This window comes from Pezoporus wallicus, unplaced genomic scaffold (assembly GCF_028554395.1).
Source record: "Pezoporus wallicus isolate ANWC-B61680 ecotype Strahan unplaced genomic scaffold, APGP_CSIRO_Pwel_v1 contig_3817, whole genome shotgun sequence".
Classification (NCBI taxonomy): domain Eukaryota; kingdom Metazoa; phylum Chordata; class Aves; order Psittaciformes; family Psittacidae; genus Pezoporus; species Pezoporus wallicus.
Window position 1 is genome coordinate 11,708,116 of NW_026635157.1, and position 71,684 is coordinate 11,779,799.

The window sequence follows — 71,684 nt, forward strand, 5'->3', positions numbered from 1 at the left end:
AGGAAAGAAAGCTTTTTCCTCCACTTTTCTTTGTCAGTGATCGGGAAAGACTTCAAGAGTGAAATCTTATGAGTCCTCTGAGATGCTTCAGAGCAAAGGTGAATTCACCTCGTGATAAAATAAGCAGGTGAAAGAGATGATCACCTCTGGGATTTGCCCGTGGTAGGGTCAATGGCCCTGTAGTTCCCGTATTCAAGCGAATAAATAACACCAGGTAGTGATCCCCACCAGAGCAGTCTTTGTCTCTATTCCTCCTGGCTGCTGCTCTCCCACCGCGGGTGGAGAGAACGAACAAAGGAAAATCCCGTTACTGTCCCGGTGGCGCCCCGACGGGACAGAGCAGGCTCCCTGGGAGGGGGCACTGAATAATTGATCGGCATCGATTGCCTGCATGCGTTGGGAAGGGAAGCCGGGAGCATCCCCTGCATACAGCTCGGTCCTTCCCCCATTTGCTCTGTAATCCTATTCCATCATGTGCAGCTAGAGAAGGGGACGCAACTCAGCCTTCAGGCCTGGGCGGGGTTCTTGCGTTTAATCTTCTCTTTTCTCTTCTCTTCGCTGCTTTCCTTTCTCCCCCCTCTTTCCGTCTCCCAGGCCCAGTGAGGTCAGCTCATGAATATTACTTCATTTTCCTGAGCGGCTTTGGCAGCGCCGGGTACCTCGTGTGCGGGTGCCCGTCTCTCCGTTGCATGCATTTCGCTAGCCCGGAGGCAGACAAAGTGGTGGTGAGTAATGCGGAATCTGTAGACCCAAGCCTTTTATTTATTTATTTATTTATTTATTTATTTATTTCCATCTAGAAGGGAACGTTAGTCGGTATTCGGATGCAACAAACCTGCCAGGTATGAAGGGGACCTGCGAAAATCCTTCCGCGCCTTTTAAACCCTGACAAAAGGCAGCAGCTCTCCCAAAGCTTAAGCCCATCTCGACCTCAAAGGGATCTGGGAGAGCGAGAGGCGGGGGAAAGGGGCTGGCGGCGGGGAAAGCCCTGCCTGGAGCCACAGGCACGGGAGACCCTCACGCTGGCGGGTGGAGCCTCCGGACTTTTCCCTTTTGTTGCTGCTGCGTTTTATTTATGCGTTTTTCCTCCTGGACAGCTGTTCCCGACGGGAAAACCTGCGGAGACGCTGCATCCTGGCGCCACGTGGGTTTGCATGCCGGGGGGGGGTGGGGGGGGGGGGGAAGGCTGTCTGGCTGAGTTCTGTGAGGACCGAGATTTCGGACTTAAGCTTAAACGGGCCTTTCGTTGTACCAGTTAGAAGGAAAAAAAGCTAAAAATAACACCACTCAAACAGCAGGCAGTGGCCGGTCTAGAACTGGGACAGGCGCGGTGCGGGTTGTGCTCCCGGCACATCACGGCGGAGCCGGATGACTTTGCTGCGGTGAAACTTCCCGAAAAGATCCAGTTATAGTGCAGGGTTCCTGATTTCATTTCAATTTTGAACATTAAGTAAAAGGCATAATAATGAGTACGGTGCAGGACCTAAGCTGAGTCATGGCTTTTTACAGTTTCTTTAGGTTTGGATTTAGAAAAGTGGTATTTTGTGCCTGCATAGCTCTAACAATATTGCAGGGATTCTGTTTGTGGTGGTTGATAGAGATACAAAGAAAATCTCTTATAAAGTATGAATTTTGATAGGTTTACACTCCCATGCTACCTTTTTACTAATTAATGTCTGTGAATTTTCTGCCAAATTGTGTTGTTCTGAGTATTTCCAGTATGTTGGTTAAAAAAAAAAAAAAATAAGGATGGTAATGACAGTGCATTTGGGAGGAAACCCTGTGCTCCTGCCAGTGAGAGCAGAGCAAACACAGCCTCATTGTTTGGTGTGTTCCAGGGAGTGAAGCAATTGTCAGGGTATGGTATAGTGTCTGCAAGTACTTTGCTCAGCTGTGTTTCTTTATTCCCTGTTCTAGTCAGGACTACTTAAGCTGCTTTCTAGAAGGGAATCATTAGGCCCTGTTAGGAATGCTTTCATTTCTACTTCTGCCCTCATTGTCCCTTTAGGGATAGCTGAATAAAGCCTGTGTGAAAACAGTTTGTGGATCATAGCTATTATTTCCAGAATATACTAAGGAACATTAGCAACATGATATGGCTTTTAACAGCCCTTTTAAATCTGTTGTGGCCATGAAAACTCGGGGTTTGTCACTAAGAAGGAAAAATGCCATGTGAGCGCCCTTTGGCAAATACCCCACATCTCATGCTGGGTGAGGATATACTCCTTGCTTCCTCAGTTTGGAAAATCTCCTGGAGTGATTATACTTCAGTCCTATGTCAGCACAACCAGTTACGAAGTCTTAATTCCTGACAATGCTTCTGGAGGACAAACTGGGATGAATCGGAATCACGGAATGGTTTGGGTTGGAAGTGACCTTAAAAATCAAACTATTCCAACCCCCCCTGCTACTGGCAGGGACACCTTCCACTAGACCAGGTTGCTCAAAGCGCCATCAACCTGGCCTAAGCCTGGGTTTAGAAGCTGACTGAATGGTCCTTTTCCTTTATGGCGCTCAATTTCTGACACTTTTGGAGGCCTAACCTTGTCCTGGAAGAGCACCTCTCAAAAATGAAGCGGGTCTGTGGTCGCTTCCACGTGTGCAGCCCTTTGTACAGCAGCCCTTCCCCACTTGGCTGTGCTAGATGCCTGGAAGAGATGTTTCAGGTGGCAAACAGGAGTGGCAGCAACCCAGACCGGTACTTTGCTTGGTAGTGAAGTCAAGTGAGAGGGAAGGTTGTGAGTGGATGGAGATTCAGCTCGGATCCGGCAGCCCATGGCGTGGGGCACCGGGAACCAAATGCCCCTAGATGCGAGGGGAGCGGGAGCTGATCACAGACTGGGCCGTGCAGTGTGGCCTCCCTCCCCAGAGCCTCCCCGCATTGACGCTGGGCTTCAGCCTCGGCCGGCTCGTCCCTGGCCACCTCTCAGCCCGCAGATGCCCGCGGCTCCGGGATCGGATGCAGGCGGGGCGCAGCGGCGGCAGGGCGATGGCAGGCTGTTCGCCCGTGTCCCCGCCGCCCCGGGGCTCCCCTCTCCGTCCCCACCCCGACCGTCTTCTCCGCTTCTCCTCCCGCAGCTCTCAGGGCGGCGGCGGCGGAGAAGGCGGAGGACGCCGCTGGTGATGGACGTCTTCCCGAGATAGCCGCCGCCATGAGCCAGCCGCCTGCAGGGGGCGCCGCCGCCGAGCCTCGCCTCCACCCCGAGGGCAGCAGCGGCAGGAAGCAGCCGCGAGCCTCCTCTCCGGCCAGGGCCCGCGACACCCCTCCGCGCCCGCCGCCCGCCGCCGCCACCGCCGCCTCCCGCGTTCCGGCCGCCGCCGCCGCCAAGGCCACTTCAGGGCGGCCACCCCTGGGCCAGGCCCCCCGAGCCGCCCGCGGGCGCGCCGCCGACAAGCAGCCGCGCGGGGCCGCGCCGCCGGGAGCTGTCCACGCCTGCGCCGGTGCTGAATCGGCGTCCGCCGCCGGCGGGAAAGCCGCTGCCGAGGAGCCGCCGCGCACCGCCGAGCCCGCCGCCCCACGGGCTGCCGAGGAGGCGCCCCCTGCAGGAGGCGGCGGCGGCGGAGAGGAGCGGGAGGGGGCGGTGGCGCCGCAGCCGCCGCCGCCGCCCAAGCAGTGGCGGGTGAAAGCGGGGCGGTCTCCGCTGAAGGGCGCGGGGGAGGCGGCCCCGGCACCTCCATCTTCCTCGGGTGTGGGGAAGGGCCGCGGGGCGGCGGGCGGCGGCGGCGGGTACTGGAAGGAGGGATGCCTGCAGAGTGAGCTCATCCAGTTCCACCTCAGGAAAGGGCTGGCGGCGGCCGCCCAGATGCAAACCAAGGGCAGTAACCACAGCAGCAGCGGCAGCGCTTCCTCCGCCTCCTCCTCCGCGGCTGCCGCCCCGGCCGAGCCTCCCCCGGCCGCCTCCGCCTCCCCGCCTTCTGCCATGGCGGCGGCCGGCGCGGAGGGGCTGCGGCAGAGCGAGGCGGGTGGCGGCGGCAGGAGCGGAGCCCCCGAGGGCGCCCTCAGCCCGCAGCTGCAGGAGGAGATGCAGGAAGAGATGGAGAAGCTGCGGGAAGAGAACGAGAGCCTTAAGGTGAGGGGCTGGGGGTAACCGGGGCCGGGTGAGGGCCGGGCGGCATCCGTTTCCCCCGCGGAGAAGGGTTTCCCGGCCGCCCGCTCCCCCCGCACTAGCGCTGGAGGCAGGGTTAAGATGGCCCTGTTGCGGTCAGTGGCGCTTCTCTGCAGTGTTTTTAATGAGCCGGGTTGTATTTAGTTGGCGTCCCTGCGAGGAGGAGCTCCATTTTGGACGCCTTCTCCTATACGTGGTAACATTTGTGCTTATGACCCACCTGTTGCGTCCCTGTCCCCTTGTCGCCCCGGTGCCAGAACGAGATAGATGAGCTGAGGACAGAGATGGACGAGATGAGGGACAGTTTCTTCGAGGAGGATGCCTGCCAGCTTCAGGAAATGCGCCACGAACTGGAGCGAGCCAACAAGAACTGCCGGATCCTTCAGTACCGGCTGCGCAAGGCTGAGCGCAAGAGGCTCCGCTACGCCCAGACCGGCGAGATTGATGGCGAGCTCCTGCGCAGCATGGAGCAGGACCTCAAGGTAGATGTTGAGCAGGTGTCGAGGGGAGGGAGCATCTCAAAAGGAGACATGACCATGCTCGTGGTCCTCATGAATCAGGCATTTCCATCTGTTCTGTTGTACACCAGGTACCTAAACCAGCTTGCAGGATAGCAATGGCCAAGTGTACCTTGGTATTAAACACCCTTCAGTACATAGATGGTCCATTTTCAGCTTCAGTCCAATCATTTTTTGTGAAGTTAATGTGCAAGAAATGACTCAAATACAAATTAGGATCTAGTGGTTTGGTTTCTTTTAGGATGAACATGAAACATACCCTACGACTGCAAAATTAAACCAACCTCACTGAATAGTCCCCCTGACTTTGAGGGGATTACAGCACTCTTTAGTAAAGATTTCTTGGGACCATCAGATTGAATGCTTGCAGAGTCACCACATGAAATCCTGACATTGCTGGTGTCAGTGGAAAAGCTGCTGATACCTTCAGTGAAGCCAGGATTTTCCACATCCACAAGAAAGCATAGACACAACCCATCAAATTTCAGTGTGTAATCAACTGTATTTCATCTGTAACATCAGAATGGACCACAACCCATTGTTGAGGAAAAGTTTCAGTCCTTGTTTAAGGCTTGATGTTGGTAAAGTATCAGTCATCTTAATTCTACATCTGAATGGTCCAATTACAGAAAAAATACATTCTTTCTTGCACTAGTTGGAAGTTGTTTAATTTCTGTTTTCATCTACTAGACTTTGTTAAAGGCTCCTGCTGAATTCCAACTTTTTTTTCAGTTGACTGGTCTTCTGCCATTTCTCATGGAGAACCTGTGGGAGGAGAATTAGATATTTTGGACATTCTGAATGATGCTTAGCTGAATAATGGAGACATGCACCTTTGTAGGCAGAACTTGAATGTGAGACTTCATGTCCCAAGTGAATGTTGTGAGTCCATCTTACAGAGCTGAATTCTTTGTTGGCTCAGTGTTACTTTGTAGCAGCAATTCATACACTTGCAGGGCCAGGGAGGAAAATGGTGAGGGCACCTTTGCTTAGGTGCTCGCCTGCCATATAGAGATGCCAGTTAAGGCTTTAGGTTGAGCTGGGCAAAGGGCTCACTTGAATTAGGATTTCTCCCATGTCTTTCTCAATAACCATATAACTGATTCTTTGGAAAGGAATAGTGTTTTTGCAAAGTGTTCCCACAGATCATGAATGTGTTCTGCTTTGGAGCAGGGATGAATGCCTAGTTGAATTTGGGTGCTGGCTAACCATCGTAACTCATTCGCAGTTTTCTGTAATGTTCCCAAGCCCTCTTCTGAAGAATTTATATCCAAAGTAATGCTGTTCATTTTGCATAGGTAGTACATTAGGGGACATAACCCTTCATAGATACAATTTTGCACATAGCTGTATTAAAATGCATCTTGCAAGTTAGTCCCGTTTCCCATGTGATCTAGAATGCTCTGTAGGATTTCCCTGCATTAATTGCTACCCCACCAAATTTTGTGTCAAAAATCACTACCAGTAATGACTTTGTTATTTGGTAGTATTTACTTACCCAGCCTGTATCTATGGACTGAAGACAGATTCTGACAGGATGCTGTTAAAAATGTCCCCCATGATTTTCCATTTACTTTGGTTGGGCAACCAGATGAGCAGTTTAATACTGAGCGTAGGAAAAAAAAACATCAAGATATAGCCCTGTGGTGTGATTCTCAGCTCACCCTGCAGTCTCTTTGGAGTATGATTATAACTGAAATTCCCCTCCACTCAACCCTTTCTGTTAGGCATTATGGGTCTTGACTGCATGTATAGTGGGGGAGACTGTTGAATGATGTTTTGCTACACTGCAGTGTTGTATCTGTAATTTGCACACACTGGGTTTCTTGTCAGGGGAGGCTGAGTCACTAGCTGCTGCTGTTTCCTGATAGATCGGATTCTTCTTGACTGCTTGCTTACAATTATAATTTTGTTTAGAGTTTTAGTATGTTAAAGAGAATTCTTTGACACATAAAGATCATTCTAATGAAAGCCATAAAGATAGCTCTCTGAGCTCCCCTAGCTAATGGTAAGAAGGATTAATTATACTTTCTAATGTTCTAAAAAAAGCAGGAAATTAGGCTTTTCAAGTATGTGTCTAAATCACCATCATAACAGTGATTAGTATATATTTAAATATTTTTGGTGCATGATTATAGTTTCTGGTGGTTTCACAAAATACAAGGCAAGTGGTCTGAATGGCAAAACTCTCATTACTTTGTGTGAAGAAGAGGAATTAGGTTATGACAATGTGACTTTTAACTCCATTCTTGGGAAAATGTGTTAAAAAGATCCCAAACCAAGCAAAAAAAAAACATTAGTTTTCATTTTCATTTAAAATATTTGGCATCGTTTGAGTGACCACAAGGTCAGTAAAGATGTTTTTTGTGCATATTTTACTCTTTAAATGAACCAATAGCAGTTAATGCCAGATATTTAAGATAACTGTCCATGAAGAAGAGAGAAACTAACAGGGTCAAAATCAAGATGTGTCTGTTTGTTCTGTGCAAGTTACAGGTAAGGAAGGCTTGGAGAAGGTGGACCTGCTTTTAGATGCTTCTGCACATCAACTATTTGAAGACCATATACCTTTGTGCATTGCAAAACGTAAGCTAACAGTGGCTGAGAGAAAGTAGATTCTGCACTGTCTCCAGGAATAATGAAGGTCCTGTTTCACCATCAGCATAACAGAATCTAAGAGGGAGTTAGAGTTTAATGTCTAATGTGATTTACAGTAAAGTCCTCAGGAATTATGTACCATTTCTTGAAGCAGTTGACTTGAATTTGGAACCTTTTAGAATTCTTCCTGTGAGCATATTTATGTACCTGTTTCCTTACACATTGCTTCCATCACAACATCCAGAATTGATCTCTAAATAGTTACACTGCAGTAGTAATTTTTTTGTTATCTTTCTTTTGACATAACGTTTAATTTAGGTTGCAAAAGATGTGTCAGTGAGACTTCATCATGAGTTAGAAAATGTGGAAGAAAAGCGTACTGTAACAGAAGATGAAAATGAAAAATTAAGACAGCAACTTATAGAAGTTGAAATTGCCAAACAAGCACTACAGAATGAACTGGAAAAAATGAAAGAGGTTAGTGTTGCTATTTACTTCTACACAAAGTATTCGAAATTCTGAAATTCTTATTGCTGAACTAACTGGTTTTCTTCATATAACTTGTTTCGGGGTCACCAAATATGGCAGCCAAAAGTTGAAAGTTATAGAGTGCTGAAGTACACCTTAGTGATCGGGAGCTGAGAACAAACTAAAATATTTGATGTTTCCTATGCAAAACAGAAACCAAACTGTGGCTTTGCTTTTCCTATGCAAGGTGGGAAATGTGGAACTTATGGTAACAGAGTTCAGAGATGTTGAGACAATATACTTATGTTAATATACGTGCAGGAAGGGTGCTGAAGGGAGTCGGAGGCACCTAACTTTGCAGATCACGTTCCCCACGTTTTTACAAAGACCAGTGTTTTTGCCTTGCTAACTACTACTAGGGACTAACAGGCACAATGAGACTGGGGATCCGGCCACCTCCCCATCTTGTTCAGTCATGTTTGGAGTACTGTGAAGTGAAAGACTCTACCTGGCCTTTTAGTCTAAGCATATTTTTATGTTATATCTAATTAAACTTAAAAATTATGCCATTTGCCACTATATGGATGCAAGGTCCTGTGCAATTAAGTAAGGAGAAAATTGTATTACAGCAGAAATAGCCTGGTCAACAGAGATAACAAAGCACACAATAAAAATAAACTGTTAACTAAGAATGACTTCTCAGAACAAATTTTAGAAACAGCTCTCCAGTTCAGTGTTTTAAATTCAATGAATGCCACTCATTTTCACTTTTAGTAATATTCCCCAGTAGGAATGCCAGTGTCTACTTTGATCTTGTATGAAGCAGAAGAGATGTGTTTCAGTTGTCAAGAAAGGCAGGAATTTTTTGGTTGTATGATAAGTTACACAATTTTTAGGAACTGCAAATGCTTACTTTAAGAGATATACTATTAAAAATATTCACGTTTTCTTTACAGGAACTGAATTTCAAACATGTTAGTAGAGGATAAACAGGTATTTTTGTTCCACCTTCTTCTGCTTTTTCAGATAATTACAGATTTGAAAAGGGCATGAAATCTGAGCCTTATTCAGCTTCTCTCTCCTCTGCCTGAGACTTTCTTCTTCTGTTTTCATTCTGGTTTCTGCCATCAAATGCATCTGTTTCCAGGACTATCTTCTGTATGAGAACATGATCTTTCTGTAATTATCCTTGCTTGGCTTTACTCCAAGTTTTTCTTGCCCATCCAGACTCTACCTTTTTGTAGACTCCCATTTCTGAATCCTTTCTTCCTGCCCTCTGATAGTTCTTACCACTGTAAGTTTCTTTTGTCTTGCGTCTTCAGATTAAAGTGAAGTATAGTAGCAGTTTAATAGCTTGTGTTCTTTGGGTGCTGTGTACCTGCAGGAAATTAACCCAGTAAATAGGCTTCTGTCATCAGTCTCATTCTCCTTATCCTGATTCTTCCCTGTGTCCCACTGTGCTCAACTATGGTTCTGTTGCTTTCATACAGCTCTCTGCTTCTTTCTTTTGCTAATATGTCTGCCTCTTTCTGTTTTTGCTGTTGGTATCAATGGAAGGATACTGGAGACTCCAGAAGAGGGTGTCATGTTTGAGCTAGGGGCTCTTCTACACAAGTTAATGAAGCTGAAACAGATGGACAATTACTACTGGCATAGAATAGGGCACTGAGCTAGAATGGAAAAATGCAGTAAGACTTTACACCAGAGTAGAAATGGAGTGGACAAAGAGTCAGAAATACATCCTTATGCTGAACTGGAGAGGAGAACTGCCATGCCCCGTCTTTACATGCATTATGATCACTAGGCAGGAGTTTTCATTTATGTGTTCCAAACAGGCTGCTGAGTCCCTTCTAGTAGAAAGCTGGTTTTCAGGCTAGGACTTTCAGCACAGCATGGGGGAAGCTGGAGGATGGTTGAGGAGGTGCAAGTCAGAAAAATGCAAGTTTGAAGTGAAGCCAAATTATTATGCATTTTGCAAGCATGCTATGACTTGGGGGACTAATGTAAGAATGCTGATAAAGAATACTAATTCTTACAGATTTGAATTGCAGAATCTGTGAATAAGCAACCCAATAAAACCAACCCAAAGCAATCTGAAGTGCATTAGAATTTTTCTATGACAAATGCCTTTTCTTCTTTGACAATTGAAGGGTTAGAGCATCTTAAATATAATTTTCAGATAGTCATAATGTTGATTTTCTGTTTGCTTGTGAGTTATTTCTTCTAGTTTCATGGGTTTACAATCCTTTCTCATTTCGGTGCAGCCATTATAACCAATGGAACCTCCTGCTTAAGGAAATTCTCTACTCAGCACATATGAAAATACAGAGTCAAGACCTTTTGTCTGGATTGTGATCTTCACCTTATTGAGCTTAGAATTAATGAGAGGGTTAATCTCCAAAGACAATGAAACATTTTTATTTTACAGCATAACAATGCTCAGAGTGTGTAATGACTGATTTCTGTGTTTTTGCGTCATCAAATGTACTGCTAAACCAAAAAACTTTTCAATTCTTCTTAAAACCTACTTATGTATAACTGCCATGGGAAATTTCATCTCCCTTCATAATGCACAATGTGAGATAGCAGAGAATGGTTAAAAGACCTAGTAGAAAATGTTCGAGGCAGAAGTATAATTTTTTGTTAGGCAGTCTCCAGAACAGAACCAAAGTCAAAGTTCTCTTTGTGTAGATTCTTTATTGTTTTAAAAAACATGGCAGACTTAACTGGAAAATTATATAAAACATAAACGCTAGCAGATGTGTTTGTGTAGAGATAAATCTAGAGTTCTCCAGTGAACATTTGGGTGAATATAGACTTGTGACTGTATTTGTCCATTAATAGAGATATAGTTGACGTTTGCTTTCTTGGTTTGGAGCTTTTGGAAAAAATATTTATAATATATTCCATTTCAACTAGAAGTTGTGGATGGTAGCAGAAGCTTGTAAGCATCCAGGATTTGGAAGGTGTTCCAGCAAAGCATACATTTCTATAAGCTACTTTTCGGTCTCCCAACCCAAGTTGTTTCAGTTAATGTTATTCTTGTTTACATCCACACAGAAACATAATTTTTTTAATTGGCATTACCAGTTCTCAGAATTCATTTGTAGCAACTGCTGTTGATTTCCTCTTTATTATTTGTTATTATTAATTGGAATGCTTTTTGTGAAGCTGAAAATGAAGTAGAGAAACCCGCCTGGACGCATTCCTGTGTAACCTGCTCTAGGTGGCCCTGCCTTGGCAGAGGGGTTGGACTAGGTGATCTCCAGAGGTCCCTTCCAACCCTAATGATTCTCTGGTCCTGTGAAATGTTTCCTAGAAGAAAGAGAAGTCAACTATAGCTAGATGTATTTTTTTCAGATATAAAAAAATTAATGAGTTGTAAATTAATTCATTAGTATTAGTTAAGTAAAGTTCATTACTTCGTTGGTAACTACTTGTTAAAGCCTAGCTAACTCTCTTGTAGAGCTGATCATAGTGTGAACTAAGAATTCATTCATTTGCTGTAACTATGTAGGAAATGCTCCGTCAGCCATGCTGTAGATGGTTTGTTGTGAGACAAAGTAGGGGGGAAAATATGACAGATGTACTGGACCTTGGGCTTTACAAATCCTCATTGCAATGTGGATATGTAACTGCAAGAGGCACCATGTTTTTCAGAGGCATATGTCTTTCTAGAGAGAGATAGATTGCTCTGTTAGAGCTGTAACCTGGGTGGATAAAAGACAGCTCAGTTCTTCCAGCCACGTTAGGGTGATGTTGTCAATCTACCATTTGCTTCTTCTAAACCTAAGTTATTAGCTCAGGCACAGAACTTGTGACAACTGTAGCTACATGGAACGTGAACCAGAGATGTGTTTTGTTCCTTCAGTTCACGCTGTAGGCAGAGGAGTTTATGCCTCCCTGCATGGGTCTGTGTTTTGTTGGAGTGGTGCCTGTCTGTTAGTCAGTCTGTTTTATATGCTGCATAGAAATGGAAGAAGTCAGCAGGGTCTGGGGAACTGGGCACTGGACCTGGGAGGAGGAATCCGAATTCTATTCCTCATTTTGGTACTATCCTGCTGTGGGACCACAGGAAAGTAATTACACTTTTCTGCTTACTCTTTCAACCTTTGCTGCTCTGTTTATGCACAGGTTTGCTCTCTATATCTCTGAGTGCTCAGGCTGAACAGAGATAAGGAGAGTAGCCGGAAATTTTGCAACAAAAGGTGCTCTAAAAAAAAACCCCACGAACCCCCAAAACACCCCTCTCCAAAACCAAAAACCGGAGACCCATGAAAAGAACCGGTAAGGGATGATCCCATCCTAGTCCCCGTGATCACCAATATTAGCTTGTCCACTATGCCTGACAAAAATCCAGTGTGTGTCTCCTTTTTGACAGGCCCTTCTCTCTCTAAGCTCCTTCTGCCATTTAGCCACAAACACTTATTTTCAGTCTTTCTCCTATAGGTTAGAGTCTCAGGTTCTCTCTCGTGCGCTTCATCCTGTGTGTGTGGGTTTTTTATCTCAATTATTTATTTTTTTTTCACAGTGTGTTTTACAGTAGTGGCTGTTTTTCTGTCTTCTGGTTCCTAAGTTCCAGTCTTGTCCTTCTCTCTCCCACTGCCTCCTTCCCTGCATCCGTCCAGCTCTTCATGAGTATCCAGTCTCCTCCCTGGATTTCAAGTATTTTCCAGTAAATTTTCCTCTTATTCTACTCCAAATATATTATCCTCATTTCCTAGTTACAGCTTCTCTCTTTTGCAAAATTTGTCCTTTCCTCCTGATTCTTCCACCCCCACATACAAATCAGTCAGCTTCCTTGTTTTTTTCTGTTACTTTCCTTGTTTCCAAGCTGTAGCTCTTCACTTTTGAGTCTGGACTGACAGCAGTGGAGAATTACTCTGGCTAGGAAATGGCAACTACATCACTCTGAGCACTGGAGAAAAGGTTTCTGATTCTAAATCTTAGCCTCAGCTATCCTGTCGTGTCTCTGTGATCCCAGCGAGGCTATAGCTCTGTGAATATTTGTGGATTTCTAGTTTCTGTTTGTTGCCCATGCTGTATGTGTACAAGTAACCGGAGATGGATGCTTGGTTGTGCTGCTTTGAAAGGGAAAGTTTGAGTCTCCTCCATCATACTGTCCCCCAAGCATTTACTAATTGTACTTCATGTTTTAATTTATCTTCAGGTTTTGAGCCTCATTTCAAACAGTTTGTAATGGAGGGAGTAGATACAAGGCAGAGAGATGAGACGCTAGTACGCCTGCTTATAGAGCTGATCAGCTTCAGAGGATCAGTGTAGTAAGCAGTACTCTTCGAAGAGTTACAGTAATTTACTTGCTCCTGGCACCAGATGGCAGCAGGGGAGGATGTAATAGGTTTCTCAGAAACCCAGTGGTTTACTGGATCCTTTGGAGAACCCAAGTACTAAGTCATATCAGCAATATTTCTACTAAAAGCACAGTTAAGCAGAGGGTTTGTGTGATCTGGAATCTCAGCTTGTTGCCTTATGAAAATTCAATTTTCTTTGGTGAAAAGAACAACAGGATAATAAGGAGGCTTTTTTAAAAAGAGATGAGAAACAAGCCTCTGCCTGAGTTTATACAGGAAAAAGCAAACCAGTCGTCTGTCTCCAAGCACAGCTCAGTGATTCTCTAAGCACCGCATGCCTGGAGATGCAGAACCCCTAGTAACTTCTGACAGACTTGCTTGTGTGAAATTGTTACCTTTGGTATCCTGCCCAAATATTTTGTTCCTTTAGAAACAGTGCTCAGCAGGGATGCTATTCATAATCTGTGAGGGTGTGATTCTGACATCTTTGCCCAGAGCACACTGCGATTTCACAGTGAGCAGGAAAAATAGAGTTTGCTTCAGTTTACTTCTTTGAATATGAGAGAAGAATTATAATGGAGTAAGAAATTAATCTCTCGCAAAATCTGTTGCAGTAATTCTCTGAAAATGTCGTGCCATAAACAAGAACAAATTATGTGCCTTTGCGAAGCAGTTTACACTTAAACCTCATAAAATTACATTTTTAATTATGTATCAGCCATCAGCAATTTACATGAGCCATTTGCTCCAAGAGAGTTTATCAAAACTGAAAATAAACAACCTGATGGTCAGTCATAATATAACTCGAAAACATATGTAGCAAATAGTGAATGATGGCAAAAGACTAAGTATCCATAAATATCTTTTTGTGAAGGGGTTTTGTGAGTAAAGGTGCCTAGGAGACTTTTTTTTTTTTTTTTTTCCAGAGAGTCATTGAAACTGCTCTGCTGCTTTGTTGGTTCCTATTGCAATGTCTTAAAATTTGCAAGGATGTGTAAAAGCAGCGGCAGGATTGCTTGCTAATGGGAAAGTAATAATGAAAGAGTGGCAACTGTAGTGAAAAAGAGTGTACCTGGAATATGTTTAAAGCATCACAGAATAAATTTTGATCAATTCTTTTGAATCTGTAAACATAATGCTGCTATTCTGGTTTGATGGGGGCATGGGAGTTCCTTCCTTGTGACAGAATGTTACCTTGTTTTCTTTCCTTTCTGTGGTGGGTATCAGTAGCCTTAGATTTGCAAGTTCTCTCATCAAAGTTCTTACCTATACTACATACAGTCTTGAAGTAAAATCAAAGTCTCATTGCAATAAACTCCATTCTAAAGGAAAAATAAAAGTAATGGCCATCTTAAAACAAACAAACAAAAAAAACCAAAAGCAAACCTAACCAGAACAGAGGCACAGAATAAGAGCCGAGCTTCCAGACTCATAGGAACTATGTTTTAGAGAAAGGACATGAGTCAGCACCTGGGACCCTTTTTTTGCTTGGGTTATTCTTCTCAAAGTTATTTGCTACACAATTGCTTTCTTTAGTCAAAAACTGTAATTGTAAAGTAAATCAGGCTAAGGAAGGGTCCACACACTGACAAGAAATTGCTGGCACATCCCTTGGGTGGTTTTGGCCTGGATCAGTTACCACTGCTTCAGTGCCTGGGCATGATGTGGGGTCTAGCCTGGGTCAGGGCTTATTCCTGACTGACAGTTTGGGTGTGGTCCTGCTTGTTTGGAAGGAAGCTGTAGGGAAGTTTAGCTGTATTGTCACTGTAGTTGAAAGGAGACTGAATGGGACGCTTCTACATCCCTGTAAAGTGTGACTGATGGTGACATCCAACTTGCCGAATTACCAGGAATGTCTTATATTATGAGCTTGGTTGAATTATTTTAATTTTTACAGTTTAACTGTAAAGCTAGCAGTTTAAATCTTCTGTAACTGTAAAGCAGTTTAAATCTTCGATAAAATAATTGATTAGAAGCATCTGTAACAGTGCCACAGAAAGAGTTTTGAACTGGAACATTGGCTTGAAGGTACATCTAGATACCCTCAAAGGTTCATTTTCCTTCTGGCGTGCTTCTAGGAATATTGTTGCGAAGTTCCCAAACTTTGGTCAGGTTTCATGCATTCAGAAATTACAAAGCCAGAACTGTATAATACGATCAGTCTGTCCTGAATAACCCTCAGCTATTTTAACTTTTCAGAAAAGGGTGCTGCTCTGTGTTAAAAATTGACAGCTGAGACCAGTGTACAACAACTCTCCCTGAACTGTCCCAGGAACAGTTAAAAATTTGGAACTCCCTTCTCATGTGAATTTGCTGAAAGTTAGTGACCAGCCAGGAAAGATATGTTCTTACAACCACACTAAATTGAAGAGTCCAGCATCAGTGTTTTGGTGCTTTTTGTTTGGTTGGTTGCTTTTTTTGCTTTTTTTTGCTTGCTTGTTTGCTTTTTTAAAGTATCTGCATGCTTAGGGTTGATATCACTTAGCTGTCTAAAAATTAAGCATTTATCTTAAGTTAGGAATTTGACCTCCCTCAAAGTAAAAAGATAGGCACACTTTTGAAGTGATTCAGTCCACTTGTCTGAGGGTGGTTTAACTCTGTGTAGAGGCACATCCCTTTCTAGTTACTGTACAGTGAACTTTTGATATCTACATCCTAGGACAGAATTAAGCCTTTTGGTCGTAAAATTATCCTTGGACATTATTTCAGCTGATTATCTTCTATGACCCTGTAGTCTTTTTCAGAGATGTGGCTTTTCAAAAGATCTTCTTTATTCTCTAGGGTTTTCCTGTTGTCTTAGCATAGCTTTCACCCCTTGTTCTTACATGTGTATCTTTGTATTTAGTCATATTAAAACAGATATTTGATTGCACCAAGGTTTGTAACAGTGACTGTCCTTTTCAGTATTTAACATTTCTCCAATCTTTACTCTATTTGAAGTCTTTATCCAATATTATTTTGTTTTTTTCCAGGCAGCAGCAAAAAAATAATTAGTTACACAAGAATTGATTCTTGTGTAACCCTATTAGCACTGCTGTGGCATTAATTTGCAGGTGATTTGCTGGTTCTTGACATTTATGGTAAATGATGAAGAGTCTGATATTTGTTCATAATAGCCAGTTAAAAATGCATCCCAGTGATCAAATATTTATAATGAGCTGAAGACTGTCAAATTCATTTCAGAGCGAGATTTTCACATTTATAGCAAAGGGAACATTTAAATAACAGTCTCTAAGTCAATCTCTACATGAAGGTTTTAAATCAGCCTAACAGGCACAGCCTCTTCTCTTGCTGGGAGTAGCATTTCACTTAAGAGCCTGAGTGTGTTTAATTAAAGGCGAAGAGTCATCTTTTAGGAGGAAGAGGCATGGGGATCAGTCACAGGTCTTCTGAGCCTTTTGTAGTCAGTGACACTGCTTCAGACAGCACTGCAATATTCTCCTTCCCCTCATCTCCATCTTTGCATGGTTGAAATACCCCAAAAAGGACTAGGTGCAGGCTTATGGTAGACTGGTACCAGAGTGAGAAAGGTAGGTGTGGGGATGCCCCAACTGCTAAAATGTCTTCCTTCTATTTTAGCTTCTAGCCTCCATGGTTTATTTTTCCAGAGCACCTTACCTGAGCTGCTCAACAAAATTTAGATTTAAAGTTAGATTTAATTTGTGGCAGCATCACACTGGTATAGCTTTAGAGCACTGTGGAGTGTTATCCTGTTTTCAATAACCTGAGTTCTATGAGAGCTGTCTGAGCATTTAATTCAACTATTTAGTATGAAATGAGATTGAAAGCAAATGTACATGTGTGATCAGCCCACAGCTTTGCAGAAGTGGCTTCTGTACACATTTTGAGCAGTATAGAAGTACAAACCATGTGCAGCATCATTCTTTTCATTACTCTTAAATTTCAGAATAACCTTTTGTTTGTTGTTGTTGGGATATGGCAAATACTCTTTGGTTTATATGCATACATTTTTGTAATCAAGGCAATGAACCTAATCTGGTTGCTCAAGCTTTCCCGTTCTCATGAAAATTTATTTGGAATCTCTTCTGAGATCTGCAAAGGCTAAAAAACTCTACATGTGTGCAAAAGAAAACTTTTTAGATTTGGCCAAATCTTTTATGCATTTAATTCATAATTGCCATATCCATGTCTGTGGCTGTGATTATTGCTATTGTTATGTGATGGTATTTTGAACTATGTTAACATAGTGTCTATCATACTGGCAATCCCAGATAAAGTCTGGGACAGTGCTTTGTACTAGGCATTGTGCAAACCCTGGCAAAAAGGCTGACTCTCTTCTCCCTGAAAAAGACAAATAGCTGAGCTGACAAATAAACAGCTACCTAAGGAATAGGTTTAGCTAGCATGACTAGCAACGAAAGATCTTATGCTGCACTTTTGCTACAAGATATTCACGGTGTTTTGAGATTTGCTTTTGCATTTGAGGATTAGGGAGCTGAGTGTAAGCTGACTGTGATTTCAGCATCCATAATAAGGTGTAGTTAGATAGTGCTGGGGAACTAAACATGTCTGGCTCTTTAATCTTTTGAAAGGTTCAAATGTCAGGAGACCATCTTCCTCTTCAGAGAAGTTGCTTCCACTATTTTATGATATCCTGGTGGATGAAGAACTGTAATCACAGTAACCAAAGTATCAGGGTTTGGCCAGCTATTTGACCAGGTCATATGGAGAGCTTTGAAAAGGCAGCTTTTATCTTCCACTGCTCAAGATGATCCTGTTTTTTGCAAATAAAAAAAAAAAGAAGGAAACACGAATGTGCTGCTTCATTTTATGCATTACGAAGAATGCTTTTACCTAGATATACCACAGAATTATTTATCATTTACTCTAGCAATGTGCTTTTGGTTCAAAATGCAAGAGGTTAAGTGAAAATGTTGTGTAACCTTTTTTCTCCTCTTATTTTTTATTTTTTAACTGGCAAATGAATAATGGTAAAGGATCTGAAAATGCTAGCTGAAATAACTCCTTATTAAATGCAAGTGAAACAGCACAAATATTGGAGGGCAGCTCCTTTCTTCAGTAACATGAAGACATTCAAAAGATTATGTAAGAACTATTTTTCTCTCCATGGTGAAGTAGTAAAGATTCTTTTCATTTTGTATAATTTTAAAATATGCCAGTTTTAATACAAAGTGAGCATTGCTAGAGCTAGTAGGGATATACTTAGTGTGTGCTTCATGGATAGGGTGTTGTGCTTCTTTGCATTTCACTTATCCACTGCTTTTTTTTTTCCTGCCTTAATTTTGCAAGCAGGTGGAATACTGACATTCTCAGGACTGCTTCTGCTCTAGAAGGGAGGTGAAAGAGGTAAAGCCTTGTGTCATTCTACATCCTTGTGCCAGTGGCAGACAAAGCCAGTGTCTCAAATTCGTTGCTGGCAAATTGCACTGGTAGACTTGCAGAATAAAAGAGACACTTTAAAACCAAAGTTTTTTAATTTTTTTTTTTTAGAATATTAATATTCAATATGTCAACATGGATAGTGTCCATTTGGTTTTTCCTACATTTCCTAAGACATTGAATTAGAGTCAGTGGCAGTAAATTAAGAAATCTTTTTGTGTCTGTTGTGATCCAGCCTTGTGAGCTACTCAACTGTATTGACTGAAGGGAAAATGCACTGAGTCTTAGGGCATATTTCCACTTCCCTTTTCATAGTCACTCTGTGCCAGACAGAGGCAAGTATGTGCCACCCAAAAGCTGTTTAATATTCAGCAACATTTCAAGACTGTAAAGATGGTTTTAACTTTGCTCTGGTTTTGGAAGTTCTGCAGACCTGTCACAGCAGTTGGGAGGCAGCTAACCATGACCGTGTATAGTACAGTTGTGTGCAGATGAGAAGGTTTGGTTGCAGCTGTGGAGATGCAAGAAGCCTTTGCCTTAGCCTGCTCTGTGAAGAGGCGTAAGGGCTGTTAAGGGGGCTTTGTGCACCCACAAATCCCTTTATGTGACAGGAATTCTTCCTGTGGTTGCCAACATTGATTTTTTAGATTATATACCCCCAGATCAGGCTTGACTTGTCAAACTTAAGCACCTTGAAAAACCTTAGTATATTTTACATAGGGCTTCTTTATGAATTGTTGAGTGATTTATTGTTGTTTAGGATTTCATTTTACAGCTTTCCTACTCAGTGAAGTGTGATGCTATTATTTCAGCGTTGTGTTACTCTCAGAGTAGATTTCTGGCCTTTTTACACCTGAGAAGCACTGATCATCATAGGACTGCACATTTGGCTTGCAGTTTAAGTCTGTCAAGAGAAGGATTATACCATCTGGTCTTGAGAAGTGCTTAGCAGCACCAGCAAGACATTGGATAAACTCCAATGAAGGTCAGTGGAGAATTGATGCTGCTGAACATTGCAGCAGAATCGCTTGCTGCATGTGCTCTGCTGTGACTCTAATATGAATATTACCTGTGGTCTTATCTAAACTGTGGACACCCACATAGCCCCATGTGTGTTTGTACAGTGAGTGCTAGCATAGTCAGGTCAAATCCAGTTTTACCTCCTTGTCTTCCAGAGGTAGATTATACAATATACATGCCCCAGTTGCTAGTCTTACTATCCCCAGTGTTGTTGAAATACTTCATTACTATTTGGGCAGTTTAGCAAAGTCTCCATTGTAGAAATAGTCTTATATGCATTGTTTGTTTATTCTTTTCTTCTGCAGATGGGTAACTTGATTCAAGGTTGTTAAGACTGTAATGCTGTCTGGTAAGCATTACAGATCAGATACTGTAAAAGCACTTTTGTTTTTCTTACTTTGCCTTTGTCTTTTTAACTCAATCATTGAGTGAACTCAGTATGATCTTTTAAAATTCTATGGAAGAAAAACTATCTGAGCTCCCAAATTCTCCTTCACAACAAGTTTTCAGAGTTCTGCAATACGAGGGGCAGATTTTTTGCTAGAGTTGAGAAAACAGCAGGGGTGTCTTTTAATGGCACTACAGTATGCTTTGTGTCACACTGTTACATGGGAAAAGGATTAGCAAGTGGTGAATTGTATTAAAAGATGATCTAACACAAACATTTTTGAACAAACAGGTTTTGTACATGAAGATGGCTGAATCACTCATTTCTGACATTTGTTAGTATGTCAAAGCAAGCAACATGCAGGAAGTTTTAATAGTGCTCAGTTGCAGGGATAACATGAAGATTCACTTGCAGGAGTCTGGGTTCCCAGTTTTGATTTTGTCATATGTTTACTTGAATGGTTGTTTGTTTTTTTTTCAGTTTTGCTTTGATGAATTTCTTTCATTAGCAGCAGTAAATTGTTTAATGTTAAAAATTGGATTGGAAGAGTGGAGTAGTGCAAGTCTTGAGAGAAATGATAGAAAGGGTAGCCACTGTAAATTGTGAAGTGTACCTCAGAAAAAACTCTCAGAAATTTATTTACAGTGGGATATATTGCTTGATATGTGGCATTCTTCAGTCAGTATGAGCGTTGCCTCAGTGCTTTAACATGATGTTATAGGGTACTGTGACTTTGAAGGTGTCATCTGTCATCAGAGATCTGTGCAGGAGAGATCTTAACCTCTAGTGATCAGAAATTGTCTCATTTTCACAAGAAAAAAGATCATAGCAGTTCCAGCTAGGCCTAATCCACTTACCCAAATTATCCTGCTAATTGAATTGTGCACATTCTTCATTGCTTTCTACTACAGAATTCTGTTGCTAAACACCATCATTTCATTGGTGAATGGTACAAGCTTCACATATGGTTTGTTGTAATTCCGGTAGAACAGACTAGAAAGGAGTGCCTAGTCATTACAGAGCCACAGCTATTGTTGTAATTAAAATGTTGCTATCCTAACTACAAAAAGGAACAGAAAAAAATATGGAGAGAAATGGCAAAAACAGATTTTTCATTTTATGTCAAACCTAGAAAATACTTTTGCTCTGTGTAGGCTTGTTTGGATTTTTTTTTTTTTTGTGGGGGTTTTTTTCCTGGGGGGGGGGGGGGTCTGTTGGTTGGGCTTTGGGGGGTGGGGGGTGGTTTTTGGTTTTGTTTGGTTTTGTTTTCATAGAATAGAGTCATAGAATAGTTAGGGTTGGGAAGGGCCTTAAGATCATCTAGTTCCAACCCCCCTGCCATGTTTTGTTTGTTTGTTTTTCTGTTGTGTTTTTTAATTTTTTTTTTTGTTGGCATAGAAACTTTTTCATGTATCTCTTACCTTCTGAAAAGTTGTAGGACACTCAAGAAGTTGCAGCTCAGCATTTCAGAACCTCCTTAAATCTGGAGAAATGCTGAGCTCTTCAGGGTGAATAGAAGGCATTTATGTAATCAAGTAGAAATATAGTCTAACTATCCCCTATTTGTTTTATCAGTGGGTGGTATTGGCAAGAACCTGGAGAATTTTGCAGTGCTAACTGATTTGAAAGGGTTTTTTTTCAAACTGATAATACATAGTGGTATGATTAATGGTAATACTGAGGAGGAAGCTGCTCCTCTGAAAGTTTAACGCTTTATAAATTTGACAGTTCAAAAAGAAAAATAACAAAAAACTCTCCACATGTGTATACCATTTCCACAATAGGATAACTGCTGGGAGACCCTGAAGAATAATTTTGTTTGTAGACTGGATCCTGAAAGTGTTGGCTTTATATTTAAAGGGAAAAAGTGAAGTTAATTTAACTATTTTTCATGTCTTTTCTGGATTCCTTTAGAAGCTTGTAATTCACAGCTATCTAGCTATCACAGCTAATGATTTTTGATTGGTTTTATTGTGTTGTCTACTGAGAACATTCAGTGTTTTTGCAAAAGATATACAAATTTTAATTCTGGTTCTTAGTGGACCCATCTGTGAATTTTGGTTCTGATTCTGAATCTGAGGTTGCTTTTCTTAATTTCTGTATAACTGTATAGTAAATTTGAGCAAAAAACCCTTGTGAGAAATGATCTCTTTTGCTTGCTCATATTTATATGTGAGTCATTTCCATGGCATTGATTTTCCTTTGGAACAGGCAGTCCACAAATTTCATATTTGTTATGGTGATGATCTGCAGAACAAAGAGAACAAATGGTACCAGCGGGCAAATAGTGCACAGGATTGTTATGTACAGCATACCTGCCCACTGTACTCTGTTCCTTGAGGATTATGAGCACATTTTAGTTCCCCCTGTATGGAACTGGATAGCTTTTAGATTCAGCCTGGCTTGTGCAAGGAAATGCATGTTTTTCAGTGGCACAAAGGATCCTGCTACCAGAGAATAGTCTCAGATGGAGATGCTGTTTTTTGTATCACTGTCCTGCCTCAGGCCTACATTTTACCTGGGGAACAAAAAAACAGGGAATAACTGCAAGTGGGGTGTAATGTATTAACATATTCTCTCACTCGCTTTCCTTTCTCCTGCTGTTTTCTTGATGATCTGTATTGAGCATTGACAGCAGGATGGTTGCAGTTCGTTTCCCCTGCCACCACTTGCCCCCTAATGAACTTTCTATTGTCAGCAATAATGAGATTTTTGCTGGATATGCTAGTAGGCTTCCATCCCAGTGCTTCCTGCTCTAAAAACAGGAGTTTCTTTTCTACTCACTTTGGCTATGTAGCAGATGAGAAGATACCAAAGAAGCTTGCTCACATGGTGGTGCATAACTTGTGTGTGGTGCCGTTCTTAAGATAATATGATTTGTTTCTCACTAGGTCTTTACAGTCCAAGCAATTTTAAATTGTATCTACTTGAATATGTTCTGAAAACAGAACAAACCTAGTGACCAGGTCTATGTGTGAGTTTGCACAGAGTTTGTTTACAGTGTACTCCTACAGAGTATGACTGCAAGCTTGAAGCCTGTGGTGGACACAGAAAAAGGTGTACTTATAAATGTACACTCAATAGGATCTCAGTGACCCTGTTTTATGTAGCTTGCCTATCACAGAGGCTAAGGCTACATGTCTGTCTAGATACATCTCAAAGTGCCTTGTCCCCAGTAACGTTGATATCAAGTGATCAAGCTGGGTCTCACTGCTTGCCTCAGCTTTCACGTCTGTAAGTTACCACTTTGGATATCTGCTTTCTTACTTCTCTTGTTATGTGTTAAACATTCAGTATGCACTAGTTTTAAAATGCGTTAAATTAAAAAAGTGACAGACTGATTAAATGAATACTTTAGTTGTATAACATTACTGTGTCATTTTGGGGCAGCTGTGTCTACCCTCTGTATTTGGTATCTCTAGGATTGCAAGAAATTAATTCCTTTATAGGTACGTTTGACTTGCTGTGTTTTAAAATTAACGAAATATGAATTATATGCCTCTTTAGTGAAATATTCAGTGCATCTAATTTTGTTACTGTTGCAGCAATCACTCAAAAGAAGAGGGAGCAAAGACCTACCAAAATCAGAAAAGAAGTCACAGCAGACACCAACAGAGGTACGTTGTAATAACTGTAGCCTACATCCTCATGTGGAGGCTTCAGGGACACTATGGAAATTATGCACATGATTTGTAGATTTGCATTTTGCTTGCTTGTTTTCTTTACTCTTTGTATTCTGTGAAATTGAGAGCTCTTAGACCAAATGTGCAGTCAGACAACACTACATCAAGGGCCAACCCTAACTATCATAGAATAGTTAGGGTTGGAAAGGACCTTAAGATCATCAAGTTCCAAACCCCCTGCCATGGGCAGGGACACCTCACACTAAACCATCTCACCCGAGACTCCATCCAACCCGGCTTTGAACACTGCCAGGGATGGAGCATTCACAACTTCCTTGGGCAACCCATTCCAGTGCCTCACCACCCTTACAGTAAAGAACTTCTTCCTTATATCTAACCTAAATTTCCTCTTTCTAAGTTCAAAACCATTGCCCCTTGTCCTATCACTACAGTACCTAATGAAGAGTCCCTCCTCAGCATCCTTATAGGCCTCCTTCAGATACTGGAAGACTGCTATGAGGTCTCCACGCAGCCTTCTCTTCTCCAGGCTGAACAGCCCCAATTTTCTCAGCCTGTGTTCATATGGGAGGTGCTTGAGCCCCTTTATCATCCTTGTGGCCTCCTCTGGACTTGCTCCAACAGCTCCATGCCCTTCTTATGTTGAGAACACCAGCACTCTACACACTTGTGTTTCCCCTTGCTCCAGTGTTGAAGGCTCCTCTCTGGAGCTCCTCACCTTGGCAAAATGATCTACCCACTGGTGCTGCAACAGAATCCTCCAGCTTTCATGAATGCAATTTTTTTGTGCAAAACTTGTAAATGGGTGCACTGGTGAAACAATATCATAGGCCATTTGTGTGCTGACTTCAGGACTTTTGAACACTGTGAAGTCTAGTACAGTGTTGCAAGCCTAGAAAATATAGGGATCTTTTACAAGCTCATCCTATCTTTCCCCCCCTGAACCTGCCGCCCCCCTGCCCTGTATTTTCTGGGCACTGTGTGAAATGTAATCACAAGTAAAATAGCTTTTTCCTGTCTTTTAAATTTGAGTATTTAGTTTATTCTCTTGAATTTCTTGATTAGTGAAAAAATGATTGCAGGAAAATCTCTTAGTATCTCAAGCTGTGGGTACTGTGATTGTTAATCTTGTAACTTAAGACCGTACACTGGAGGTCTCCTATTTTATATCAAGTTTCTTCAAATACTGCTTTTTCTTTTTTCAAAGGAGGACAATGAAGACTTGAAATGCCAGTTACAGTTTGTCAAAGAAGAAGCAGCCTTGATGAGGAAGAAAATGGCTAAAATTGATAAAGAAAAAGACAGATTTGAACATGAGCTGCAAAAATATAGATCATTTTATGGGGATTTGGACAGTCCCTTGCCAAAAGGTGAAGCAGGTGGGCCACCTACCACAAGAGAAGCTGAACTCAAGCTTCGACTGAGACTTGTGGAGGAGGAAGCTAACATCCTTGGGAGGAAAATAGTTGAACTAGAAGTAGAAAATAGAGGACTGAAAGCAGAGCTTGATGATTTAAGAGGAGATGATTTCTCAGGCACCTCTAACCCACTCCTGGGAGAGCAGAGTGAATCCCTGTCAGAATTAAGACAGCATTTGCAACTAGTAGAAGATGAAACAGAATTGCTGAGGAGAAATTTAGCTGATTTGGAAGAACAAAACAAGCGCATAACAGCTGAGCTGAACAAATACAAGTACAAGTCTGGCGCCCATGAGAGCTCTAGGCACCATGATAATGCCAAGACAGAAGCATTACAGGAGGAGCTAAAAGCCGCGCGAATGCAGATCAATGAGCTGAGTGGCAAAGTCATGCAACTCCAGTATGAGAACAGAGTCTTAATGTCCAACATGCAGCGCTATGACTTGGCCTCTCATCTTGGGATCCGTGGTAGTCCCAGAGACAGTGATGCAGAAAGTGATGCAGGAAAAAAGGAGAGTGATGATGATTCCCGCCCCCCTCACCGCAAAAGGGAAGGCCCCATCGGTGGAGAAAGTGACTCTGAAGAGGTACGCAACATTCGCTGCCTGACACCCACGAGGTCTTTTTATCCAACAGCATCTGGGTGGCAAAAAAACTTCACTGACAGGCAGCAAATGAAGGACATTCGCTCTGAAGCTGAGCGGCTGGGCAAGACAATAGATCGCTTAATTTCTGACACAAGCACCATCATAACAGAGGCAAGAATTTATGTAGCTAATGGGGACCTCTTTGGACTGATGGATGAGGAAGATGATGGCAGCAGAATACGCGAGCATGAACTTCTTTACCGGATCAATGCACAGATGAAGGCCTTCAGGAAAGAGCTTCAGGCTTTCATCGACAGACTGGAAGTTCCGAAGTCTTCGGATGACCGAAGTGCAGATGAACCTTTGTCAGTGAGTCAGGTAGACTTTTACTTATTAAGGCCTACAGGTAAAAAGGCTGTGCCAAGTGAACTGAGTCTCAAATTTGATGTGTGGCACATCAAAATTCTTAATTCTAGACAATGGAAAAAATCACTACTTAAATTATTTAAATCCTCATTTGGCCAAATGGAGCCTTGTTCTACCAATGGGGCTGTTTGTGAGCAGTGAGTAAGTCTAGTCTTGTGGAAATCATAAGAATTATTTTCTAGGAGGTGGAAGATTTTACTCCTTTCTGGCTTTGCAAGTGCATTTGCCAGAGTTGTGCTCCAGTAAAGGCAGCGCAGACAGCATTTTTGGCAGATAAATGAACATGATTGTTTTCTTAGTGGTTAGGTTCCTGCTAAATGGATAGAAAGAAAATGTTATTAATTTTAAACAGGAGGAAACATTAAATTTCCAAAATTATAGAGAATAAGACAAACCACAGAGAAAAATAAACCATGCAAATCTACTGTACAGTCACAGAGCCATACAGTAGTGTGAATATTGGAATTACTGTAACTGATTGTATCTTTTGAAGGCCTATGGGTCACTGCTTGCATGCAGTAGTGACTAACATTTTTTTTTTGTAGTTCATTTTTATGTAGAATTGTTCCAGAGAGTTTTGGGGGAGGAAATTCCTTGCTGACTCAGCATCTTTTGCCATGATAATTTAAAATTGCCTACTCTTATTTTAGCATGCAATCCTATAGTTGACAAATCCTGCTATTGATCATGATATTATCTAATATTTTAGGAAGTCTTTTGCTGTGTTAATTTACTTTGTGCTGTTCTGCCAGTTTATGGTCAAAGTAGTTGACAGATTAAGGTGAAAGATGTTATTTCTTATTCCTGACTAATTAGTCTTTTGTTTCCTTGTATCAGAAAGTCACAGACGCAGTGAGTTTAAAGCTAATCAATTGCTATACATGTATTGCATGAAATCAAACAGAAACAACATTTAGCATGCTTACTTTTTGATCTTGCTATAGCTCTGAGCTTGTAGAGCTCCCATTAACTTAAAGGCAGAGCACTGCATGGGCTTATACAAATTTAAAGCAAACTAATTAGTGTTATTTCTAAACAAATAATATCAATAGTTAGATTGGACACATCAGGGCTTGGCCATGCAGAGCTCCTGTTGAAGTCAATGGGAGATAGGCAGTTGGTCCCTCCACAAGCATAGTCTGATTCACTATTTATTTTGTTGAAACTTTGGACTTGCTATTCCATTAATTGACTGTTCTCTTTGTCTTTGTATTTACTTTCCCAGATGTTCCAGCCTATCATTTTACTTATTCTCATCCTTGTATTATTTTCATCCCTTTCATACACAACAATATTTAAACTTGTCTTCCTTTTTACACTGTTTTTTGTACTGTAAGCCATTCATCATTTACTGTTCATTGTAGTATTATTTTCAGTTTGTTTATTTTGTCCATCCTCCAAGATAAGAAGTGCAAGAGACATAGTTTCTGTAATAACAACTGCTGTAAAAACACTGAAGACTACTTGTTTACCAAAAGCAAACCAAACCAAAAAAAAACCCTGCAAGAACCATACCAAAAGGTCATCCAGTTGAATAGGAAACCCTCTCACCATGGTGATCCAGGTAAGCAAAGAGAAAATGGTATTTTTCCCATTGTCTGAATTTATAATTTTTTAATAAAAAACAATCCTGAGTGACTGGAACCAATTTATTATTCATAATTTGCACCAAATCAGAAATATGCAGAGTGGGTGTGAAGAATCTGTTCCTTTCTTCCTCCCACTCCCAGAAAAAGAATTTGTATTCTAGCCATCTATGAATAGTAAAACCACATTTTATATGTATTCTGCAATTGTATGTCACAGCTTGAATATATTTTGCATGCTTGTGATGATAATGTTTTTCAGTATTTTATCAAGTGGATTAGACACTATGGAAGGCACAAAATCAGGACGCTTGGTATTACAGCCCTATATCTGGAAATGTGGCAAGGAGCTGGAGCCCTGAGAATGAGAAGCATGAGGAGGAGGAATCAGAGTCAGTGAGGAGTCTTCTAACAGATGTAGGCTGGCTGCATTCTCTCTTTGCTCCAGAAAAATGGCCACTCCACAGTCTGACTTGAACTGAAGAGAGTGAGGCTAGTCACCTTGTCTGATGTCAGATATCTTTTCATAGCAACTGAGTTTATCATATAACATTTTCCATTCTGTAGCTGTCAGGGCTCTGGATCCCCTTTCCAGGTTTCAGAATGGATTTTGAATGAACATGGTAACTCTTGGTTTGCTGAGTGACCCCTGCCTAAGCGTGCCATTAGTAGTGAGTGACCACAGGTGAAAGAATCTTGTGTACACAGGTGTGCATCAATAGTCACTTGGTATTCCTGTCTTGCCTATGAGAGGCTGCAGTGAGAGCGTAGGCAATTCATATCTTTCTACGACACTGGACATACATAGTTTCTACAAACAGTAGATGTCTCACTTTGAAAACCTCATCTGAAATGCCACTGGAGCTCAGTTTTCTTTCTGTTTTATTCAACCTACGAGTCCAAACCACTGAGTCCCACAAATACGAATTCTCCAAAGGTGATTGTTTACAAGTAAGTGGATGAATGCCATTCTTTTCGTGCAGATGCCTTGATAAAAATCTAGTCATTAACAGTGGTAATAAATAAAGCCGTTTTTTTTTCTAGCTGGCAATAAGGACTCCCTTTAACTTATTATGCTAGCACTCTATTCATTTAACTCATTCCCCAGTAAGAGCAGATCATCTCTGTGCCTGGGTTGTGTTTTGCTGCCTGAAATAAGAGATGCACCTTTTTAAGGGAAACCCCACAGAGGAAAGCAGAGATTGGGCAATAAAAATTATTTTATAAAAAAAAAAAATAGTAAACTCATAATATTCAGCATTAAACAAATCTTCTGGTTTTCTCCTTGTTTGTGTAGCTTTCCCTCAGCATACTCTGCAGATGTAGTAACATTGACCAGTTAAAACACTTAACCTTGATTTAATCCAAATACTTATTCCTACCAGGTGATATTGTCATCATTATTAGCAAAATGCGTCAATATATATGAGATTAATAGGTAGCTTTGCCTGATGTCCTGATTAAAGAGAAAGTCAGGCCGAAAATAACTTTGAGGAGTTTCTAAGCTGCTCTACGTTATGCTCAGTTGCCTAAAAGTCCCACATGTTAGAAACTACTATGGCAAGATATGATGAAGTGTATAATCCTTTCACAGTGAATTTCTGTAACTGTAAAGATAGTTCTCTAATCACTTGGAAAAGGCTCTTCTGCTGCTTTTCTCTCTGCAGCTGCTGAAAGAAATTTTACAGCAACTGCTTGAGAATGTAATTCTCCCCATCCCCACCCCACCCTCCCACCCCCTGGATTTGCAATTTGGACATTCAAAGTATAATAATTTGAGGCTTAAACTTGTCATATCAAGTCTTAGAATGAAATTGACTTTTTCAGTTTCTTTCTGTTTTAGTGTTTCCCTTGGGGGAAGATAAGATCATTTGGGTTTCCTTAAATGTTAGTAGCTCAATCCCATAAAAGAGAAAAAAAACCAAAATCCTTCAGTCTGTTCTGAAGTTCTGGGCTGTCAGATTTTAATCTAAACTTTATATACCTTTCTCAGCCTTGTATTTAATGAAGATGAGTAGAGTGGGTTTGATTTACACTGAGTGTATCAGTAACAGTACTCCTGTAAAGTAGTAGGAAAGCTTAATACACTGAAGTCATACGTTGAATACATCTTGGAAGTAATTGGGAAAGATTTGCTTCTTGATCACAAACCTGAAAAGGTGAGGATGAACCTCTTGAGACAAAAGGGGGAGGTGATCACCTCTGCACAGGACTGACAATTATAACTCCATTGATTTCTCCAAGTGTTTTTTCTTGCATGTAGCTGGACCTTTCCTCATCCTGATTCTGTCAGACAAACAAAGCAAATGAAAGCTCAGACCTTTTGGGACGTTTAGGGAGCTTTTGTAAAGGCTACAATCTGAAATTAAAGCATACCAAAGCATACAAAATCATTTTAGAACCTCCCCACGGTCTTTGAATCTGTGATGAGCAAGGGAAAGGTGAGGACCCCTGCAAGCCTCCATGCAGATAAATCTCAATGAAAAATGAGATGTGGTTTTCATGTCCTTCTGCATTCAGCTTGAAAGGAGTGATTTGAGCTGCTTATCTGGTTTGTACCAGATACTGCAAAGAAGTTGACAGCCCTCCATTTCTCACTGTTCCAGAAGCTGGTGAGAAAGCTAATAAAATCAGTATGGACATCTATCCGTAGCCAGAAGATAGCATCTATCCAAGGAACATGTTCTGTGTCTTGCTAAATTGTGATAACTTGGTCTCACAAGGAAACACAATAACTACACTTCGAAGAAAGGCACATAGTCCCCACTCAGTTGGCCTGGTGAGCAAAATCCACTTCATGGGTGAGGGAGTAAGTGCAGCTGAACATGTCCACATCCTCTAGCAGGAGTTTGTGGGAGTCAGGGAAGGCAGAGATGGACAGAATGCTGCTGATCCACCAGATTCTGTCTGCTGCATAGCTTGTGATTCTGAAAAGTGATGAGACAAATGGAAGATTTTGCTTTTAAGTGGCAACAAGCTGGCTATGCCAGATTACCCATCAGTTCAAGCTTTAGTTATATCAATAGCAGATTCACAGTTCCCATTTTGGAATATTCTGGCAAAATACTAATATTCAGGTAAATATTTTATTTGAACTCAAAGATTGCCTTAATTTTACATTTCTCTGAAAAAAATAATTTGTTTCCTGTGTTCCCATAGAATTCATTCCATGTTCTTTCAGAAAGAAGAGATCTTGCATCTGTAGATTTAATTCTGGCATTTTTATACTTGTGTAAATCAGTAGCAACTCCAATGAATTTTTTATGTCATTTAGAAAATAGATACATTTTTCCTTTAATGCAACCAGATAAGTTTGTTTCCTTTTTAGAGTTGTCTCTGAATGCCCTGACAAAATACCTCTACAAATATTTTCTTTGCTGTTACTGAAAAATTCCCATGATACTAGAATGTTCATCTTCTCCAAGATGAGAGATATTTCTTTCAACCTAAAATATCCATGCCTGAAGCTCCAGTTAGAGATAGAATAAGTGTCTGCTGACACATGTCACCAGTGCTTCGGAATCAAAACTAGAAGAGAGCAGGTGCTATAGTGCAGAAATATGCCCGGCAGTCGGAAAATAGAAAATTGCCAAAACCATGGCTGTCTACATATGTGTTATAAAAAGAGATGAACTGCACATGAACTTTGGGAGTTGTTTACAAAAACAAGGAGAACTTTAGGGTATTAGATGCCCTTCCCCTTAATCACCCTAGAATCTGATAGGTGAGTAGGAGACTTCTGAAGGCATCAGTGTCAGGCACGTAATTCCCATTGGCTTACATTTCTGTGTCTGATTAAATGCCAGGGGAAGTGATATTCAAACCCAGCTTTTGCCATTACACATGCAGTTGCCTATGGGGAAAATTACAGTGGCTCTATTTAAAGCAAACATCTAAAGTATCTGCCACTGATTTCCAATGTAACCTTGGAGAAGTGACATAACGCTTCTTTGGCTCTATTTCTCTGCTAAGTTATATATTGCTACAGAAGTGCACAATAGTAAGAGGAGACAGAATTTGTATTGCCTTCTGCCCATTTCCCAATTTATATATCCACTCCTGAGATATATTTGCTAAGATTATCAAGATGTACATCATTCAGGAATCTGATGTTGTAGTTGGCTTGATTACTGTGGCAGCAATATTGTTCTTCCTTCTTTCTACCAAACTTATGTGGATATAGCAAAATGGGTGTGCCATAACCAAGCTGGTACAGCAGAACTGTAAGTGCTGCAAAACCATCTTGAGCAGAGACTATTGACCAGAATACATATTACCCTCAGTATATATATTCTGATTATAGTCCATGCTGAAACTCATGTTCCCTTGTCTTCAGTCTTGAATGCTGAAGAGAAATTTAGCAGGGGGCTTGTTTAAAATCCCCTTTCACATTTTTTGTTGAGATGCTGACTTTTAACACAAGCAGAGCTGATACTGGGTGTAGACAAAGTACACTTTGCCTGTGGAAGCGGTGTGTGGGATCCAAAATAAGCCTTCCTGCTTATTTTGCCTGAGCCAGAGGCCAGAAAGCTACATTTGCTGCTTTGTCTGCTGCTGTTGGAGGGTTGACAGTCTCTGTTGGATAACTTTTGTTCTTCAAACGCAAAAGTCACTACTCCTACACTTAAGGGTGTCTGGAGCAATGAGTCCAGGGATTTAGCTTGCTTCATATTTTCTTTGTCCCAACTTTTCTCTGCCTTTCCTATGTTAGGATGAGTTTAACATGGCCCTTTGAACTAAGAATGGGGTCCAGCTCTTATCTCCTAATAATGAGCCCCTCAATCTTACGCATTTCTAATTCCTTACACTGACAGAAACGTAGGATTTTGCCTGAGTGAAAACTCACGCCTGGGATATAATCTATTGTTTTCTTTAATTTTACTGTATTTTACTTCAGAATGTTCACCTAAGACGAGAAGGGGCATTGAGTTAGCAATACTAAGAACACAACAATAATAGCCTATTCTGAAAGATAAGAGTAAAGAAACATATTCAGAGTCTGTCTTCATTTGCAGTGGTGCAGCTGTGCTGGCTTTGGAGAGGAGGCAGCAGTGTGGCACCCAGCTTCCAGCTGTGGGCTCAGTTCTGCTCCCAGGCACTCAGGGTTCGCTCCCAGCTATGTCTGCTGTCTTGCTGGGATGTAACCTCTCAAAAGAAAGTCACAGTGTTGCACTGTTTTTAAATTCTCAGAGTTTAGAGGCTGTGGAATGTTCAGTCTTGTACTTGGGCATCTTTGTTGAGTTTATAGATCGCCTTTGAAATTTTCACAAATAGCCCAAGTCCCATTATTTAAGTTACATGGGAGCAGAATAAGCACCCCAGTAATGTATTCACTGAGACTTATAGCTAGACCATATAAGGAGAAAAAATGTGTTTTCCCTGAAACCTGCTTTGGTATTTACTATAAAATGTACCCAGAGCTAAAATCCTTATGCAGTGCATGGATTTTATCACAGAAAAGCCTTACAGTTCTAAGGAGGAGAGTGCTGACTAGCCAAAGGATGTGCGAATCCTCATATCGTGTCCTTCTCACTGACTCTCTTGTCATCGGCTGCTCTGCCTACAAAAATATATGTCAATCCTGCTTAGTGCACTCAAAGACGCCCATCTGGTAGCAGAATTTACCCAGAATTTTATGATGCAGGAGTCAAGTACTTTGTGGCCCTTCTCCAGTTACATGTGGGGACAAAATGTTCCCTGAAATGTGAGTTTTCTGACTATAGTGGTCTCAGTCACTGTGCACAGCCACATCCAAGCACAAGTATCCAGCAGGGCAGTGGTATGTGTGAAGCTGCTGCCTGGGGGTCTCTCTCTGTGCCAAATGAAAGCAGTTTAACATGTAGCAACAGGAGTTACTGTGGTGGGCAGAGACACAAGGAGCAAGCTGATCGCCTTGTGCCTGCAGCTCAGCAGGGAGAGCAGCTGAATTTCGCTACACTGGCTTCAAGGTCTCCCATGGGCTTTACTTGCTGGATCATTTTTGTCATATATACTCTCTTCCCTCTTCCCATGCTGCCACTTGCATTGGGCACTCCTAGTGCTTTAAATCCAGACTGATGTGGTTTTGGACCTTCCTTGCTAGCCTTGTGCTAGGGATGAGTTTCCCTGTGCAAAGGAGATTCTCCATCCAATTTCGAGCACTTTACTTTGCTGACACAAAGTATACTAACAGACCAGAGAATCTGATGTAGAAACCTTATAAAGTAGTAGAAATATTTGGGTACACCCCAAAGAAACCATTATCACCATTCCCAGAATGCAAGAGAGTAGGATTATACAATGCTCAATTATTCTGCACTTCATACATGATAGCATAGTTAGAATACATAAAAAGATTTTAGGGGAGTGGCTTGCTTTTAGCTCTTTAAGTTAGCTGTTAACCAACAAAACTGCTGCTTTAAACAAAGCCCCTTTACAACTCAGTTTTTGAGGATCAAGTTGCAAAGCTCAAAATTATCATAGTAAAAAATATAACCCTGAAAACCAGGTCTGGAAGGCAGGAAGGAATCTTCCTTTACAACATGGACGCTAGTAAAAGAAACCTGAAATTGCCTATTGTCACAGCTTTAATACTAACAGTGGCTGCTTTGGCAGGCTTTAAAGACTGGACTGCACTATAAAACCTAAAAATGTCCTGGACTTGGAGTTGTTTACACAAAATATGAGGAGATATTAAGTTACAGAGCTGGGGGTTGGAAGAGATGGCTTTAAAACCATCCTCCATACACTGACGTCACGTGGAAGCCAGCTGCTGGGATGATGCTGAACGGAACTGTTTTTCAGTTTGCAAAAGTTGCGGACTTATTCAAAGAGAGTTACAAATGCTGCCCCGGTTGGAAGGTTGTGTCTTGCTCAGCTTTCTCATTTCTTTTAAAGATCAAGATTTGCAGAACTGGATCCCAGCTAGCTATGCATTTCATTGCTTTCACTGCTGTTTAGAAATGGACTGAAAGACTTCTAAGGGATTTCATATTCCATGAAAGGTATGGTTACAGTTTATTTTAAATCAGGGGTTTGAATAGCTAAGATTAAAAAAGAAAGCAAATTACTTGTGTGGAAAACAATTATTTAAACATCTCTCTAATGTTATTTGTATGTAATGTGGTGCTCAGAGCAGACGCAGATATATCAGCAGGATAGGGATGACAGGTAGCGTTGTGAGCACTCAAATCTATCTTTCCTTCTCTTTCATTATTTCTCTTTCTTTCCCACCCTCCCTTTTTTCTTTTTTTTTTTCCTCTTTCTTCCCTCCATTTCTTTTCTTTCTTTGTTTTTCTCTTTCTTTCTTTCTCTCTCTTTCTCTCTCTCTTTCTCTCTCTCTTTCTCTCTCTCTCTCTCTCTCTCTCTCTCTCTCTCTCTCTCTCTCTCTCTCTCTCTCTCTCTTTCTCTCTTTCTCTCTTTCTCTCTTTCTTTGTCTTTCTTTCTCTTTCTCTCTCTCTCTCTCTTTCTATCTCTCTCTTTCGCTTTCTCTCTAGCTTTCTTTCTCTTTCTTTCTCTTTTTTTTTTCTTTCTATCTCTTTCTTTCTCCCTTTCTCTCTCTTTCTCACTCTCCCTCTTTTTCCCTTTCTGTTCTCTTTCCCTCTTTCTCTCTTCATCTCTTTCTTATCTTTCTTTCTCCTTTTCTCCCTTTCTCTCTCTCTTTCACTTTCTCTCTCTTTTTGTGTATAAAGTCCACAATGTTGTGACACATGGCACACTTTTATAACTGAACAGATACATAAATGTACTATTTCCTTAGTCATCTAAACCACAGCACTTTATTAGAAATATATTTTAATAGCTTTTTTACCTGTAAAATCAAGGGAAGATTCGTGTATCTGAATGGTTGTACACATCCAGTTTAATTAACCTCTGTTGAAAAACAGCATTTCAGCTCATGTCACTGCAGATTATTTTCAGAAGTTAGTAGAGGTTGGTTGCAAACTATTTTGCAATTTTAATATGTGCATAGGAAAGGCATGGGAAGGACATGGGGGAATAATAACACTAACATCAAATAGTTGCTTAAAACATTTTTTGCTTGACAGAAGGAAGAGCTAAAGGAAAAGTTGAGGGAAAATGCAGCTGATGTAGACAAAATTGATTATTTGCTTGAATCTGATTGCTGTAATGAGCTTCTGACCTTGTCTAGGACATGCAGAAAGTGCCAATACTGCAAGAGCACAGTATTATTCTGATCTACACAGCAAATTATAATGTGGCATTTTGCATCTCTTTGGATTACTTGACCCATGTGAAATACCCATGGGGACATCTAGATGCACTATACGGGCAGAGGGTATACTATCAGGATGACAAATTGGATTTTATTGCTAGTAGGGAAAAAAAAACAAACAAAAATCCTCCCCCCAAAGCCTCCCCTCAAAAAAAAACCAAAACAAAAACAACAAACAAAACGAAACAAAAAGAACCAAAAAACTACCAAAGAAAAAAAGGGAAAAAAAGTCATAGAAATAGGAGCTAAAACACTCTGAGGAATTTATCCACTGTACAACAGCAGCAAAATTGTATAGTCATCCAGCTGCCAACATCAATAACATGAGTTTTCGTCTCAGAATTTATGTCAAGAGGAAATTGGAGAAGCATAAGAAGCAACACAAGTTTTTTCTGGATCTTAGAGCTACAAGTGACTATCTGTAATTTTTGTAACTAGCCTCTTCCAAGACTTGATTTTATTCTAATGGTCTCCAATCTGTTTTTATAATCAGATTCCCATATGAAGCAATTTGGAAATTGTTAAGATGAATGTAAACATAGCAATAGTAATTCCCAGCAGTAAGAAACCACTAGGGGCCTTTTCAATGCTATATGCATGTTTGAAAGGAATACATATTATATATATATTATATTATATATATATTTTTTTTATGTGTGTAAAAAAATGTGCTATATAGTATTGACTTTCTAGTAGTATGTTGCTGATCGAAGCATGGTCATTGTTACTAATAGTGCACTAGCAAAATCACCATTTGTGAAAGTTGTTGACAGATTGTGTCTGCCTGTCTTGTTCATGACTTTACAGCATTTGTAAGTTTTTATTTCTTTCTGACATACATTTGAAGGATTCTAGTGGAGCAGAGAGTTGACTTTTGTTTATTTCTTAGAGATGTCTCGAAAGGTTATAGAGACATAAATGTAGGAAAAAAAAGGGCAAATGACTGTACTAAATATTGCAACCTTAAAAAAAGTGCAGAGAGAAAATACTGAAATGGTTTAAAAGTTCATTAGCAATAGGTGTTTAGATTGCGTAGGTCACAAGTGCAGTGGAATGTTTTTGTAAGTTGTTTTTCACCAACACTTTATGAAAGTCTGGCACAAAGCTGAAATGTTGGACTGGAGAGGTGCAGTCTTTGTAGCCTAGCTGCTTTCCCTAAGAAGCCATGAGCAAACCAGTGCTTGATTTCTTTTGTGATGGGAATGCTGCTCTTAGTTTCAAGGGGTGTATGTTTTCATAAAAGCTGTCCTGTATGTTTTCAGGCAGGTGAAGAAGGTCTGAAATCTGTTTGTAGATAGCTGAGGGACAGATTTCCATTTCAGACCTTCAGGGCAGGTGTGAGTCAGATTTTGAAAGACTAAGCTCCAGTACCATGTTACATGGTGACATGGTTATCACCATCGTGAAGCAGGCTGACAAAGATGTTGGAAGAATAGTCAGCTTGTTCTCTAAATGCTCCATCCAAAATTGCTTGGGGCAGCCAGTTTTGCGAACCCGGAATTAGGACTGGGCCCATGATGGTTGTCAGTTGAGAGGTCCTTTAGCAGGACTTCTTATGACCCAAAGACCTAAGTAACCCACTGGGCTTCAGCTGAGCTCTTCTGCTTACTTGTTCATGAAAGAAGCTGATTTCAAGTTTGGCATCAGCTGCCCAGTCAGCTGAAATAATGCAGACACTGGTAAGAAGATTACACAGTAACCACAGCTGAATCAACAAGACTTGTCCAATAAAATACAGGATGGGGAAGAAATTTACGTGAAGCTCAAGAATTAATTTTTACTAAATCAAAGAAAATATGAATGATAAAATGGACAGTTCCTGTGGGTTGGCAATCACAGACCATCAGTCAGGGAAAGGAACAAATTCCTAGGTTTGCTCCTAGTTAATTCTCTGATAATTCATTTGCCTGCCCATACACTTGGTTTATGGCAGGAGACCAAAATATTGCAGAGGCATTTTCTGACTAGAACTGGATTCCATGTCCACCTAACTAACACAACAGCTGGCTTTGAGAGCCAAAGTCAACAAACTCAAGTATCAATATGTGTATACCAGCCATTGTACCACAGGAGCCATCGTGAATAAGTGAGTGTTATTTTGGCCTTGCTGGCATAGTAAATGTGCTGGTGGAGTTCTTGCTGTAAAGCCTAAGAAAGCAAGAGGAGCACCAGGCCTATAAAGTCTGTAACTGTTTTGCTTCAAAGCCAGAGAAGCAGATCCAAAATATTTCCCATAAAATATACATATTTAGTGGTTCAACTGGTAATTTTTCATCCACAGATACTAAAGACTTCTGAAGAAGGGCTAATCAGTTAAATATTCTGAACAAGGTTTTGAACTAGACTTGAGAATATTTTCTTGTTTTTCCTATGCTGGTCCTAGAACTAGCATTTTTAGATTTAGATTTGTAAATCCAAAATATATTAACTTTTTATAGTGACCTATAGTCTTTTATGTAGTAGAATGATGCTTTATACTCTATGTGTTTATTGTTATTAGCTTTCCTGTCCTGTCTTGCTTCATGTATTCTAAAGTATTCATGTAGCCATGAGAATTATCTGCATGTATCAAGTTTACAGTCTTCAATTGCCAAAAGAATGTCACAGTCTTTGTCATGCTACATGCATGTATGAAAGGGGTGCATGAGCAAACATAATCCCTTTACACTTGCAGTTGTCTCTTGAACAAACGTAAGAATAGTTTTGACCCTCAAGGGCAGATGTTGCAGGATGCCAAGGTCCTCAAGTGCCATTCAGCATCATGCAGACTTGAATTTTGCTGAAAACAGGTTTAAAGTGAAAAGTAATGCAAAGTGGCTACCATACAGAGCTCGCTGTAGCTGATGTTGCTGAATTCTGTTGTACTGCATGTGGATCACTTCTCCCCATTTCAGACTGGGCCTCTCTGCCCTTGTGTTTGTATTCTATAATACTTGGTTTGTCCGTATTCCAGTCACACTCCAGATATATATCATGCAGTTGTATGATGCTGTCTCCTGCAAGCACATTTCAGTTAATAATTTGGGGGGGGTTGCTTGATTCTTTTTTTCCCTGAAAGTTAGAATCAAACACAAGTAAGGTTTATTCTGATAAACTTCCAGGAAACATTCAGGGAAGAAAGAGAAAAAGCAGAGCTGTCTTCTTGCTGTTAAACAGGCTGTAACCATGGACCTGAGTAAACAACTGGAGAATACTGAGAGGAACTGGAATATAGAGAAGATGGAATTGCTGGAGAGATTTGACAATGAAAGGAAAGAATGGGAATGTCAATGGAAGGTTATGCAGAAGAAAATAGAAGAGGTACTTTAAAACAAAACTCTGAACACTAACATTTTCGCTTGGGATGAAGTGATTGGGGGATGCTTCAATTTTTTTTTTTTTGTATCCTTTTTGTTATTTGTCACTGGAAGTTTCTAATAGCTGATGGTAAGACTCAAAGCCAGGCGTTAAGCAGTATTTACAATTGCTCATTTAATAATCATAAATATGAAGCAGGTGGTTAAATGTTGCTTTGTGTGAAGTCTGCTATGATGTTGTTGGCTGTATATACTGCTGCCAGCTCTCTGGGCATGAGCCACACTGCTCATATCATACAAGCTTTTTTCAAGTATACACTGAACAACTGCATATACAGTGTTTAGAAAATGCATATTTAGTAGCAAAAACTCTAGGTGTCATAATTTTTCTGGCAAAAATGGATTAGATATCACAGGTCTGCTGGGGTAAATGGTAATACTAAAAAGAAGATCATACATTAAATGCTGCATGATGCAGAATCATTCTGGCTAGAACCTGCTCCATTTATAGACAGCTTTCAGTAGAGAAAACAGTTACAGTAAATACCATGAAAGTCCTGACACCATGTGTGTTTACGGGTACTAACACTCACTCCTTGCCATTTGTAATGCATGTCCTTCCAGATATAGTTACGGTAATTATTTATTACTTTTTTATTCCCAAATTGTCCCTGTGGCAGAACCGTCTGGCATTCTGTAATGCATAAATTGAATCTGCCTTGGCAACGTATAGAAGCAAGTTTTTTCACCACTAAGCTTTCCACATTTTTCATTCTAATATACACATGGAGTAGTTTTGCTTGCTCTCTGCCAACACCATCCTGTGGCTGAGCAACACAGGAATGTATAGCAGAGATTGCTCACATGAAAGTATGAGAAGAAAAATTATCAGAGCCAAATGCATTGCAGCCATACACTGCCTGTTAAACTAGCCTGCAGCATAGCTCCGTAATATCAGCTGTCTTATATTTTACCTGCAGATCTTGCAGACTTTGGTATGATAGTCTTTGCCATATTTTGCTTTTGTGTTAGGACATTTCTATGCAGTCTTGCATAATTTCACTGCTGAGGTGAGAGTCCTTCAAAAGTTAGTGATGCAATCTGCATGTGTAGTTGAATTTCAGTTGGTTAGGTATATGGGCTGCTATGGAATGACAATAATGTGTTGTGAAAAGGTATTTTGGCTATTAGCAGTACTGACAATGGCAGCAAAGACCATGTTTTTTCAATGTTTTTTATTAGTATATGGATTAAGAAAACATGACAGAGACAGAAAAAGAGATAAATAATGGATTTGGGCTAAGAAGACAAGAATGAAGCAAATCACTGGGTGCTACAGGACCAGACAAAACTACAGATGGTATCCCAAGGTTATCGGTATCTTAAGGTCACCTCCTTAACTGTGGCTATAGCCCTTGATTTTAGTTGCCTGATGTTTCTTCACCAGAAGCCGCATGGCTGGAGAAAAGGGGAGATACCTTTTAAATGCCATCATCTGCAGAAGGATTTCCTCAATAAAACTTGTGCTACCTTTTCAGCTTGTGTTTTTATTTAGTATTTTTATCTAGCCCCCCAAAACCTAACTTAATTACTGGATTACTCCAGGAAGATTTATGTGGTTTAAGAGATGATACTGTTACGATGTGGTATCCTTCCTTCTTACTGCTATGCTGAATCCGTATGAGGCCCTCATTCCTTGGAAATGACAAAATTCAGCCCTCAGGTTTCATGAGCAGCTGGGCTTGGGACTGAAATCTGAAAGCCCAGGATGAGGTCAAGTGTTAGCTCTCTGAACGTGAGAATACTTCTGATGTTCAGCACTACTCATGAAATGGCCGCATGTTCTTCCTGTTGTTATACTTCACTGTCCTTCCAAAAGCTGTTGAGACGGCCTTGTGCACTGTGAGAAAGCAGGCAGATGGCTGTTCAGAGGTGCCTGCTCTTTGTTTTCTTCACAAAATCAAGTTAAGAATGAATGTTTATAAAGAGCACTGGGATTCTTGGCACTGGAAATGATACTGTAGGCAGAAGAGGTTTTTATGATGTTGCTATTTTTTCTAATTTATAATTTATCGCAGTTCCCTAGTTTGAAATTGCTGAGTGACAGGAATTATCACCTTTTCATTTACTAATGAAGCCACTGCATCTCAGCGGGTAGCATGAAAGAAGATAAGAAGGTGACAGCACATTGCCAGATAATACCATTCTGCAGTACTGATTTATATCTTGAATCATAGGGGAGGATTACACTTGCCTGAGAACTAGAAGAGTCTGTGTTGGTGCAGATGACACTGTATGTAATGAGAATTCACTTTCCCTCCTTAAACTAACATAATTTTCCAGCTGGTAACATAGCCAGAGCCTTCTCTCTCCCTCATATTCCCCATCCATCAGATCAGGGATGTGTCCACCACATAGTGCACTGTTATAGCATCATAAAATCAATTTTTACTAACACACGTACAAATCTTTCTACTTGGTATTCTTCTACTGAGTGAAGCATCATTCAAAACAGAATATGAACATATTCTTTTACCATGAAGTTCATCACAGTACCATGATTTAATACAAGGTTCTATTGTCTTTTCAGCTTTACCAGGAGGTAAAACTTAGAAGGGAGAGCAATATGAACGTCCATGGTAATAATACGATTCAGAGCAAGATGCTGCAGCTGTCCTTGCATTCCCCTACTTTGGAAGAGAGTGACACAGTGGAGCTGAACTGTCAACACAATGTTGCAAATGACAGGATGGAAAAAGGAAGTTTGCTCAATAAAACAGGACACAAATGTAAAGAAACCAGAGCCAAGGGCAGAAACAGTGCTCTGTTAATGGACAATCTGGCCTTTGAGAATGGTCACAAACCTGAAGACAGCCTCAGCATCAAAACTTCCAAGAAAAATGCCAAGAATTATATTGGTGATCTCAATGTAGTAAGTAAAGTATGGGCATGTCTTGGTTACAAGGGTGAGGAAAATACTGCAAACTTTTGCCTGCCAGGGTAGCCTAAAGAACTGATCTCCCTGATTTTAGCTTTCCACCAAGGCAGTCTCTACTTCCTCCTTGGTTTGCTATTGATGAGTGTTTCTCACTGTTTAGATGTTTTAACAGCATGCTCTTTACCTCCATTTATAACCTGGGGTCATTTTTGTATCTTTCTTTGTGCTGCTTCTCTCTGCTGTGAGTCTTAAATGCAAGTGACCACAAGTTTCAAAATAATTCTGGAGATACCATTTTAAAGGCTTATATTAAAGGACTGTTTTTATATTTATAAAGGCTCTCAAAGAACTTGCCAGAGTCAGTGAAGAATTATGCAGCTATCAAGAGGAAATCCGAAAGAAGTCAAACCACAGAAGGTACAAACATGTTTGGACCCTAAATTAGAGGAAGAAAATGAATAATGAGATTGCTTCTGTTCTCTTTGAAGGAGTAGTTGCTATTGAGTTTACTAGGAGTTGGGCAGTTCCTATACTCCTAGTGTTTCAGTGATCAGTAAAAAATATTCAAACGAAATAAACTGAAATATGATACAAGGGCACATTTTACTAGCAAAATGGAGTGTATCTGTAGAACCTACAAAATTAAATTTTTATTTATACAAGATTAAATTGTACTTGTTTCTAATGGCTATATAGAGGATTGGGAAAGTGAGCACATACTTCTGTCTGCCCTGGTCCATTTCCATGCAGTTCTATACAACACTGTATGGGTTGGTTAGGCTGGGAGGTTTCTTACATTAAGCTTGTATCTAGCCTTAAGTGTGGGTGATGTGGCAGGAACTGACAATCCAAGAGTGTAAAGAAGGCAAGAAAAAGAAAAACAACCATACATTTGTTCTGATGGAAAGATGGTAAGCCAGACCCTGAAAAGTATGACAAATGATTATTCCTTCATCTGTTAAAAATTCAATGTTCATAGTCTCCCTTTAGCAAGCTAAACACCCGTCTTCCTCTTGAGTTGTGCAGAAATTCTCAGAAGGTAAAACTGAACGCATGGTGTGACAGGGTGCACACCATGAAAAAGATTAAGAAAGGCTGTGTCTCAGCTATGCTGAGACAACATGGAAGTCTGCATCATGCTAGGCTCTTCTCAGATGTTCCTGAAGAGCAGAGGGGCTTCTTATACCCCTCCATGCAACCAGTTGTCTTTCTGTCACTAACTCATTATTGTAGCTGGGTTAGTGTTCATATTTTTAAAGCTAATAAATGCATATCTGATGAATAGTTTCTAAATCCTGGCCAGAAAAAGGTGATTTTTGAACAGATCTCAAAAGACACATTTGTACTGTCATGGATAATGTTAGGAAACCTATACACAGGATGCACTATAGTCCAGAGCTTTCTTTATTCAGTTCATAGTCAGGTAGACTCTCACTGGAGTCATTAGAACTCACAAGATTCCACTGTTCCTACTGTAGGATAGGTAAGAAAACAAGCAATCACCTATAAAGGTTCAGAAAAAAAAAAAATAAGAGAAAGGAATACAAGATTCCTTTCGTTGATCTTTCTTTAAATTCTTCATGTATGTTTCAAATACGATGCTGGCTGTATCAGCTGCAGTAAAACTGCTCCCAGATCTTTTTAAGCAGCCAGTGTTAAACCAGTTGCTCATAGGGAGAATGAATCCATGCTGAGGTCCCCTGGGAGAATAACCTTATTGCTCATCCCTAAAACACCTCTCCCTTTATTTCCAGAATGAAGTCACTTCCTTTCCTGGGGGAATTTGAGGAAACCCAAAGCACAGTTATTCTGCCTGAGATGAACCATGTGTCCAGCAATGAATCACAGACTTCAGTTGCTTTTGAAACAGAGGAACATAATAATAGGAAGAATCTGATGAGCTCGACGAAGGATATGTCTTATGGTGGTCTTACTGGTGATAAACAAACAGACTTCAGATCTTGGCAAAAGAAAGAAGCTCCACCAGTTCCTCCACGGAGCACTTCTTGGCACCTAACAAACTCACTTTCTGCGGTTGTACAGCTTTCTGAAGCGTCAATAAGAGATACAGGCATCAAAAGCAATTGCAAGTCTCAGGACTGTAAGAGTGAAAGAAAACTGATGAATCCTTCACCTATAAACCAGAATGAAACTGCAGCAGCCTTTACAAGTGAAGGGCAGGCTGTGAAAGGTCCCGCGATAGCAACTGCTGCAATACCCGTAACCAAAAATGAGTGCAGTGTGCCAACAAGTTTCTGCCACAACACATGGGCATATGATGTGGGCAAACTTGGAAAAGACAATAGAAGTGAACCCTCCTCACTGTCAGCCCAAAAGAGTTGTTCAGATGGAAATATGGCCCAAAGCAACAAGATGCACCAGAAACAAAATCCCAGGTCTCAGAGCAGCCCCTGTTACAGTAATGGCTTTTATGCCCCTGCTACCCTGCACAATGATCTTTTGGAAGACTCTAGGTATATTTCAGGAAAGGCCCAAAGAAATGAAACTTTAGCAGCAAAGATTGATGAGTTTAACCGGACTATATTTCACACAGATAAATGTAACAATGCTTTGCAAGCAAACCAGGTGCCTCAAGCAGCATCAGAAGATCATAAACCCTGCAGCCCACTGAGTGACTCTGCTATTAGCAGGACAGAAACTTTAAATACATCTTGTGTTTCAAATCCCAAATTCTCTGCAACAAAGGAGCAAAAGACTGGCAACCCTAGCAAAGCTGTCAGAACAGCAGGGCAACAAAAGCAAATGAATGGACTTCCAAATACTAGTGGTTATAGGCACATGTTTCACGAGCATGACTGGAGACCAAGTAATTTATCTGGTCGCCCACGTTCAGCTGACTCAAGGTCAAATTATGGAGTTGTTGAAAAGCTTTTGAAAAACTATGAAAAATCAACAGTGACTTCTTCATGTAGTGCAAAATGCTGCAAAGAGCAGTGGACACGGGCAAATTCTGAATTCACCGGTGGGGATTGTGAGCCATTGAGTCAGTTTTTAGAAATGCTCCAGATTGAGCAAGGAAAGCAAGAATTGCCGAGGAATTCAGCCAGGCATATTGGGCAGCAAGTCAAGCAAGGAAAAGAGCGGCAGAAGTTACGAGAGGTAAGGTTCACAAAAATTGCAAGAACAAAATAGTTCAGTTTCATACAAAACTTTAGATTCTAAAGTGAGGCAGGGTAACAAGATTTTGTAAACAATTAGGTAAAAATAGACACTTTAGGCCAGGATCTGGGTGAGTCAGGAGTATTTCCTCTGAAGATAATAGAATTGTGGGAGGACAGAAGCTTGAAAGTAAGAATGATCAGTGAAGACGTGTGCCAGATTCTGATCTCTGCTACCATTGTGTAAAGCAAGATTTTAACTGCAGTGCAGTTATTTAAGGATTGAACTAGTGAGAACTGCAGTCAGATTTTAACTCCCTCCCTTCTTCCCTTAGCTGACGAGTTATTTCATAAGCCTTCCCAAAAGGCTTAAGCACACTTGGCCATATCAAAATCCTAGATGGCTTAGATAGCATTCTTCAGCATCCAGGGTGCTTCTTGGTTCAAGATATCCTTGGAACTGCCTATGAAAAAGGGTACTGTAATTCCATAAAGTTTCTAGTAATAAAATGACCTCTTATTTAATCTCAGTTCCAGACTTCTCCTATATATTCATGCATAGGCTCACAGAAACAGGAGAGTATGGCATGACTAATTGATTTATATTTGGCTGAATTTTATTTGCAAAAGCTTAGAAATACTGCCTTTGCCAACATTCTTTCTTAATGGAAATAGAAACAGATGATTTTGAACATACATTGTAAGTTGCAGGTTCTGTAAAAGGCCACAAAGAAAGAAAAGTAATTTTTCCTAAAATGCTCCTTGGCCAATAAACACAGAGATATGTCCCTTAGCATCTCAGAAAAGAGAAATCAAATGTGTTTTGAGCTGAGGAACTTATATGGGTTCAGACTGTCAGCTGGATGCTTTAAACTATCACAAATTCACAAACTTCAGTGGAGCTATGTGGATTTTAAACAGCTGAGAATCTTACCATGCAGGTTTTCTTCTGCATGTCTTTCTGACAGCCTTGCAGTGATGCAACATCTTGCTTAGCAGATTTTTACTACAGCACAGAAAGAAAAAAAAAAATGAAGCTTCTTTTTTTTATCCAATGAACTTTTGATAGGAAAACAAATTTTCATCAATGAAACGTAGGGAAGAAATAATGACGACATAGTGACTGAGTTTACATTGATATAAGCCCAAAACAACTTTACTGAACCAATTGGATTTTATTCTCCATAGGCTCACAGTTTATGTTGTCATTTCTATTTGTACAAACTAAGTGTAGAATATTGCCTGATCAGGGGATACCATTTTAGGTCCAGCAGAATTCCTGTCACAAAGATACAATGAACTACACACAGTATGAGGCATTTAGTTTATTTTCATTATTTCCAATTTGCATCACTGTAGCTGCGATCAAAAGCTGTTGGTTTCCCTGTGTATATAAGGCTCTGCATGTAGGCATGGCACTGCATTAATACTTAAACATTATGAATTAGTTACCAAGTGTAAACAGCTTCATATTGCACTAACGGAAACAGAGTTCTTAGCAAGATGTGACTGCTGAAATGGCAACTACAAAAAAATACCTGAAAAGTATGTAGAACATACTCTGGTAATGTATGATGATATTCTGACTTCTACATTTAGAACTCTGTACAGTGTTTATTGAGAAAAAAAAATTTAAAAAAATGTAAAGAAATGAGAAGTGAATGTCAGTTTTGGCTTGCATTCACATTTTATACCTTTCCTTGTGTCTGACACTTGTCTCCATACATTTTAAACCGCAGACGATGTGAGAATCCCTATACATAGAAATAGCTGTTCTTTTGCATTCTGCACATAACTGTGCTACTTTTAATAGCTTCAGACCACCTGTTCTGAGGTCACCCCAAATGTCTTCCTACATTCCCACTGCATTCCACAGAAGTCGTAACTTGTTAAAGCAAGGAATTGCCTTTGTGTTCTAGATCTCTGTGCCAGCTAAGTGTTCAAGCGGGAAGGGTTTTTCCCGGCCTGCTCGGCCAGCAAATCGACGCTTACCTTCCAGATGGGCATCCAGATCACCATCAGCACCACCTGCTGTGAGAAGAACGACATATAACTGCTCTATCTCTTTTCGGTCAGAGACCTCAGTAGTCTGAACACAGAGCTGGGTTGGATGGTGTTGTGAAAGCTCTACGCCTCATTGTAACTGGTAACTCTGTTCATTATGTGTTATAGCAACCAGCTCTACACTGTTGTATCTTGTCCAAGAACGACCCCCACTACATGCCGGACAAAGTGTTTTGAATCTTAGATCACCATCACCATGGTCTTCAGTGTTTTTATTGAGACAAAATAACTATAGCCCTGTGGTTTTTTTTGGTTGGTTGTTGTTTGGGTTTTTTTTTGGTAATAGCTCACGAGGAATTTCTTTTAAATAGCATCTTCCTTAATTTGCCAATCAGTTTTGAGTTGAAACAATGTATAGTGCTGTATATTCTGACTCTTCTGCAAACAGCAGAACATAAAGCTGTATGCATGATCATGTGTTTGTAGGTGCATGTGTTGGACTAGGAAGTATACAGGTCTGTATTTAGAAGAGACAAACTGTGCTAGTGTTGACATTGAAATTACAACCTATATCCCTACATATATATACTTTGTGTTTATTTTAAAAAGTTTGAAATATACAGTCCTGATGACATTTATATTTTGTATATCTTTTACATAGGCTCACAGGTGTGGTATTTAATGTACAAAACCTAAATATGCATTTTTGTGATTGATTGCAGCGATAATGCCTTGCACAATACGTATCTGAAGCAGACTAGCTCGACTAATATGTCAGTCATGCTTCATGGCATCCTCGTTCGGTTTCCTAACCCTTATGATGCTAGGCCAAAATACCCAAACATATTTTTTCTGAATTAAAATAATATATAATTTGTAATACATTAGCCTTTTTCAGCACCAGAGACATTTCTGAAGTTCCAATCCCTTTAAAAAGCTTAAATGTGCCATTATATATATATAGCATACTGTAAACACTTTGGTAGTTTCAACTAGCGTAACATACAATTAAGGAAGGGAAGAAAAGGGTTGTATATGCTCAATTCTGTGAAGCTTATTTTTCCTTCTAGCATTATACTTTGAGGTTTGGCAACGTCAGATAGCAATGGACTTGTTTACCTCCATCAAAGCAGGAGAACAAGGACTGTTGTTCCCAGTGCTGCAGCCACACTCCTTTTTTACTCTTCTCCTAGACTAGAGTGCCTAAGCCACTTGCTAATTTACTGCTCCCAGGCTGACTCGTGGCAGTCAGTTACAAAGTTTACTTGCACTCTGGCAACAAGCTGCACCTAGTACGGAAATATTGCATCAAGGTATGATCACAATGGTGCCTGAAATCCTAGACACATGGAGTTGGAAGTTATGTTTTTGCCATCACTTGACTTTATACTATAGGCCATCTGAATGATGAGCACAGAGCCTGGCTTGTTCCTTCCCTGGCTTGTGAAAGAAATATGGATGCTACCCAGACTCTTGCTGAGCTTCTCAGAAAGACAGTGTCCCTCATCCTCGATTTTTTTTTCCCTAGGCTGTTGCTGGATGCATTGTGTGGTAATGATGGTAAATGTTACCTTTAAACAGCATGTCTAGGTTAAAAGGAGTAAAGAGGCACTTCATCATCAGCCTGATCTTGTGTTGCAGCTTTTCTTCCTCTTCTGGGGAAACATACTGTGTTGAAAGGTATTTTAAAAATCACCCCAGGATTCATTAATGTGCACATCTTCCTATGTGAATGTAAAAAGGATTTCAGAGAGAGTGTAGGCTTTTATCTTAGTGAATTGTATATGTGACAATATAGGGAAAATTAATTGTGCTCAATCTGATAGTAATCTATTGTCCTACTCCAGTCATGTTGAGATTCCACACCTTTATCCTTCCTTTTAGGGCCTTATTCTTCTTTCCTCTGTACAACTTTGATTTTACGGAGAGAGAAAACAGGAGGCCATGTGTTCTGAGCAATATAGCCTGTATGGTAGCAACAGTAACTCTTCAGGCATGCCAATATTGGAGCGAGCAGGCATTAGAGCCATAAATCCCACCATCATGCCACTGAGGCTGCCTGCATGAGAAAATCATGCTCAGAGTAATTTTCCCAATTTAGCCTCTGGTCCTTTCTAGGTGTGAGTGGTGGGAAAATCCCACAACAATATATGAAGGCTTCAAACAGATCAGCAATTCATCAAATTTTTCTCAGGCATTATTGCAAAGTTATTAATTGAAAAGATGCAAGGACTGAAAAGATTGAAGAAAATTTATACAGTTTGGATAGAGGCAAAAATCCGTGTGCCTGAGTGAAAACTCAAGAGTACTATAAATTTGCCAGTTTGCCCTAATTTATAGATTGCACTCCATTAACTTCCTTAGAACTAGAAAAATCAAAGATGATTCACAGTGAATTTGGAACATGGCTTAAGATTGTAGATAACTGTGGAAATCAGCAAACCAAAATGCCTTGCAAATTGACCTTTTAAATGCCTAAGTAGCTGAGCATCTTTAAATGCGAAAGGCTGATGAAAGGGTAATATGACAGAATTGTAAAACAATATGGTTCTTAATTTCAGTCATAGTTGACTGCAATAAAACTTCTTTAAATTACCTTCATGGTAAAGCTAAGCAGTTTTGTTCTGAAAAATGGTGGTGCACTTATGTTTGAAGTATGCAACTATGAAAGCGTTTCCCTTGGTTAGTCAGTGAAGGTGTTTCTTTAGTTCCCTTCAGTTTTTTGGTCACCTTTGACATATATCACATTGTTGAATACCAGAGAAAGGATCAAAGATCTACAACATTCCCTGATGTATGTAAGTTTAATGAACAGAAGGTTTTTTGAAATAAACTAATAGGTCAAGGACAAATCCATTTTGTCAAGATTTTGTGTGTCCATCTAATTACTGGAATTGGTTTTGATGCCCATAAGTATCAAGACTGGTGATTTTGGTCTGCAGGTGCCTAGTTGGACATACTAGTGTTAGAAAATTGCCACCAGTACTGTTTAAATGTTTTCTTCAACTGTACCTGTAACAGAGCTAGTGCACTGTTGTTTCTTTTAGTTCCCAGAACTGTGATTATTGAACCATAATAATGGCTTAATTGCATTTATTTGCTACAGGGGGAAGACCTCTGCTGGACTTTCAGGTTCCCCCATGTTATCTCTGACAAGGGAATGTAGTTACCTTAGAAGCTCTGAAGCAAGAGACATACACATGCACACACTGTCATGCAAGAACCACAAATGATCTAAGTATAACTTGACCATTCTACCAATCCTAGTGTCACCTACAGAATCAGTGAGTTTTGTAAGCCTGTTTTTAAAACAGGTTTTTAATATTATTCCTCCATACGCTAAAGTTTTAATGCAGTTATAGGTTCTTCTTACCTGTGCTCTGAACAAGTCTAAGGTTCTCTTTATTGCATGTTTATGAGCCTTATTACTGAAATAAATGCAGAACTCCCTGCACACAGCCAGCTGCCCTTTGAAATGGGGATGTCAGTAGGAATCAGCTGGCTGATACTTAATTGAAAGGAAGCATCATTCTCCCTCATGCTGGGAAACGGAGCCATAATCTTTTGCTGAGACACTTCTAGGGGGGACTGTGGCACAGTAGAAACACATAGAGAGGAGTCAGACCTTACCTACATATGCAACGTAGGCCATGTGAAGGCTAGAAAGCTGTCCTGACTCTGATTCTCTCTAAAGACAGAGGGAGTAGAAGAAAAAAATATTCCTTTAAACCCTCTGGATATCATTCCTCAAACTCAGAGTAGATTTCCACTAAATACACTTTCTGCTTTCCAGTGTAAGTGATAGACTCCTTATGTATCAATAAAGTGTTGCTGGACGGATGAACTTTGATTGTTTTTCAGCAACACAATTATCTTTCACTATTATACGTACTGTAAGGGAGCTAGCTGTTATATGTAAGCAAGAATTGGCAACCAATATAACATAATTTCCCAAAGTATTCAAAGCATCAATTTATTTCTCCTGTTCTCTCTATAAAAAATTATTTCTGTAAATAGGGATGTTTTCATCCAGATGGCTTCAACAGCATTTTAGCAAAGAACTACAGCAACACAGCAGGCAAGCCTTTTCCCTTACAGTTTTGTTATATTTGGACCAAGTCTAAATTTTCTAGCAAGCAGGAACTTACCCAATTCTCACAGTGCTGCTATGAAAAGAATTTCTCTGCTTTTGAAATCTGTAATGTACAACTCTAGCCATTATACTGCTGATATTCCTATACTGCTGATATTCTCTATTGGACTAATCCGTAATGGAGTCTTTGTTTGTGTACATGCCCTTTAAACCGGAAGGCAAACTGCATTTGCTCTAAATGCACTAAATCAAAGCCCCTTGTTGCCTCTGGCCTTTCCACCCTTCCTCAGTTCCCAGTGGGTGTATATTTTTATGTGGTTTATGGCCATTGGTGTCTATGTCCTATGACATGCCATCTCATAGGACTTTCTACGTGTACCACGGTCAAAATACTTTTTGGATAGCCTATTCTAAAAAAAAGCTGATATTACTGTTGCCATTCAGAAATATATTAGATCTTGATCTATTGTTTTGCATCACTGAAAATGTGCTTTCTTCATTAGCTGTTAGTGACATAGATTATACAAAATGTGCTTGGTTTTTGAAATGAAGATTAATCTGCATTAGAGGTTTGCTTACACCCCTCTCCCTCACACCTTTTCTGTTTTGCAAAGTACTTGCATCAGCAGAGATGTGTTTCTGATGCGTATGGTTAATCCATTCCTGTGTGGCTATGGGATCTCATACCTCAGGGTGCCTTGCTCTAAAAAGAATTGTATCAGAATTTCCATGGGTTAAGAGAAATCAAACCTGCAATATGATCAAAGTGAAATAAATCATAAAGAAAAGAAGAATCAAAGGAGGATGCAACACTTATGTAGTAAATGTTGTGGCTAGTTCTTTCCTTCTGATGGAAGCTCCTCTGTGCTGCCTACTTCATACCACCTGAAACCGCCAATAATGTGCTTTTTTCAATCAGCATATTTGTATAAGCTTTTCCTACTCTGTGAGCCCATAGTAGCAAATGGTACTGAAAGCCTAATGTTAGTAATGTCAGATTAACACCAGTCCTGCCTATTCCCACCCCTGATGGCATGGTGGTTATTGAAGAATGCTTAAGATTCAGTTTTTAATCATTTCTGTGGCAGCAGACAGTTTTACAAGGAGATGCATGATGGTGCTCACAGCATGAACATGGAATACACAACATATTGTGTCTTCCACCCACAATGGATTTCCAGCACTTCACAAGGGCACACTCTGTCATGGTGCTTTTCAGCACCATGGGGAGATTCCTGAAAGATAAATGTGAACCAACCTTGTGCTTGAGTACAGCAAGAGTGCAGATACTTCATATACAGATACTCTGATCGTGCCAGACATCATCTGGCCTCAGTGCAGGGTGTTTTTTACCACACTGGGACAAAAAGTACAATCTTATGGGCTTTTCTGGAAGGATGGATGGTTTTCACCACAGTGTGACAAAATTGCAGTCTTATGCTCTTTTGCAGAGGGATGCCCTATTCTAGAGACAGCTGGGGAACAGAGGATAAATAGAAGCTGAGGTGAAGATGAGGCATCTCCTGAATTTGGATAAGATCAATTTCATGCTGTGTTAATCCCTTGCCACTTTTGAGATAAAAGGAAAATCAAGAAAAGAAAGAAAAAAGGGGGGGGGGAGTGCAATATATCAAGTAGCATTTAATTCTTACAGTTTTCCTGGTACCTATCCAGGAGCTGCTTGTTTATGCCTCTTCTCTAGTAACTGCAGTCTACAACATTTCTATTTCAGGGTCTAGAGTTTGATTCCTCCTAGTGATGCACGTTTACCTGTGTATGGCCAAGATTCACTGAAAAATGACACAGTATGGGAGGGTCCATGCATCTTACACTTTTAAATAATATTATCTAATATGTGAGCCCCAAATATACTGCTTTATTGCATGAGATAATGTTTCCCTTTACTATGGAGTAGACGTGACCCCAATATGAATAGGGGGAAGAGAATAAGCACTGCACAGATATATCTAAGGCATATAATACAAGTAAGCAATATTAATGGGTGAGCTAATATCCCTTGACTTGTCACCCCTTTTAAAGCCAGATGTTCTTTAATATTTGATCTCAGTTAATTCATAGACTTCTACTAATTTGTTAACATGTCACAGGGATCTTAAGGAGTCTGGATTTGATTGCCCTTCCAACTGGAGGTATGCAACAGCTGGGGGCAGATGTGCCTGCATAGTCTTTTGCCAGTGCCCCCTCAGATTTTCTTGAAGTGTGGCTAGAAGAATTTCTGAACCGTATTCGTGTTAGAACAGGACTTTCATTAAACAAAATTACACCCATATGTAATCTCTGCAAACACAGCACTGCCAGATGGCATGGCAACACAGAAAATCATACCGAGTTTTACTTCTACGTTATGAGGTACCTGCAGCAGGTCAGCTAGTCTTGTACCAGATATGATGTAGAACTGCTTAAGATATTATTGATGGAAGTGTGTATATATGGTCTGCTTGTTTCTTTGCAGAATCTTGCAAGTTTCCACAGAGAGATTCTGATTGTTTTGGGAGTTTGTGATTTATTTTTTTTTTTCCAAATTCACCTGAAGGCAGTTGAGCTACCCGAGCTACTGCTGGTAAGAAGTTGCACAGGGAGTTCTTCTGAAACCAAACTGTCTACTTGGAAAAGTAGCTTACAACCAAAGGAGGTAAGATGTTCACAAGCTGGCTCGTACGTTGTGACATCTCCTCTCTGCATGTGTGTATATGCACATATCTTAGGAACTTTTCCTTCAGGAAGTCCCACAGTGTCCATTGCAGCTGTTTTTCCTGTAAGACACCATTTGCTGTGCATATGAGCACCACAGTTAGATACAAAATACATAGAGAAAAATTACATCTACTATTGTATGTAAACAGACTGCTCCCAAAGAACAGTACTGCAGTGCTTTACATTAAAAATAACATGTGAGTTAATGATATCCAGCAGTTTCTGAAAGCCCATTTTCATATAAATAAATGCAAACAAATCTTATAAGAAAAAAAAAAGTGCTTATGCATGTCACCTCTTCCTTCCAAATATGGTTAGCCTGCCTCACGGCTTCAAACCTGATTTTGCTTCTTGTACTGCAGGAAAAAAAAAAAGAAAAAAAAAGTAAGAAAAGAAAGTCAAAATAAAAAAGTCAGAAAAATCCTCTAGTTTGTGCACTGCAAAATGACTGGTACTGGTTTCCCTGTACATGGGTATGAGACTTTGACAGCTTAAGGTTAAACAGAATCTGCAGACCCTGCAGAAAAGCTGACTTTCCATTTCTTCTCTCTGTAGTTTTACTCCTTCCTTTCCTCTCCCATCAGGAAGTTAAGAGTCAACCACCCAAGAAGAAGAGAAATAGGCCTGGTAAAAATAGCTGCCTGGAAGCTTTTCTTCACTTTGCAGCTTCATTTCTGCGGACCTCCAGACCTGCACAACACATGACATTTCCATGGACCAGCTCTGAGAAGTCAGGGAAAGGTGCCTTTTGCAGTCTTTCTGCAACAAGCACTAAAGCAGCCAGTCTGGGGATGAATACAAGAGTTTTTCACTATTGTAGTGTGGAGAAAGCTTTTGCCTGTTCTATGCAGGAGTCTGTCTCTCCCACAAAAACCTTCTGGATGGGTTTATGCAATTTCAATTCATTTTGTGGCAAAATTTCACAGCAGTTTGGACAGAAAGCGCAGAATTCCTCATTCTCTGTTGGAAGTTAGCCAAAAGCTGAACTAGATGTCCAAAGGGCCAGGAAGAATTTAAAACTGTTTAAAAATCTTCAGCCAAAGTGATCAGCAGTCAGCTCACCAAGGTTTTTAGAACTGAATTGTCTCTTTAAGCTTGGCTCTGGGAAATAAACCAACTTGTTGCTGTTGTAGTGAGTGGAAAGTGGATGATGAAAGTAATTTGCAACATTCAGAAATGTTGCAGTCTGGTGATTTAAGTAGCACTATGCTGCTTTTACAGCCTCCTGTGAATAGTTACGTGTTAGATAATCTGTTTTTCCTAGGATGCCATTCAGAGCCAGCCCGTATGTCTTTTGATCTAGACTGCTGTGTTTCATAGGAGGTATACATTTAAATATGTCTGGGAGAACCAGGCCGATGTGATACTGGAGACAGCATCTCTCTGATCCACAACATTTGTGAAAATCAAAGCTTGCTAATTCAGAATGCCTGCTTTCCTTTTATGTCTATACACACACACACACACTACACATTAAGCGTATGTATACACTGATTAATTATTTTTACTGCTTCCTTCTTGTTTTTGTGCTGTCACCCCACTGCATGGAAACATGCCGTGCATACAGTGGGGCCTGTATGCGGTTACAATCAGTCTTAGCTAAACTGGAAAAAACAGTGGTATTACACTAGACTTGGGATCCCAACCAAAATCACAGTTAAAGGATATGTTGAGACATTTAGAGTAGGGAGCTGGACCAAGTAATTTGTAATTCAATTCAACTAAAGTAGTCCTAATCCTTTCTTGTGCCATTCTGTTCAAACATTATAGGTTTGCAGCTGTCTTTATAGGACCAGTTTGAGCATATTCGTATTTTTCTCCACCTACATTTTCCTGTGATTTGGAAAAAAACAGGCTGTAGGAAAAAAGATTGAAGATTTCTCCAATTCAAGATAATTGGATTCAGTTCATTCACTTGGCACATGGGAGTCAAATGTAAACTGTGTCAGAATGGAATCTATCAAAAGCTGGAGAGGAACTGAGTCATCAAATCCAGACCTTTGGTTTAGTCTAATTGCTCCTGAGTCTCCCTGAAATCCAGAAGCAAATCTCAAAATAATCTGCTGGTCCTGGTACCTCCTACCGAGTTTGAAATTTGAAGGACTGCAGAGAGAAACTTAAAATTTTACATGCATGTGTAAGTATTATCAGAGTGCAGAGATTGTAATGGGTCTCAAAGCACTTCCTGCAGCCCAAAAATTCCTGCCAGTATTTCACACTGGTGATATCCACTCTAGCCTGTAAGGCCAACTGTGTAAAAGCCATTGAACCCCAACACCCACAGGAAAAAGAACAGCAACAACAAAACCAGCAACAAAAAACCCACAGAGAAAAGTCCAAGCTCCAACCACACGTGTGACATCTCTGCTAAAACAAGAAAGCAGATACCAGCTTTGCTACATAGGCTTTGGCAGTGATGACTTACTGCCACAGAAGTCTATGCAAAAAGAATGGTCTCCTCCTCTTGTACTGGGGAGCAGTAGAGAGACATCTTCATGTTCATAGCTGGATTCCCAGGTTTGCACCCACTTTCCTGAAAGAGCAACAACTGGCAGAGCTGAACTGAAATCAGCTTTGTTCAACAAGTGGACACTAATGACATTAGTAATCATCTTTGTTCCAGAGCTCCATTCTGTTACTACTGACCAAGAAACACAGGAAGAAAAAAGGCTTTTCTTGCCACCCATAGCAAGTTTGTGGAAGGGTGAATCTTGCAGCATTTCTTTCCCTAAACACAGTAAAAAAACCCACAGCCTCATTTGTACTTTTTCTGAAACGCTATGTGCACACACTCAGTCACTGGTGGCTAAAACTGTTTTTCATGACAACGATGTTACCCACTGTTGACGAATTAATTATTACAGAAAAGGCCAGCTGCAGGAGGTCAGGAATAAGGAAATGCTATTTTAGAATTTCTTTGGCAGAGACACAGAGAATTTAGTTTTTGTTACACACACAGCTTTGAGCTTCCAGTTGGATCAAGAGGAGAGGACGTTCATCTGCCTCCATCATTTCAGACAGGTCTTGATCTTCAAAAGTCTGTAATGATATCACACAAGAGGAACTTCTGATCGATACACTTAGTTTGGAGGTAGAATAAATGACTGTGATCCAGCTAAGTCATGAATCTTGGGCTTGGAAAGACCACTCTTCTCCCCACGGGCAGCTTACAGTGTGAAAGCACACTAAATATGAGATGTTAAATCTTAAAGCACTGCACTGGTACATGTTTATCTTCTAGCTGCATTTTCTGCAGCCCTGTGGAGCAAGCATTAACATTCCTATTTTTGAAGTGAAGGAAAATGAAGCAGAAAAAGAAATAGCAGGCAACTCTTGACTTGCTGGGGGATAGTGGGAGGAAGGAAATGAAGCAGAAGATCAGAACAGAAATTACTGTAGCAATGTAAGATGTGCCATGCTCTTTTTTTTGTTGACCTTTCAAGAGGGAAAGAGTGAAACCTCCACTGCCTTACAAACCAAATTCTCCGACCGGTGTCACTTCACCTGATGCTAACGAAGAGAAAACCTCGCTGATGGTGCATTGAAGTGGAAGGGGGACTTGCATGATCCATTCCACAGCAGGGTCACTATCTCAAGTGACTCTGTCAAGCTTATTATAGCCAGTAAATGATGCAGCAATTGAGTAAGTAATTCTGTAAATCTGCATTCACAATCTTAAGAAGCTTTTTTCAAAATTGACATATGTTCTACAGAGGTTCATCCTTGTATGTACATGTCTGGTCTAACAAGTGGATATTTACTGTTAGTTTTCTGTTCTTGTTCATCTGTTGGGTTTTAATCCAAATAACAGAAACAGCTGCGAGATAGATAGATAGATGGTGGGGCTGGGACTTCAGACATCTGTTCTCAGTGTTTTTGACCTACCAGGACATTCCTCAGCTGATCTTGCTTAAACCACTGGGCGAGATTCTCAATAGTGCTTGCTAATTTCTACAGAAGTGATGGAAGCACTTGCACAGTTCCGCGGGCCTTGGTTTCTGTTCCCCTTGTGCAAAATAGTGATTATAATAATACTTTATTTGGCTGACCAGTCTGTTTAGGTTATGTTAGTCATTGCAGAGAGACAATAGGAACTCCCTTTCAGTGCAGAAGGAATAGTAGAATCCAAAATCCACTGAAATCATTAGAAGTCTTTTCTATCTTGGATCATGCACTGTGTGTTTAAGATAAGTTTTCAGCTAACATTTCCTATGATTGAACTTGTGATATTATTAAGGCAAGGAGGTGTGAAAGAACCTGAACAGATGCAAAGAGAGCTCTTTTCTTTGATTAACAAATGTCTCCAAATTACACTTTGGCAAAATTTGCTGTTAGTCCTAGTTCTGGGAAAATATGGATATCCCAAAGGCCAGCTGACGGTCTTGCAGGCTGTCATCAAAAGAACTTCTTATTATCAAAGTAGTGGATAAAGTTATTCAAATATTGCTGAATTTACCATATAAGGGATATTGGATTCAAAACTGGACGGCTCTGTGACTGTCACTGTGATTTAACAGAATCCATGCAGCAGGTTCCAAACGTGCAATACTTCATTCTCCTGCTCCTGATAAAGGTCTTGGATCCATACAACTCTCACATTTAATTGCACACTTCTCAGTTAAAAACACATCTTTAATCAAGTCAGCCACAATCATAATGATCAGATGTTCTAATGAGAAAAGAAAGTTGTAGGCAAAGCCAGCAGAGCTCACACAAAGCACGCTGAAAAGGCAGGCAAGCTGATGGCTGGAAAAGTTTCTGTTTCTTCTCTTTATCACCCGTCCCCTCTCCTGCTGACATTTTCTAACTGAGAGAAGCTGCCAAATCGCAGATGGTTGTGGGGCCTGCATGAATCAGAATAAAACAAGGAAGCTAGTATTTGTAGGAGAGATTGGAACAACAACTAAGACTGACCTAATTATTCAAGCATGGTCAGACATAATGCCAGACTGTGTTTTCTGATATTTGCCATGTGATTTATATATCAGTATATACTGCAGAATGCAGACAAAAATTGCTGAATCCCCTTTTTTCTCTTCTGTTGTGAATCTAGTATCTTTTGGTGCTCTGAACCTGCTGACTCCTGAATTTTGCTATACCAAACGCCTTAAACTTAATTTACAGGGGCACCAAATCAGATAATGTTTGCTCATGTAATCATAAATATAGATATTTTATTACCAAGATTTTAAATTGCTAGGCAACCAATATTCTGTCTTGATGAAGATGTGATACTGCGTGCTGGGACTTTCAGTTTCAGGGCTGTATCAATGTATGGAAGTAAAGGATCAACACACTGTTGACAACAGCTGGTTCCTCGATTCACTCTGCCGTTACTTTTGCTACCCTTTCTGATGCTTTGTTATTGAAGGACCATGTTGGAGAAAAAGTATGGTTATAGGTTGAGTCCCTGAAGTTTACAGAACACAGGAAGTGGAGAGGAATGCTGAGTCACAGACAAGACTCAATCAAGCACTGCTTCTACCCTCCTGAATCTCTGGCATTAGAATAACCTCCTCTAGCAGCAGGACTGCTGCTGCAGTACAGCCCAGCTAGACTTTGGTAGCAGTAGGCCATATCATGTACTCTGGGGAAGGAGAGAGGAAAAAAAAAACAACCACCAAACAACAAAAAGCCTCAGAAGTAGGAACATGAGTTAACTTGTTCTGAAGACAATGTTTCTCCTATTCTTGGTCACAGGACTACATATCTGCACACTGATGGATTGCTCTTTTTGTATTTTTTGGATGGAGTGCAATGCCATTTTTCCCATTTTGTAGATGGAGAGCAGAGGCACAGAGAGACCCATGTTCTAAAGCCATTAAATTCTGTAATTCCAGAGACTTCTTATGGGAGTCAGGTTTCCAAATCGAGTTTCAGCATCTGGCCAACTACTGTCTTTCCTCCCTCCCTGACCAAACTGAGATTACAGGGTAGAGAAGGAAATTGAACCCACACCTCTCACACCCACCATTATAACTACATACCCACCAAATAAGATTGGGATTTGGGTCCAGCTTTCTTGTACTGCTCCAACTCTGGAAACTGCTGTAAGCATACATAACATGCATTTCTGTCATAAGAGGTGGCTGCTTTAATGTCCCAAGAAAATGATCCCAAACTTTTCAAGCACCTTTAAAGGGGAATTTTGCTTTCCTCTAACTATCCTTTGGAATTACCTCCAATACCATTCTGTCCTCTCAGAATAAGCAGACATAGAGAATGTGTAAGTAACTCTCCATGGATTATGAAATGACAAAGAGCATATTTCATACTCCATGCCCTTCTTTTTGTATTCTGACATACATCAGCTGTTTTCACCACTGCGGCTGGGCAGAGGTTTTTTTGTGGTTCTCTATGCCAACATAAAGTTAATTCTTAGCATTGACTACAGATGCCGTAGGCACACACACGAAGTGGAGCTGGGGCACCTGCTGACCTGAGAGATTCTAAGCCACTGAATGTCATTTTATGACTGTCTCTGAGTCACTTCAACAGAGCTTAGTCATAGAATTAGCACATGGGTCCCAGTTAATGAGCCCTGCAGGTTCTTGCGGTGCCTCTCAAAGATGATTTTCAAGAAGAGCCAGATGCTCACTTGCAGGCAGTGAAATTACCATGTCTGTTTGTTACTCATGTGGTTAGAAAACACACATGCAAAAGAATAATCTTTCCTTTTAGAAACTTGTCATTTTGTTTTGTATAGCAGTGGGCAGCAAATGCTAATGAGAGACCAAAAACCATCACACAGACTAAATGACTAAATGCTAATGACAGACATCACACAGACTAAATGCTAATGAGAGACCAAAAACCATCACACAGACTAAATGACAGCCAAATTTAACTTGCACTGAAGTCCATGGGAGTTTTGCCAATACCTAGTACAAATACTAGAAGTTCCTCAGAGTCAGACAAATAGTAAAATGATACAGGGAAAAATCCAGCTGAACTCTGCACTTGAAATATCTGCTCATAAGAAGTTCACTGGTTAGGTTTGTACAGCTGCTCAGGAGCAGCCCCTGGACCAACCACGGGGCTGAGTTCACCCTGCTGACACCACATGGCAGTGGGAGCTCCCTGGGATGTGGCTCCAGGGAGAGTCAGACGATGCTCCCTGATGTGAGCACTGTACTACAGCAGCTTCCCTGGAATACCCCCCTGCTGTGCATCCCATGGTCCCATTGCCTCTGGTAGCAGCAGGTTACAGATAGACAGGACTCAGTCCTGGATCCTGCCTTGGAATAACCTCCTTAGCTCTTCCTAGGAGAGCCACCTGACATGTGGCAAGTGGTGGCTGAAAGGAGTCTTAAGTTCAAGCCAAAACCAGTGATGCATTTCAGCCTGCACAGGTACAAAGTAGGTTAGATCCACTCTGAAACACACCGTCATGAAATTTCTGTGGTACAATCTTCTTAAAATTGCTAGTTTTCCTGTTTGGTAAAGTATAATCCTCTCTCCCTTTAAAGACAAGGATAATTAGAGCATACAAAAAATCCTGTTGCTTAGACCTTGATCCTGTTTAGTGCTTCTGATCCCTGGCTTTGTTAAGGAAGTGTTTAAGTGGATAATTTTGTTTCAGTAAGTGAACCATTCTCTTAGATTATCAGAGAGTAGTTAGTATTCTGCCAAGTAAGGTTTCAGAAAAAGATACCCTTTAAAATAGGATAGACAAAATAAAGTAGGAGGGTAATCATATGTTTAAAAACATCACAATATAAGAGACATGCATTTTAATGTGTGAAACACAAATCTGTTTGAGTGTCTTTTGGAGGCACCAGGGGGATTTGGACTGCATGGTGCCAGACACATACAAACACACATTGATCAGAACTTGTGGGCATGAACAGTATACAGCATTAAATAGATGAGATTGAGAGACAAAAAAAAAAAACCCTGTTTATCCTTGGCTGAAAGTTCGTGCTGTAGGCAGAGTCAGATAGAAACTATCACTGGAAATACTGTAACCAAAATAAGTTGAACCACTGCATCTCCAAATACTCTAGTGTAATTTATCACATCAAAAGGCATCCTACATCCTCCATTTCTTTTAACCATGCAGACAAATATGAAAAGGCATTCTACTGCAAAATGTGCTAAATCTTTCTCATAAACTCACAGGCTCACCAAGTTCAAGAGACCAGCAATACTCATTTTTGAATGACTAGGTATTAGCAGAGATACTAACTATTTTCTGGTATTGAAAGTATCAGGTGTGACCACCTCTTAATGTTGTGTGTTTACATATCTACCCTCGTAGGGCTGCCAGCAATAGATGAGGATGATGTCACCAACTGACAATGATAATTTAGGATACCTGATGCTTATGTGGCATGTTAGATCCCCAGAGCACTGGGCAAGCACTAATTTGGTAACGTAGTTCACAGTTTATACCAGAATAACCATTGGGCATCCCTAGCAAAAGTGTAACTTGGTACCTGTGATTGCTTTGGGTACTGGAGTACCACCAAGACTTTACACAGAGGGAAAAAACAACTTTTGGCAAATGTACAGCCCAGTAATGCACAGTTTCTCTAGAAATCAGGCTCCAGACATTAGCAGCTCCCCAAGACATAGTCACAGTCCATGATTTCAACAGTCAAGGGGTACAGACTGAGAGCAAGCCAACCTAATCTTTCTCAAAGGCAAAGCTATTTTGGGGTCCAGCTTGCCTATAACGTACTAATGGATATTTTGAGGTCCTGGCTTCTGATGTCTGTAACTCACTGACAGCAGTGAGTTTCCTCTCACCAAGAGGTCATTGTGTGCAAAAGACAAATGAATCTATTTGATTTATCTCTGAGGCTGCCTTATATTTTGGCCTTGAATGCTACCTGTTTCTCTTGTTGCCTCCTAGTCTCTCTCCCCATGTTTCTCTCCTTGCCTTGCAGTTGAAAAAAGCAAGAAAACACAAGCAGAGTCATAAATTTGTCGCTTTAGGGAGTCAAAAGGAATTTATCCTATCAGTTGCTGTAAGCAACCTCCTTATAGATGTGCTATAGACATAGAATGCTCTCCTGGAACACCAAATGAGTTCTGTCTCCCTGCTTTCCACCACCCAGCAAGTCATCCTCACTGGCTGTCAGAAAGCGTGAAGTGCTCTGAAGAAACCAGGGATGTAAATGCTGCTATGGAAAATAGATATATGAAATTACAATAATTACTGTTGTACTTAACCATATTGCAGTATATAATTGAAGGTTGTTTTGTGGGTTGTTTTGTTGGTTTTTTTTAAGCATTAGCCAAGCTTTTAAATCTGTTAGGAGCAAAGATAAAACATGCACTCTTCTTACTGTTTCTCAACATTTCTGAAGAGGGAAAATGGCTGAAAGTTCAAACTATATGCTTCTCCCAGGTGCAGTTCTCATTAGGTGTTAGTACACAGTATTTGGATTTTATTTGCTTGTGTTGTGAATATTTGAGGTCTGCAGCTTGATCATGTTCTGTGAAGGTTTTCCTCAAGCTCTTGTGGACATATGAGGTCTCTGCCACATGACTAAATTGCTGGTTAATTGCTATGTGTCATCTAAGACCTGTTTATCACTAGGAATCCTCTGTGTACCAGCTGCTAGTCTGCCATAGATACAAGGTAATGCAACACAGCTCAGACTGTTGTGAAAATAAAACATGGTGCCCAAGGACTGTAGTCAGACCTAACAATGCAGGGGTTAGGAAACTTGGTTTTTTTTCCATTCTTTGCCACTCATCTTCTGTACAGCTCTGGGCAAAATCACTTTGACCTGTCATCTTCTTTTCTCTTTTGCTTTTCTTCTCTCTTGTTCACTTAGGTTAAAAGAACTTGAAGGATTATATGCACCTGGGATCTCTAGACTTCTCCATGCAGAGTTATTATGTTTGTTGGGGTATTCATCCATCTAGGATATGAACTTTTCAGTTCAAAAGACCTTAGTGAACACTCTTGTGAAGACAGCCGTAGTGTGAATTCAGTAAGGGAATCACATTATTAACTGCAGCAAGACCAGTGAATGGTGCAGTGCCTCAGTGCAGAAAACAAAAGCCATTAGTCTTAAATATTCCTAATTGAATCTGACTGCTAACTAAACCACTGCAGTGACTCACAGCAGTTCTGCAATGTAAATACTTTTCTCAGAGACAATAAAATATAATTCGAGTCAGCTTGTTGTTATTGATTACAACATAATGCATTAGAGAGCATCCTTTTCCATACACTCTATTTATAGTATCTGCATCATGGAACAGTCATTACAGCTTTTCCATCCTTATTGTGCAATCATGAACAAAGCATTAAACATGCATTCCTGTTAGCATGCTAACTCAGGCCTGTCAAAAAAGACAGGGACTAAAGTCAGTTGATGAATTTAGAATTTAGCATTTCTGTAAGAAATAGAATGAAATCCAGGGGGAAAAGTGTGTGATTTAACAAGGGATATTAGCTTTCTCTTTATGGGGCATGCTGTACGTTGAAGACATGGCATGCATGTTTACACTGCCAAAAACATTCACAGGGCAGATGGCACTACATGAGCCTTCTCTCCCCGCAAAAGTGGCTCTGTGCCCAGCTCTGCAGCTCTTCCTCCACTTCCTCCATGAACCCAGAGTCCCAGGAGAACCTTTCTTACAGAAGCTTGCAGTGGAAAACAAGGCTTGTGTTCCGCCAGACCCAATTCACTTTAAACAGTAGCCAACCGAATAAGGTACGTATTGACAGGCACATAGTCAGGAAAGTATTTTTAGGCTTAATGCAGTGCAACTGCATGCACAACTAGAGAGAAACTAATGTGCTGACAAAATGCTCTTCCTACCTCTTGCTTTGAAAGCCACGGAAGGTTCAACTTTGAGATTGCCATCTTTAGAGCTGCTGCTGCAGGGTGGTAGTAGAGCAGAATCACAGGAAGCCACTGATTAGAGTCTGCTTTCTGCAGAGGAAAGTTGTTTTCTCAAGAATGAGATGTACATAGGCCAAGGCTGATGCTATGGCAGCATGAAGCATTCCCAGGAGAAAGCGCAGCTGCGATGCTCCTGAAGAATCTCATTTGGTCTAGTGTTTCAAGTAACCTCACAGAGCCCTAAAGGTGAGGATAGCAGATGCTTACTATCATAGAGAGCCCTCCTTCATGATAGAAAGCAGCTACTTAAAAATCAGGCTCCCAACTGAGCAAAGACATGATTAACTGCTTGAAGTTAAACATATACTCAACTAATTCGCTGAACTGGAGTCAAAGGATGCAAAAGGTAACAGCAAAGGGGACATTTAACTGAATGAAAAAAGAAAAGAAGCTTGTTACCAGAAATGCTCATGAGAATTCTCTCAAGTTCCTGTACTCTGAATCAGAGTCTTTATTTTGTCCCCGTTGCACCCCAGCATAGCTATACAGAGCTAAGCTGGAGTGATTTACCCTGGAGGGGTCACTGTTCAGGTGGAAATTGCTTTAGAAGTGTAATGTATTCTGATTATTAGTAGTAATTGTGAGCTTTTTCTGTCAAAGAAAGTGAGTAGTACTTAAAAGTGAGCAGCAAGAAGCAGTGGAAGAAGACCTACAATAAACTCTGTTGTTTACTAGGCACGAGCAAATACAGCTTGCTCCATATTGTGCATCCTTCTGCTACAGCAGACCTGTAGGTCTCAGAGCACCACAGAGCAATGTCCACCTGCTGTAAATAGCCACTGAGGGCTATCTGAGAGTCTTCTGAAGGTACTACTTTTTCAGGACTAGATCTTTCATTCGTCCTTCATGGTACGACCAACATGTAATTCTCCTTCTATAATATATTAACTTGGATATTTTGTGCCATAAAGCACCAGCCAAGTCGATACAGAATTTATATCTACTTCAAGGTCTTTCACACTTTCTGCATCATGTAAAATGTGCTAAAGAAAGACAGCCGCATTCCTCAGTGATGTGCACAGTGATGTGTTCCAGGTTCCCCATGGCCTCAGTGGTGCTTGTGAGCAGAACCACGAAGCAGAGCTCCTGTCTCCTTCCTGCAGATGCTTTCATCCCATGCCTTCAGTGACCATGGTCCATCACGTGTCTATCTGTTCAGGTGTCTCCAGGATGAAAGCAAAATACAAATCCAGAGAAAAGAATGTATGTTGCTCCCAATGCACAAGCAAAGTGCAGGAGGGTGTGCAGGAGTGGGTAAAGCCTACTGGATCATCTCACATCAGATTCCCATGGGTCCCAGAACACGTGGGTCCCACTCCTCACTATATGCGGTCCATGATGTCAACATTGAGAAGTCCGCAGACCCATATGAAAGATTAGCATCTGAATGTTTTGATCCTAGCAGAGTCTTGTGGTTTGTGAAAAAGTAAGTCACCATCTTTTGGTCCATGCAGGGTGGGATATGAGTTTGATCATAAGCACTATATTGTGTCAAGAGGTGACCTATAGTAGCATAAAGTATGCTAAAGAGCATACCCAAATTGCTGTACACCCAAACTGCTGTACAGACAGGGCAGGATCTGTACAAACACAGAGACTTTCACAGGGCCACTAGCCAAATGACATATATTTTCTCCAAGGGATGACAAGAGCTTTTTTTGGTTTTTTATGGGCCTGAGCTGTGTTGACTGCGTGGCTGTTAACTTAGACAAGCCAAACTTGTCAAATCCTGCTGGCCCACTGCTTGATGCAGAAGACATTGTCCAAGAAGAGCTGAATTGTTCATAAGCTGCTCCCCACAAACCTCCCTGTAGTGCCTGAACTGATGTGGAAAGGGCAAAGACATCCTTAGAGGATTTCTGTCCTGCTGCTTCTTCCCTGGCACTTGACAGACTGACAGGCGTCAGAGCATGCAGCAGTTGAAGGAAAGGGAAGGTCGCCATGAAAGGAAGCCAAAAGATCAGGCATTGTTCCAGGCATGGCTGCTGATATATAAACTATAAGCCAATTGGCATACAAACCCTTCTAGCTGCCAAACATATTCCATGAAGAGCTCAGGGTGGTCTCCAGGGCTGGACCACTGAAAGGAAAATATGCACTAATGGCAGCAAGATGTGAAAACCTTGCCAAGTCAGGACAAAAATCATGTGTGTACCAGTTTCCATGCCTCTGAAGACAGCTCTGTTATGTCTGTGAAAATAGACCTACACATGGACATGGTCACGCATACATGTGCACACACCAGGCACACACAGCCCAAGATGGCTCACTCTAGCATTGCCTTGTATTGCCATCAGCATCAGATGGTGCCGCTTTCTCAGGCTGCAGCGTGCACTGCTGCTGAAGGGGACTTTATTCCAAGCGTGTTACCAGCACTAATATTCATGCCCCTATCTGGCAAGCAGGACTGGGGAGAACTCCAGCTGAAAACCAATCCGGAGTTAAAATAGATTCATGCTCAGTGTGAGATGCTCCCTGACTCAGCTTGCCATGGGTTCATACTTCTGCTGGTGACAGTGCAAAGGAGGCTTTGAACATGTGCAGCAGGGCCAGACTTGTCTCTTTTGATGACAGTGTGAAATCAGATCTGTGTAATTGCACATGAAACCCCAGTCTGGTTCACGCAGGTCAGACTTGGAGGAGCATTCAAGGGTTTGTTTCAAGGAGACTGTTTGTTTATCTAAACTGTCCTTCTAGACTAAAATAGAAATAAGCATGAAGTAAGAAGAATTTTATCCCCCTAGGTATTCAGATTAATTTAGGCCCCTTCAGAGCCCAGTTGCTCACTGACCTAGCTCCTCTCCCATTTTCCCCTCACGCACTGCTTCCTAGCTGTGTCTATCCCCTCTGCTGTAACGGCTCTGAGGTGTGGGGAACCCCTTAATCAGTGGTTTGGCATGATAAATCCTCAGCACATTAACCCATCAAAGGAAAATGGATTCTCCCTTAGCAGGCCAGGGTACTGGCATGACTTTTGCACAGACTCTGACAACCACCATAAAGAGGTGGAGACACAGGGCTAAGAGAAGTAATGGTGGCAGCCTGCAGGTAAACCAACATAGGTTTCCCCTTTGGGACAACAACCGCAGAAGACAGTAGCTACCTTTTGCTCTGAAATAGTGCATTTCCTGACCTGTATTGTGACTGGCAAAAATAGTGAAAAGCAAGTTAAAGTCTAGCCTTTGATCTCACTAGTGCTTTGCAGTCAGTTTTAATACACAACCTTAATTTAAAAAAGCAGTGGATTTGCTTTCTTGGCTTGCCTTTTCTTAGTGGCCAGAACACTGGAGGTGTTGAAATAAGAGACGTCTTGTCCAGCTGGAGTAGCTGATTGATATTTGGAGCATTTTCATCAGGAGGAATAATCAATTCCATGAGTCACATGTCCTTTGCCCTGAACTTATTTAACCTACACAACACAAAGCCCTGTTCTCTGAAGCACAGTTGTAAGGACTGGGCATTTCCCACACTGAGCACTCTGTAGCCTGACATTCCAGCAAGTTCTGTGCCAATGAAGCCCAGTTCCTGTTGTCTCCCAGGAAGACCCATAGTACTTTCTCTTTGGTTTTTGCTGTTAACACACATTTGTCTTTAGCTCGTACACTTATTCCAGGCTTGTGACTCTGCAAACTTCAGCACTGTAACTTGTTGTGCAGCCTTCACTGGTTAGAATCATAGAATCACAGAACAGTTTGGGTTGGAAGGGACCTTCAAAGATCATTCAGTCCAATCCCTCTGCAATGAGCATGGACATCTTCAACTAGATCAGATTACTCCTCTTGTTTTCATGAGGTTTTGCTAATGGCAGCTGGTGGCTGCTCCTGTTGAGCCAGACAAAGTGCACAGCACATCCCAGGTTTGCTGTTGTGTCTCTCATGTAGTCTTGTTTTAGGACATGCAAAACTGTCAGGACTTGTGCACTCCTCAAGCAGTTGATTTCTTGATGTCTTTTCTCTACATAAGTACCCTATAGTGTGAGGTGGAACAGCCTTTCATACATAAGGCAGCAATTCATTCCAATGCAACAAACCCATTCATGGTGTACACAAGGCTTAGTCCTGCAAATATCTCATGTCTGCACTGGGCAACACTGGTTAGTATTTGCATTTGTGCTTTTTTTCTGCTCACGTGTTCTGGTTTCTCTTTCACTTGTTCCTGCCTGGTCCAATTATTTCCTCTTTAAACTCAATTTTGTTTGTTTCTGTTATGCTTTTGTCTGCATTTTCCCAGTTACTCCTTTTCCTAATTCCACATGCATTCCTGCATACCCCTTTCCCCATACACCCGTTCACTTGCTACTGGCTTAACCTAGACTGGTCAGCCACTTTCTGGTAGCTGTTTTGAACTGCAGCAAAACACTGTACAGACTTTCAATGTCAGCATGTGTACAGATTTGAGATTGACAGTAATGGGCATTCAGATGCCAGAGAATTTCCCTGAAACTCAAAACAATTTTGCGCTAATATTTTTGATAATAAATTATGTCACCAAATAAAATAATACCGGAAATTTAGAAGCACATACATTTTCTTTCCCAGTATTTTCCATTTATTTTCAATTTTTTCTGCTCTATTCTAGAAAGACACAAATCTACAAATTAATGATCAGTTCTGGTCCTGCAAGGACTAGGGATTAACATTATAGGGTGTGTTGAATGCGTAATCTAGGAGCGGTACTCTGACTGCATATACACGAGTCTATGCATGTGACAGCTATGAGACAGTGTGATTTCACCAAAGGTGGCAGATGCAAGCCTTGGATTGGAACAGAAAAGATTTTCCTTAAAAAAAGATTCCGTTCTTGAATATAGAAGTATCCTAAATACAGACATTTGCATTTTCAGAGTTTGCCAGTGTTCATGCTTCCAAAACCCTCAGAAATCCCCAAATCTCTAAACCAAAAGCACTGTTACAAAAACATGTTACATTTTAGTTTTCAATAATGTTCCAGTGACTGCCCAGTGTCCCACTCTCCTGGATTACCAAGCCTCACACCAATTTGCTGGACTATCTTTCTTGTACCAAAAGGATGTGAGAAAGAAGATGGCAAGCATCACTGGAAATACATGCTATGCTTGATCTGTGTGAGAGAATAATGAAAATATTCATCTACCCTCAGTGTTCTGATAATTCATTAGTTAACACTTACATTGCACTCCAAACTTCTTTGGTGGGAGGCATGACTCCATGGTTACCCTTAGCAGGAGTAGCAGGAGTGGTTTTAGCCATGCAAGTGGGACTGGTCTGGTGGCTGAACACAATGCCATGCCCATTGCCATCATGCCAAAAAATCAAAAGTTCAGAGGTATTTTGTAGGTCATGTTACTTTGGCCACTTCTCCTCATCTAATATTGAGATCTGATGTGTATTTTGGAAGAGGAAGCTTCCCCTAATCCATCAGGATTGTTTTCATCATAAACAAACCCCTCGCAGTACAGCTGCAGCCTGCACTGCTTTGTGCCTCTTGGCTCCAATAGTGATTCCTCAGGACAACATAGAGGTAGAAACTAAGCGCCAGTGACTGCAGCCAGCAGGCCTTGCTTTGATATACTGGCAGCACCCCTGCCCTAAACTGTCTGGACCCCAGGTACCCATGCAAATCCCATGCCACAGCTAATGTAGGGGAGAGCCATGGAACACTGCTGGATGGGGACACCAGCTCTGGCAGCAACTGAAGGAGGCATGAAAAATGGCTGGGGTTAGTGCATGGAGGCAGTGGGGAGTGGGAGTCCTGGGAGGAAAGCCCCCAGGAAGGTAAATGGGGATAGAGAGAGGTGCTGGAGGGTGGCTCAGCAAGGGGATGGAGAGCTGGAGGACTGGGTAAGGACAGGGGCTTGGAAGGGGAAAAGACGGTGACACAGGAAACTACGGAAAGGAAGAAACAGGGAAAACAGGGAGAAAGGATGATTTCAGACTCCCAGGAGGGAAATCAAGTGCTAGGAAAGTGAAGGAATTGTCACAGGGAACAGAGGGACACATGAAGCACATTGGCATCAGGGACAACATGAGGACTGATGGGAAACCTGTGGGAGAAAGAGAGGTGGGGCAGACAAAAGGGAATGGAGAGAAGCAAAGGGAGTGTGGACTTGGTTGTAAGAAGAATCAGGAGAAGAAAGAGGAAAAGAAAACATGCAGGAGGTTAATGTAATGGAAAGAAATAAAGAATGAAAGTAAAGAAGCAAGGAAGTGACCAGGACTTTTATAAACTTCAGTTCATTCAGACTTGTCCAGCCCAATTTGGGGGGTGAATCTAAGGATGACCTCAGGAACCTGTGTTAAACATCACTGCCTTTTGGAAATTTACTTCCACTAGTAGTGAAGCAGGCACATTTCCTGGTACACAGAGGAGATGGAAGGAAAGAAAAAGAGTAGACGTGTCCATAAAGACAGTAATTACAACCACATGCTCTTATAGCAGAACTATTTTTAAAGGACCATTGTAGTAGTTTTGTTTATTAACTGTTACTGGGGAGGAAAAGGACCATAGTGCAGTAAGGAATTAACTAACCTGCATTTGCAGCACTGCCTGCTGCTGGATGGGCTGGTGCTTGGATGCTGCATGCCTATGCAGTACATCATGTGGCAGGTGGGGAGCCAAGGTGCAGTTTTATCAGTCCAGTGTTGCAGTGCTGCTGGATGGGCTGTGCTCCCAGAGCTGGAGCTGTGGGGAGGAGGAGACCCTCTCCTGGGGAGGGACTGATACCTCCCTGCTTTGCCCAGGGGTCCCCTGGATCCCTGCCAGGCACTGTCCAGCTGGCAAGGGGCTGGTTTCCACCCAGTTCCCACTGGCTTGGCTCCTTCTGCCTCAAAGGCTGAACAAAAGCAAGTGAATCCAGCCCTGAAAGCAGCCAATTCTCTGTGTCCTTCAGTACTGCCAAATTCTTGAAACAGAGTCTTTAATTGCATGCAAGTAGTGTCATGAGAACAAGACTGAGACTGGAGGGCAGTCTTTCCATCACATATCTTGCTGTCATGAGCTTTATAAGGTGCATACCTGACAGTGTGATG

At 41.0% G+C, this 71,684-nt stretch overlaps 2 protein-coding genes across 5 annotated transcripts; both read left to right on the forward strand.

The window, feature by feature from the left end:
- The first annotated feature begins 548 nt into the window (after nucleotides 1-548).
- SOGA3 (SOGA family member 3) lies at nucleotides 549-34,383 on the forward strand. 4 transcript variants are annotated; one of them, XM_057409103.1, is made up of 8 exons: nucleotides 549-725; nucleotides 3,079-4,070; nucleotides 4,364-4,588; nucleotides 7,541-7,699; nucleotides 23,317-23,388; nucleotides 24,620-25,786; nucleotides 27,069-27,407; nucleotides 34,024-34,151. In XM_057409103.1, the coding sequence occupies exons 2-7, from the start codon at nucleotides 3,153-3,155 to the stop codon at nucleotides 27,177-27,179; spliced, it is 2,652 nt and encodes an 883-aa protein (XP_057265086.1). In that variant the 5' UTR covers nucleotides 549-725; nucleotides 3,079-3,152; the 3' UTR covers nucleotides 27,180-27,407; nucleotides 34,024-34,151. The 4 variants fall into 4 exon arrangements, with proteins under 4 accessions (XP_057265086.1, XP_057265076.1, XP_057265067.1 ...); XM_057409093.1 differs by lacking the exon at nucleotides 34,024-34,151 and adding an exon at nucleotides 34,306-34,383 and having other exon boundaries at nucleotides 550-725; nucleotides 24,620-25,795; XM_057409084.1 differs by having other exon boundaries at nucleotides 550-725; nucleotides 24,620-25,795.
- Nucleotides 34,275-47,306, forward strand: KIAA0408 (KIAA0408 ortholog). The gene is made up of 6 exons (XM_057409126.1): nucleotides 34,275-34,412; nucleotides 38,746-38,944; nucleotides 41,531-41,872; nucleotides 42,216-42,295; nucleotides 43,633-44,998; nucleotides 46,917-47,306. The coding sequence occupies exons 2-6, from the start codon at nucleotides 38,810-38,812 to the stop codon at nucleotides 47,088-47,090; spliced, it is 2,097 nt and encodes a 698-aa protein (XP_057265109.1). The 5' UTR covers nucleotides 34,275-34,412; nucleotides 38,746-38,809; the 3' UTR covers nucleotides 47,091-47,306.
- Nucleotides 47,307-71,684: the final 24,378 nt, after the last annotated feature.

Bases quoted from the DNA above. Each gene is read 5' to 3' on its own strand.
- KIAA0408 (XM_057409126.1), top strand. From the start codon at position 38,810: ATGGACCTGAGTAAACAACTGGAGAATACTGAGAGGAACTGGAATATA. The intron at 41,873-42,215 runs GTAAGTAAAGTA...ATATTTATAAAG, and splicing joins ATATTGGTGATCTCAATGTA to GCTCTCAAAGAACTTGCCAG. The intron at 42,296-43,632 runs GTACAAACATGT...CTTTATTTCCAG, and splicing joins AAGAAGTCAAACCACAGAAG to AATGAAGTCACTTCCTTTCC.
- SOGA3 (XM_057409093.1), top strand. From the start codon at position 3,153: ATGAGCCAGCCGCCTGCAGGGGGCGCCGCCGCCGAGCCTCGCCTCCAC. The intron at 4,071-4,363 runs GTGAGGGGCTGG...CCCCGGTGCCAG, and splicing joins AAGAGAACGAGAGCCTTAAG to AACGAGATAGATGAGCTGAG. The intron at 23,389-24,619 runs GTACGTTGTAAT...CTTTTTTCAAAG, and splicing joins CACAGCAGACACCAACAGAG to GAGGACAATGAAGACTTGAA.